This window comes from Myodes glareolus, chromosome 22, assembly GCF_982192425.1.
Source record: "Myodes glareolus chromosome 22, mMyoGla1.1, whole genome shotgun sequence".
Classification (NCBI taxonomy): Eukaryota; Metazoa; Chordata; class Mammalia; order Rodentia; family Cricetidae; genus Myodes; species Myodes glareolus.
This window is the reverse complement of record NC_142047.1, coordinates 8,087,074-8,138,893: the sequence shown is the minus strand read 5'-3', so window position 1 is coordinate 8,138,893 and position 51,820 is coordinate 8,087,074. Positions and strand designations below refer to the sequence as shown.

The 51,820-nt window shown below is 42.4% G+C and overlaps 1 protein-coding gene and 1 long non-coding RNA gene across 4 annotated transcripts; both read left to right on the top strand.

Moving 5' to 3' along the window:
* Positions 1–24,248: 24,248 nt before the first annotated feature.
* LOC125404272 (uncharacterized) lies at positions 24,249–50,316 on the top strand. 3 transcript variants are annotated; one of them, XR_015735964.1, is made up of 3 exons: positions 24,249–24,490; positions 34,398–34,454; positions 49,947–50,316. It is a non-coding gene; the product is annotated as an uncharacterized LOC125404272 (long non-coding RNA). The 3 variants fall into 3 exon arrangements; XR_015735965.1 differs by lacking the exon at positions 49,947–50,316 and adding an exon at positions 35,182–38,439; XR_007233218.3 differs by lacking the exon at positions 49,947–50,316 and adding an exon at positions 35,179–38,439.
* Positions 29,271–31,009, top strand: LOC148118402 (heterogeneous nuclear ribonucleoprotein F). The gene has a single exon (XM_087900202.1). It carries the CDS (start codon positions 29,614–29,616, stop codon positions 30,859–30,861), a length of 1,248 nt encoding a protein of 415 aa, XP_087756328.1. The 5' UTR covers positions 29,271–29,613; the 3' UTR covers positions 30,862–31,009.
* Positions 50,317–51,820: the final 1,504 nt, after the last annotated feature.

The following is a 51,820-nucleotide window of genomic DNA, read 5'->3' as shown; positions in this document are numbered from 1 at the left end:
AGAAAGGCTCTGTGAATGGAAAATGAAACCAGACCATCCGAGCATGGACCAAGAGTAACAGAACCAGCCAGTCTCAGCACCCTCTCGACATCATCAGCACTAATGCTTCTCATTTCTTGCTTTCCTTGGAAGGGGGGTGAGGGGTGTCAGGCAAATCAGACCAGGGAAAAAATAACACCTTCAAACTCGGGGCAAAATTGCCAGCCTATGCCACAGACATCCCATCCGTTATTGTTTGGCAACAAACACAGCTCTTGAAACAAAATGCAGCAGACAGGTTGAAGAGATGTTGGTCAGAGATGGTTTGTGATTTTTTTTTTAATTCATAGTTGTACAGGCTGAGAAATATCACTGTGATTCAGTTTTCTGCAGTAATCCTAGCAAATCCATACGCTCAATATTTCCTTAAATGACTTCAAGAAATGGATCTCCTGGTTTCCCACAAATTATTTTAATAACTTGCTCCCCAATTCAGTTGATATGTATCATTAATTGGTAGAAAACCGACACACTCAAAATTCAGTACTTCAATGTTTATCCCAGGGAGAAATTGCAGAGTGGGATGTTCCAGGCTGAAAAGAATATTCCTGATTGTGTTCCTAATTCCTACTTGGCATTTCCTCTCTTCCTAATGAAAAGGAGAGCACTGGGGGACAGGAAAAGGAAAAATCCCACCTTCCTGATGATGTTGGCTTCCACCCTTCTTGCCAACCAAAAGCAGCAACAGAGGGGTGGAAAAGAACGTCCTCCTGATGAAGCAGACCTTTGAATTCAGTCAAAAGACTTGGGCTTGCGTTTGTGCTCTCCATGAGCTCAGTGTGTGTCATCTCTGAGCTATCAAGATCCTTCTGGCCTCCAACGTACACTTTTAATAAATATGAACATCCTCTTCCAGGCTTAACAGTCTGATTTTATTATCACTGGCATTAGATTTTTATCAAATAGGCGGGAGTACCTTCAAAAATGGCTACTGTCATATGTGCAGAGGAAACACAAACTTATATCTGAAGAGATGGATACTGTGGTGGTTTGGATAAGAATGGCCCACAGACTCATGAATTTGGATGCTTAGTCACCAGGGAATGGCACTCTTTCAGCAGAACTAGTGGGTGTGACCCTGTTGGAGGAAGTATATCACTTGGGTGGACTTTGAGGCTTCAAAAGCCCAAACCAGGCACAGTATCACTCTTTCCCCCCATCTCTATCTCTATATCTGCTCTCTCCTCTCTCAATATTTCTCTTCTCTCTCAATCCCTCTATCCCTGCAGATGTGAAACTCTCAGCTACTTCTCCAGCACCACGCCTGCCTATATGCTACAGTGTTCACTGCCATGATGATCATGGACCAAACCTTGGGAAAGCTAAGAGCGAGCCCCAGTTGAGAGATTTCTCCTGTAAAAACTGCCTTGGTGTCTCTGTACAGCAATAGAATTGTAACCAAGAGTGGTGCTAGGGTGGGAGGGCCTATGGCGAAGGGCGAAAAAGCTTCCTGATTAGAAAATCACTTGTCTCCAGCAGTTTCCATTCACAGCATCATTTCCTCTGCTGTTTTCCATACTCCATGGTTCCTCCAAAGAAAGAGTGACAACATCAGAATACTCAAACATCGCCAGAAACTTCATCAGCCTTGACTGAGCATGAATCAAGATGAGAACGTTTGGAAACATTGACTTGTGGCTAATCCTTGTTTTGAAAGATGCTACATGGGTTGTGGAAGGAGGTGGCAGCAAACAGTGAGCCCTCTCTCTCTCTCTTCCTCTCTCTCTCCTTCTTTCTCTCTCTCTCCCCTTCTATCTCCTTCTTTCACTCTCCCCCCCTCTATCTCCTTCTCTGTCTCTGTCTCTGTCTCTCTCTCTGAGTGAACACTTCCTGTTTGGCCCCTCCACCCTGCCCCTTCACTCATCTGATCACCTGGCACCAAATGACACACACTACTATGGCCTTTGACACATAATGGGAAGCAAGGCACAAAGGCGTTTAATAACTTGTCCAAACTCACATATTGGAACAAATTTAAAGCAATGATGCCCAGTTCCAAAGCCTTCCCTCCACGCATTATCTGGACAAAGTTCATACAGAGTCACGTACATGCAACAATTCCTTTAAACTGTCAAGTGAAGACTATTTGGTTTGGTGAGTACTAACATAAAGTCAAAACAAGAGAGAAAAGAATATTTGTGTGTGTGTGTGTGTGTGTGTGTGTGTGTCGTACAAGTTTGTGCGCAGGTGCACTTACCTGTGAGTGCATGTTAGTGGCCAGAGATTAATCAATACCAAATGTCTCCCACTATTGCCCCCCACCTTTTTTTTAGAAGCGGGAATCCTTCAATGAATTCAAAGCTGGTCATCACAGCCAGACTTGCAGACCAGGGAGTCTCTGAGATCTTCCTGTCTCTACCCGATACTGAGGTACACATGCCATCTTGCCCACATTTTACATGGGTGACATGGACCCAAACACAGGTCTTCATGCTCATGCAGAAATCCCCCTTTAATCCAGAGCCATGTCTCCAGATCCTATTCATAAGTTATATGTGAGTTAATAAACGTATGATCTTCTGGTCGAAGGTACAACCAACAATTAAGAAGCCCCAGAAATATTATTACCCATCAGATTGAGCAGACTTCTTGCTAATTATGTTTTTCCAATAACAACACTTTACCTACCCAGGCTTCAAACCAGAATGCTTCCAGGGCAGGAGGGGTAGGCTCTCTCCTGAAGGCCATCTTATATCTCATAAAGGTAAGCACTGCAAAGTGAGACTTAGAGAAGTGCCCCGGGGCCTTGTTTTCGCCCATGAAAGGGTCTTTAACATGTCCTGGCTAGGATGGACACCCCTCATCCCATCCCTTGTCCACATAAGTGTGCCTTGCTCTCTCTCCGTGTTCTCCTATCTTGTGGAAGCCAGAGCAGTGGGAACAGGAGACTCCAGGAGTCCCACTCTGTTGGGATTAGAACATCTTAGACTGCAGGTCACCAGCACTCACCCTTTTATCCATATTGTACCATCACTCTCTGTGACAGGCATGCCTGCTCTCTGTGCTGCCTTCGTGGATGCGCTCACAGGAAAGCACCTGTCTAGGGAAGCCAGACATTTACAGCCAGACTGGGGAGACAACAAATCTCATTCGGGAAGTTTCAGGGCCTGAACTTTTCCAACAGCTGTATCTGCGCCATACCCAGACTTCTGTGAGATTTGGTGTTGAGAGAAATATAGTGCTTGTCTCTGCCTTGGAAACACATCTGAAACCTGCCACAGTTTGTAGCAAGTGAACCAAAGGTAAACATTTTACAGGACTTGGAATTCTAGGCCTTCTCCCCTAAGAAAGGTTGAAACATGCTGGTTAAATGAAAAGTTTGCCTGTAACCAGATTCTCCTCTGAACACAAAAGAAGATTATTGTTTCAAGCATTTTCCCTCCTTGGATTTAGTCATGAATATTAAGTATTGGTACCTAAGCGCCAGAGTGACAAACCCAAGTATAGACCACCCAACAACTTAATTCCAAAGGATTATTTCATGTAACTCAAGCTCCGTTTATCCGCGGGTGAGTGACGCTGCCCACAACTGCCTGTAACAAACACTGGCAGCCTCCATGGCAACTTGACCCTTTCCTTTCTCACCAGTTTATTTTCAGAGAGATGGGAAAATATTTCCCACTTGTAGTTGACGACATGATTTCCGAAGTATCTTGCCTAACCTTCAATTAGCCAAGACCACCTCAAATGTCACTCACTCACATGGAATCATGAGCCAAAAAGATCATTATTCAATATCACAAAAATTTAGCAAAACATCTTTTGAATTTGGTGATTCACAGATCCACAGAAGCAGTTCACTTCCTCTTACCGTTTTAGGGTTTGCCCTCCTCTAAAAGGCATTCCTTTTATGTCCTTTTAACCCTTCTTTTGCCGTCAGCATCCAATATCCTAGCCCTCTTACACTAATGCCCCCATCCTCCTCCCTGACCATCCCAAGGGGAAGACAAAGAAATAGCTTTTGCCTCTCCAAATCTAAGAGTGTACCTCTCCTTCCTCCTTGAAAACACAAAAACACAGATGTTGAATCAGTTCTGTGATGGAGACAAGATGCCAGGGTGAGAAACACACCCTTAGTGCATTGCTTACTGGGGGAATAAACTGCTTTTCAAGAAGGAATGTGAAGCCAGGCGACCCTAGAAACCCGGGGCAGGAGAACACTTAGCAACTTGAGCTGCGACTAATGTTCACAACTGTAACTGTTCTGTTCCCAGACAACTTTCCGGGACACTCATGGTAATGTTGCTAAGATCTTGTGGCCTGGGGAAAGAAGTCAATCAACTGGACCCCAGGTAGCCTATCAGATAGAAAGGCCCTGAGAAAAACAGCTCCTGTACCAAGAAGACATCTTCTGGAAAGTCCGTGGCATTGGCTTTGGAAATGAATTACAGGCAGTGTCGAGATTAATAAAAGGGGCCACTTCGTTTGTCCTTGCTCAAGTGCCTCCCATACAGGATGAGAACAGCTTGGGTTCAAGCCGTGGGAGGTGTGGATGGAATCCCCAGATAGCTTGTGGCAATCGTTTTGTTCATCCGCTTCGGTTGACAGTTTTCCAAATGGATTCCTCAGTGTTAAGAAATAAGCCACAAATCTACCAGCTTCCCTGTGAAGGAGTCTCCACTGGGCACTTAATTAATCTCCCAAAGGCTCAGCGGGAGGGCCCTGTTCAAAAGGGAATTCTTTGTAGGCTGGGGAAAAGATCTGGTGTGAATAAAAAGGTGGGTTATGAGTGGCCAGACCTCACAGATGGCCACTGTGTTTCTGGACAAACTTCATAATGAGTCAGGCCAAAGGCCATTCGGAAAACCTTCATATAAAGCTCCGTTCTTGGTGGAAATCTTCTGGGCCTGCTTGGTCCCCGCCACACCAGCAGATGTCAGTTCCTTGGTGGCCTGAATTTGCCTGAATTTGGAGGAAAGAATTTGCCTCCCTACCTTCCCAGCTGGGACCCAAGAGTATCTTTCGTGGGCAAAAATCATAAATGGTGCGTGCTTACTGCACACTGAGAATGAACTTTTCCCACGATATGACTCCACTAAACACACGGGTGTGTGTCAAAGGATGCTGTAGATTCCGCTATACACACTGGTAAGTGCACAGGGTATTGAACAAATGCTACTGACACATTCTAGAAGTCCAGAGCTATTCATAAGGAGTTACTATTTACTTCCAGTAGAATTACGAGTCTAGAATTCATTTCTTGTGTCTTCTGTTCCATCTCTTATCTGCTGGCAGACACTGTGGATAAATCATCTACATGACCATGTGTAAATCTTGACATTAACATGCATAAATTATTTTGAAAGGAGTTTGGAAAGACAATCTTACCACTCGATATTCAAGAATTATGACCTGTGCTTTTTCCAAACTTCCCATTATTTGTTCAGCTTTTTAAAACAAATGCCATTATTTACAGAGCTCAATCTGATTTCACAAAGAATTTGTTTCACAACTTCAGGCCAAAGTGCTTTTCATAATTTAATTATTAGTATTGCTACATTCAAGATGGGTTTTTCCATCCGTCTTACAGAATAATAATTTCCTAAATGTGTTTTTAAACAATAGAAACTTTAAAACTCATTCCACAGAAAAAAGAAGTGTATAGTATCCAAGGAATGGGAAATGGATTTTAAACGATGGCTAATCATTGTTCTATCATTTTGTCAGTCATTTCTAATGCTTTTCGTGATGATTTCTGTGGCTACATGACCTTCTTTCTGAAATAAGTTAGTGAGAAAGCAGCGAGTGAGCTTGAGATGTGCCCTGTAAGGTGGTAACGAGCTTCCTTCAGAGGGAAGGAACTGATGTGGGCATGAAGGAAAAGGGGCACTGTGGCTCCAGCGACTATTCCGGTAGAGATAAAGGAAGGAGTGAGTAGACCCTTCCATATTTTCTAGCTGATTCAGACAACAGCTGCATAAAGCGACAGTTTGAAACCTGTGTTAATGGTTACACAATGTTGCTATTAACTACATAAAGAATTGCGTAGATCACACAGAGAAGGATGGGGCAAAATACTTGTGTGCTATTGAAAATAAATTGGGATTATTCTGAAATAAATTGTTGTACTCTAGTGGCTTCCCCAGAAAATTCCTTTAAAAGAATATATAATTAAAGAAATTGTAAGGGCATTCAGATGATATACTAGAAAATGGGCATCTTATTTAGCACCAGAGGAAGAAGACAAAAGAGGAATAAAAAACCTTGAAACATACAGAAAACATTAGAACACAGACACCAATTAGTAGTGACTGCATTGGTTATACATGAATTAAACATTCCAGTTAAAATGTAGAAATTGGAATAATATAAGTTTTGTAAATATGACAATATGCTATCTTTAAAAGCACACGTAGGGGCCAGCAAGATGGCTCCGCAGGTAAAGACACCTGCTGCACAAGTTTGACCACAGGCGTCGAATCTCTGACACCCATATGAAGGGAGAGGAGAGAACTAACTCCCAAAAGTTGTACTCTAGCCTTCACTCTCAAACTCTGGCATGAATGTTTCCTCAGCCACACATACATGCACACACGCACATGTGTGTGTCCTCAGCCACACATACATGCACACACGCACATGCATGTGTCCTCAGCCACACATACATGCACATACGCACATGATGCACACACACCAAACAAAAATTTCAAAAAAATTAAATTAAGACACGACTTCATTGAAATTAAAAATAATGAATTAAAGTACCACTCAATTAGCACATATATGTCCTAACTAGAGGATACCAAAATACATCAAGCAACAATTGATAAGATTAAGAAGAGAGCTAATTCAACAAGAATTGCTGGACACCCCATACCCCACTTCCATTAAGACAATGAAACCAAAGACTTTAACACTACAAACCATCTACATCTCAGATCTAGGACACTCCATCCAACAAGAGGAGAATTCATATTCCTGACCGAATGTGAAAAAGAAATCTCCAGATTAGAACATATTTGAACATAAAGTAAGCCTTGGTACATTAAAGGAATTGACCTTATACCAAGCATGATCTCAAGTCACAACAGATTAAAATTTGGAATTAATAATAGAATAAAATTGTACGATTTCAGTAACATAAAAATTAAGAAATATGATATTTAAAGAATAAGTCACATGAAAAGCTTAAAAACTTTGAGATAGATATAACCAAAACACAGAATTATACCACACAAAACCCAGACTCTCCCCATCAAACACCTTCTCCAGCTGTGTTTCTGTCCATTGGTCACTGCCACTCTCGTCTCCAGTCAGAGAAGTTTCTGCTCTGAGTGGAAGTCACTGCACAGATCCTGACTGGCCAGAGTGCTGAGATAAATGACCACTGAATATGTCACCCTAAGAGGGCACCATGGCACAGCCTCCCATGGCCCAAGGACCGTCTTAGAAGATGGAATGTCGGAGCTGAAGGGCACAGAAGAATATTGCAGAGTGCTGTGCCCCAAGCATGGCATGGCCACTGCCCTCGTAAAATTGCGGTAGCTATGACCTGCATAGGCCTACACAAGATTAGGTTCATTAGCATTCTGTCATTGTGGGCGCGACAGATCACTAGGCCCACCTGACCTGAGGATTTATAAGCAGCTAGTGTTGCTGTGAGGAAGGTTCTACAGTTCCACCCCTCCTTGAGAAGCTGCTAGCAGTTAATGGTTGCTGGGAAACTGGGGATGGAGGGGAGGAGAGAATTTTTTCAGTGATTTTTTTCACTGAGAAGATGCTCATGCTCCACCAAATAACCCTTCACCCAGACAACACAAATGAAACTCTTTGGGCCGATCTAGATAAACAAACAAACAAACAAATAAATCAATAATGGGAGATTAGCTGAGAAGGGAATAGGCTATGTGGAAATAAAAAAAAAAGAATAGAGGGCAATAGAAGGTGGATATGACCAAAACATTGGTGTAGGTGTATGAAAACATAATCATGAGCCCCTATTATTATATGTAGTTAATATATGCTAAAGAATAATTTTTAAAAAAGGAGAAAGCCAGTCGAATACAGAACTTCCTTCTCCCCCACCAACCCCCAACGCCATCTCTCATCAGCTTCTTGATACACCGTGACCATCTGCCTCATGATGCTGCTGCCTTGCCTTCCGCACCACAGCAGACTGTACCCTCAAACTGGGAGCCAAGATGGGCCTCCCTTAAATGGCTTCCACTAGGTATTCTTCTGGAATAATAAGAAACGTGGCTAACAGAGGTAAGCAGCACAACTGTTAACATACGAGGATGGAATACGGGGTGTTTTCATGTCAACAGAAGATCTACCTGCCTCCATGGTGAAGAAATTTGATATATGTACAGTATGGACGAATCTTGTGCTAAGTCAAAGAGGCAATATGCAAAAGGTCCCTCTCTGAGGCAATTACAGGAGTTAAATTCACAGAGACAGAAATCGGGCAGCAGCTCCCAGGGGCTGGTGGAGAGTGTGTAACGGGGCTTTGCTGTCTAACGAATGCAGGGTTTCTGTTGGGATCAGGAAACAGTTCTAGACTTGGATAGTTGCATGACCGGGCAATAATGTGGGTGCATTTAAGGTGGCCAAAATATTAGGTTTTACAGTATGCATATTTTACCATAATTATAGAGAAAGAAATAAGACGCTAAAAATTTTAAATGTTAGGGGAGAGTTAAGAGAGCTATATATTCTATTGGTCACTTTACAGAAATGCAAATCCAGCAATTTGACCAATCAAAGGTCATGGATAGGATGGTGTAACTATGAAGCCTCTACTTAAGTTTGAATCCCAGGAATCATAAGCATTTTCCTTGTCCTATCTCGTGCTCAACCTTCCTGTCTAGCTGCTTCATTCTCGGGCCAGCTCTCTGTGCCTGGGGCCTGAGATAACCACTAGAAGCTTCCACCTTTATTGGCTCTACAGCTAGAACCTTCTCTAGGGTAAGAGAGCTCCATTCAGTCAAAGGTCATGGGAAAGACTTCGTCTGCATGACTTGAGAACTGTAAAGTGAATATTGTAGCTGTGGTAATACAACCTGACTGGCCAACTGAGTAGGCTAAGAGAGAGGTTCAAGAGCTACAGCAGCTGAGCACACAGACTGAGAATGAAGGGAGGCTTCTCTTGGAGAACTCTGGCATGCTAACGCCACAGTGTCCTGACTCCACACCTCCACCCTCAATGCAAGCAGTAGTATTTGCAATGAGTAGTTGAGATTCTCTACCCAAAAACTCTGTGGCTGCAAAGGATTGTTGGTGGGACCACAGGAAGACAGAGTCCACAGGTTCCGCTCTCAGTATATCTATCACCTTCCAGCCCTGTCTCGAAGTCTGGCCTGTGGAAGCAAACAATGTCTAAAGAAGCCATACTTTCTCCCATGTTTCTTGACTGTTTTAGCACAAGTCAAGTTGCTGGGACTATTATCGGATCATCTCTTGACTTCCTTGGACTTGGGGTGAATTGGATGCACATTAAGTACTAAAATGTACTTGTCTAATTTACAGAAATCTGAAGAATTTTTCCCACAGAAATATGTCATGTTGTATAAGTGTGCTCACTGGATTTTCAAGGCACCTATGGGAGAATGCCACTGACTATGTGACTTCAGCAATGGGTGAACTGGGTGCTGAAAGCAGAGCTCAAGGTGGATTCCTTCTGAGGCTTGTCTCTTGCTTCGTATGTGGCCACTGTCCTCCTAACTTCATATGGCCTTCTTTCTGAGAATCTGTAAACCAATATCTACTCTTTATAAGGACATAATTTAGAAGGATTAAAGTTTACCTTACTGGTTTCATTTTAACTTAATTAACTTCTTTTAGGTTCCGTTCTGAGGGACACTGATCTCAACATACCATTTCAAGAGAGACATGATTCAGCCTCTTCACGGTGAGCACCTGTGTAATGTGTTCAAAAAGGCAAAATACGTTAGAAATAAATGGTTTTCCCATCACCTTTCTCTCCACAGCCCACAATATGGGCTATAAATAGTATCCTTTCTTTAAATTTGAAGATGCAACATTATGGAGTGTACTCGGGATCTTTTGCCAAAAGAATTCAAGAGAAGAACCAAACACCTTATCAGGAAGGAATGTGTACCCTCTCTGAGTAACAAGGCCAGGTTCTTGGCCACATTCCTGTCACAGTCCAGCAATGAAAGACATTCAAATCTGATCTTCAATGTCCACAAAAAGTATTAGCCAGCAGGGCTGGTGGCCCGCATCCTGTCACCCAGGAGATCTGATGAAACTCTTATGCCATATCTGAAGACTGTGTTACATCCTTGTCTCTGTGACTTAAGTGGGAACATGGCAGCCAGTGGGCTTCCTTCTATAGATGGAGAGGGGAATTATGAGAAGTTCCAAAGATTAGAGAGTGTGCTGATAGCATGATTTATAACCAGCAGGACCAGTGTGGCTATGTCCAGTGTTAGATTATGAATAGACTAAGAAGGAGTCTCTAGCTCTGCACTACAAACCAGTGTCATTGGAGAAACTCAGTGACGTGGTGTCATGACCCACAGCTAGAGCAAGCATCTCACTGACGAGATGGGTGGGATGGGAAGACACACGAGTGGCTACAGAGACAGTAAAATTGATGCACTAGTGGCCTGCCAGGCACAGAGATCAGCTCCATGCCATGCTGCACCTCTTTTGTATGTTGATCCAGCAGCACCATCTTTTCTTACCCCTCTCCTGGACTAACTTTCAGCCCATACTTCATGGCGGGGAGGTCATGCTGAGATTTGTTCGGGAGACAAAGTGACTTTGCTTCCTGGTACAGGTCACCAGGCCACAGGGGCTATTATTGTGGCTGCTGTTGTTTGTTAGTGGAACTTTCCCCAGGTCCCCCAATCTTTCCCATCTATGGCAATCTGGGTCCTATTTTCCTTTTCCCGGATGAACTTTCAGTTGTTGTCTTTTCTCAATCAATCTCCAGATGTTGTTACTTAATCATTTTATTTCCAGCACATTTTATCCTTTCCTGAACTTCTGCATAGGCCCCTTCCCTGCCACCCTCCTGCTCTCGCCCACCCCAACCAGGCCGATTCCTGAGAGCTGCTAAAGCTCCTCTGAGTCTAGCTGGCTCTTCCTTGCTCCAGCCGAGTGTCCCCAGCTCTGAAGAGAGAAGGAATGGCTGACTCCAGGAGGACCCTTTCAGAATGAACTCTCAGCTGATAGCCAGATGCTGTTGAGTTCTGGCCGACTATTGTTTAAAATCCCTGTAGGGACGAAGAATGCTAGCTGGGGTTCTGGGACTAACCCACAGTTTGTTTTAGAATGTTTTTAAAAATAATCTTTTGTGCAAACATCAAGCCAATAAGCCAAAAATGCTTTTTGTGTTGTTGTTGAACAATATGAAGTTGCAATGCAGTCTTTCCTCTCTATAATTCTTTGTGCATTTGAAATTATTTGGAAATAAACTCTTCCACATAAATTAATTTTTAGACAGTTGAAGCACCTACTTAAGTTCTAAATCATTGCAATTAATTAATCATTTTTACATAAGCTCTCTTTAGAATGCCTTGCATTTCAGGGTATATTGATTGTAACAGAATGCTTTCCAAATCATCTGGATCCAATGTTCTAAATATTAACACCTATTCCCTAATATCTATGAAGTATTAAGACTAGGTTTCTCAACCTTGGCATCATAGACCTTGTAGGTCAGATAACTTTGTTGTCGCAATATAGGATATTTCAGCATCCCTAACTTCTCTCCCATAGGTGCTGAGAGTACCATCCACTGGGAGGTGGGGGTGATAACCAGCAACTTAATAACAAAGTGTGCACTATCATAATGCATTCTAAACATCACCACGGGAGCCATAATCAATTCAATAAGAAAACCATAATCAATGCAATAAGAAAACAAAGCAAAATTAACAAAAAAAACTTATAAAGATTGGAAAAGAGGAAAAATTCCTTATTTGTAAATAATATATACAGAGAAAACCCACAATGATATGCCAATTATTTAAATACATATAAATACATTCAGAGGGTAACTAGAAATGAAAGTAACATACAAAAAGCAATAGTATTTATTATTCCCCAAATAACTGGAAAATAAAACTTTAAAGATACTGCAAACTACCTAATTACAAAAATCAGGAGCTGAAGAGATGGTTCAGTGGTTAAGATCATTTGACCTTGAAAATATACCAAATGTGACTACAAGTTTGACTAATTTATGACTAACTACTAACGTGCATTTCCTAAATAGTTTGCAATAATAACTTCTAAGGACTAGAAATTTATATTATATTGTTAAATGAGCTGTGTAGGTACAATGCCTTGAACAAGAGTAGAAATGTATGTAGAGTATCTTCCTACAACAATAACCTGAATTTTTTATCAATATGCAAAAATTCATATCAATGTAAATATTTAAAACTAGTAGTTGCTTTTTGGTTTTAAAGTAGATAAATAATCTACCTTTTTATCCTATTTCTCTACCTCCCCTTCTTCTTTTCAAAGTAGATTTAATAATCTGCCCTTATATCCTATTATATCTATATCTTCCTTTTCAAAACAAGAACCCTAAATCTAAACTTTTTTGTTAAACTTTCTTCCTGACCATTACCAATAACAACTTGTAACCAAGCTCCCTAAACAATGACAAATAGCCATAACCCACTGAATGACCAAAAACCACCCACACCACCTCTTGGGAAAGTGGGCAATGTGTTCTTAAATTTACTTCCTGATGTCTTGGGGAAATGACATCTTTAGGGGATCCTGAAAAGAAAAATTTGGGGTTAATTGTCAAGTCCCAAGAGAGGTAGCTGTATTATTTGTTGTCTAGCCTCTGTGTAATGGGAAAGCGCAGACCTGGCGAGAGTAGTCTGTAGGGCTGGATCATCTGAGCTGGCCACCTCAAAACTGTCCTGAGCTGTTTGTAGCCCAAAGCTGATCTTTAGTGTTTTCTGCTTAGTGGCATTATTATAGTCTTGGTGGAATCGTCATTGTAGGATTACATCATCTTTTTGGAGACTTCAGGATCAGATTATTCCTCTCTTGGTATTTTTTTCCCAGTAGTTCTCCCATTTTCTTTGGATGCTTATTTGTGCAAAGATCTTTAAATTCCTCAAGACAGTTATTTTCATTTTCTTGGAAAGACAAAAACAAAACCTTCCCCAACCCTAACTTTGGGGAGTTTCCTTTTTGGCAAGTTGTATCTGATCAAATTAAAAGCATTTGTTAGTTTTATAAGCTAATTTAGAGTGAGTGGTCTCACTGTTTGATAAACTATCACCTCTTCTAATCAAGTGGTCTCTCTTGTTTAAACCTAATCTTTATCCATTTTGATTTATGGCTACTCCTGAACTTTTTGTTTTATTCTCATAGCTGTTTATCATCCAGAGCAGTATGGTTTCTTACCATAGGTGTTAAGTTCTTTAATTGCTCTGGGAAGGAGTTTCCTCCATAGTGACAGGAAATGACTGAACTGAATTTGACATGGGACCTGCAAGAGACTCCTCAAGGTTTTTCCTGACAGCAAAGGTCTACCTTGACTGACCCTTGTTGATTCATTAGTCTAATGCCTACCCTTGCCATGCCTTCTGAATAATCCAAACAGAAGAGGTGCTCTGTTTGGGTTATGCTTAGAAAAAACATTGTGTCTAGGAATTCCCTGTTTACAATCCCTTTTTAGGTGACCTTGTTTACTGCAATTGAAACACCTGACATTTTGATTTTTCTTCAAACTTCTGGAAATCACCTCTCCTACCCAAGTATCAGCATGATTATGAGATTCAATATTATTGTGTCTCAGATCCATTTGTTCAAGGGTGCTGATCTTGCCTTTAATGACCAAATTACCCTTTTTCATTGTGTGTTAGCATTTTTCAAAAGTCAGAGATTCAATTATTATTTGTCTAGCTTCTAAATTTGGTATTATTCTATTTACTGCTGAAGTCAGTCTTTGTAAGAAATCAGCGAAGGTTTCCTTTGGACCCTATATAACTTTAGTAAATGACTCAAATTTTTTCCCACTTCTCTAATTCTGTCACAAGCATTCAAAGCTGCTGCATGGCATAAAGTCAGGATACGGTCATCATATAGAGATTGCCTTTGTACATTAGCATAATCTCCCTCTCCAAGAAGTTGGTCTTAGGAGATATCCATACTTCTAGCCCTACTTTATTATTCAATGGTCTTAGTCTCATCTTTCCACTAGGTCCTCCATTGCAATTGAGGACCAGGCTCCATGGCTGCTATAACCAAGTCTCTCCACTCTTGAGGGATAATTCTATTACAAGTTGAACATGAGTTTAACATCTGCTTCACAAACAGTGAATGCATGCCATATGAGACTGTCACTTCCTTGAATCTTCTTAACCTAATATTTCCACAGGCGTCCAATCAGCTCTTACACAGCCTTGGGGATAGCTATCATTTGGCAATTCCTGTAAGGTGACTGGATAAATTAAAATTGGTTGATTGAAAACCTTAGATCATTCCTCTCTAACCTTATAATGCAGTGCTGAAATTGGTTGTCTGTTAAATTCCTCTGCCTGAATCCGAGTATCTCTTTGATCTGTTTCAGTAAGTTTTTCTGAGGACTGTATCTTGTCACTCATATCAACCAACTTTTTTGGTGATTAAACCAAGAATTATAAAAGCAATAATAAGAGCAATAAAAATGCTAACTAACATTGTCAATCCCAGTTAAATGGATTATCGCTTCATTTAATTGTTCAATTTTTAAATCATAACACAGAGATCTAACTCCTCTATTATAATAGTGTTTCCCATATTTTAATGTGGGTAAAATTTCTATTTTTTAACTAATTCTTCCCTTTAAGAATTCCAAATTGTCTCACCAAATCTGCGGCTGCTGACAATTCAGATGACAATGAAGTGTGAGGCTGACTGCTGCTGCATGGAACAGTAGAAACCCAATGGGTTTTAAGGCAGCCACATAGTTTGACAACAGCCCAAGAAAGGCATCCAGAGAAAGCCCACAACTACCAGGAAAGCAGAAAGGAAAACCTTGCTGGTGGGGTGGTGACTCATGTGTAACTCCTGCCTGTGCCAGTTACTGCAAAGCTACAGGTAAGTGGCTTTTTCATGAATTCATGCCCTAATGCTGAATGCCAGATGGAGCATGAATTCTAATTGGTCTTAATAATAAAAGCCCGGATGCAGATACTGGGGGTTGAAAGCTGAAAGATCAGAGAAGCAGAGCAGCCAGTCACTAGTTCTTTCCTCTACAAAAATCCTCAAACCAAATGGGGTATCCTATCTCGACAAGTCCTCAGACTGAATTCTTTGAGCTCCTGTCTCCTTACCTCTGTCTCCTCCCACCTTATATTTCTCTCTCTCCCAACCATATCCCTTCATGTCTCCACTTCCCTGGTGTTGGGATTAAAGGCATGTAACTCCTAAGTACTGGGATTAAAGGTGTGAGCCACCACCACTTGCCTCTGTTTCTCTTTTAGACTGGATCAATTTTGTGTAGCCCAGGTTGGCCTTGAACTAACAGAGATCTGTCTGCCCCTTTCTCACAAGTGCTGAGATTAAAGGATTGTGTCACCACTGCCTGGCCACTATGGCTGACTGGGGTGGCTAGCTCTGCACTCTGATCTTCAGGCAAGCTTTATTTGTTACAGCACAAACAAATATCACAACATATCAAAACCTATAGAATACAATGAAAGCTCTAAGTGCCTACGTTAAGACAACAGAGAGAACTCAAATAAACTTAATGATATACCTTAAGGCCATGAAAGAAGACAAGCAAACCAAATCGCAAATCAGTAGATGGGAAGGAATAATAAAGACAGGGCAGACATACAAATGTTCATGTCTGGGCTTCCACTTGTGACCACATTGATAGCCAAGGGTCATGCTGCCACTGGGGCCATACTGATCTGAGTGCCCTGTACTGCCACCTGAGGCCATGGTGACATCTGAACCCATGTTGCAGCTGAAGCCATGTTTGGGTTCATGGCTCTACTGTAGCCATGATCTATGTTGATGTCTGTGGCCTGTGTTACCACCAAAGACCATGTGGTTGTTGTCTGGACAGTTACCTGAGGCCATGTTGATGTCTGAGGGCCATACTGAGCTGACATCACACCTTGCTGGCTCTAGGAGAGTTGGCTCAGTCCTTCAATGGCTGCCACAGCAGGAAAGCTGGCCCCAGTGGTGTGGGTCCAGGAGAGCTGGTCCAGCCCCTCAAAGGCTGCCATAGTGGGAGAGAAGCACCCCACATCTCACCCCTTTCCTGAACCCTCCCCCTCCTCTGCTGCTTCACAGAAGAGTGCCCCTGGGGGCATGGTCCCAAGAGAACTGGTCCTACCCCTGGCATGTGGTTGTGGGGAGGTGTCCCAGTGGAAGTCTGGGCTTACCAACCCAGCTACTACCCAAGCCCACATCCAGTGTTTTGAGTTGGACCACCCCAACATCTATCGATGGCCTGCTAGAGCATGTAAAGTGAAGGGACAGGTTCTGGAAAGCCACAGCTGCAGGATCTCCATGACTTGGAGCAACAGCAGGATACCCAAGAGGAGCCTTGGTGAGGGTCCAGTATTGATGGTGTAGCAGACCAATGACACACTGGTCTTGAATCAGACCAATAACACATTGCAATGAACATCCATAAGTAAAGCTACCTGGGCCAAAGGATACGCTGTGTGATGCACTGCAGCTCCCAGTGCACCTATGATGAACAATAATAAGTGATAAAGATGCAGGAAGGATGATTTTTTTTAATTTCCTTCTTGGGGGAAGGCTACAAGGGTGGAGGGCAGATGTGGAAGGACTGGGAAATGAGTGGTGTTGGGGTGCATGATGTGAATTTCCCAAAGAATCAATAAAGAATTATTTAAAAAGAAAAAGAGCGGGGCAGAAATTAGCCAAGTGTAAACTGTAGAAGGCCGCAGCCACATTCTCCACCATAGATGGCGCTGCACTGCCAGGTGAGCTAGAAAGCTCACACGTGTTGGTATTTTTCCACTACTGTCCCCGCCTACTCCCGAGGCATTCATCTGGGATTATGGACAATTGACCAATCCAAGAGTGACACGTCCAAAGCAGGGTCTGTTTCCTATATAAGGGATGGGTTCCATCTTATCTGGGTCTCCGCCATGTGGCTGATGCTCGCTCTCCCAAGGGGCATTAAAGCTATTTCTGCAGTAGGATCCTGTGTCCCGCGTGGTTCTTGCAGGCGAGAGGAAGCGTGGGACAGTAAACAATCAAAAATTACAAAGAATCAATAAAATAAAGTGTTGGTTCTTTTAAAAGACAAGATTGACAATTTCTTTGCCACACTAGCCAAAGAAAAGAGAAGATCCAAATTAATAAAACTAGGAATAAAAGGAGACTATTACAGCAGATGCCAACAAAGCCCAGAAAATTATGAGGAAATATCTTAAAAATTTAAATTTCACTAAACTGAAAAATCTAAAAGAAATGGATGAATTTCTAGATTCATATGACATAACAAAATGAAACCAAGATTAAATAAACAATTTAAGTTGGTATGTAACAAACAGTGAGATTAAAGTAGTAATTTAAAATCTAAACAAAGTCCAACAGCGTTGTTTTTTAGCTATTCCACAGCACAGAAGAGGCAGCATTACCCACTCTTTATGAAGCTAACATTTTCTTTATATACTAAAGGCAGATAAAGACCCCACAATAATACATAATGAAATCATAAATAATAATGAAATTATAGATCGATTTATCTGATAAACTTGAAATAAAAATTTCTCAACAAAATACTGGCAAACTGAATACAGGAATGCATCAAACATCATTCATCGTGATAAAGTTTGTTTATTACAAAAATTCAGAGCAGACTCAATATGCATAAATCAATAATCATCATAAATTATACAAATTCATTCAATGACAGAAATTGCATGGTTGATTTAAAGGATACTAAAAGGGTTTTAACAAAATACAACATCCTTTTATGTTAAAAAGTCCTAAAGAAACTCAGAATAGAAGGGACATATCTCAACATAATACAGGTCATGTGTGACAAATATACTAACATTAAGTTAAATAGGGGGAAATGCAAAGCATCACCCCTAAAATACGGACTGAGAGAAGGGTGTTCATTTTCTCTAACTGTAGTATAGTTCCATAAGTCGGAGCTAGAGCAGAAGATAAGATGAGCAGGAAACAAAAGGGAAACAAAGAGGAAAGAAAGAAGTCAACTAGTCTCTTTCTACAGGTTTTACATGTGGGAAATCCTAAAAGCATCAACAGAAAACTCTTAGAGATGAAAAATAAATTAGAAATAATTTAAGGGAAGCATTAGAAGATGGAAAGATTTCCCATACTCACTGATTGGAAGAATCAATTGTTGTGAAAATATTTTTGTATCAAAAATAATCCATAGATTCAATTTAATCCCATTAAAAATCCTAGTGGCGTTCTACACAGAAATATAAAAAACAATCTTGGAAGTCATCTGTAAGTTAAACAGACTCTGGATATGGTGCGGGAGAATTGTCTGTAATCTGTCAATCATATTTTAAAGAAATGCTGATTGGCCAGGCAGGAAGTATAGGCTGGAAAACCAGACAGGAAGTAGAGGTGATGCAATGACAACAGGAGAATTCTGGGACAAGAAGCTCCCTCCGCCATTCCTGCCCAGATCACCAGAGAAGCAACATGTGAGCTGACAGCTGAAAAAGGTACCAAGCCATATGGCTAACATAGATAAGGATAATGGGGTAATATATGTTATAAGAGCTAATAAGTAGCCAGAGGTAAGGGCCAATCAGTTTATAACCTAATGTAGGATCTGTGTGATTTTCTTTGGAACTTGCTGGTTGTGGGGTACTGGGCAGGACAAAAACCCCAACAAGCCAGCCTGTCATGTTACATGGATAGACAAAGCAATCCTCAGCAAAAAGAAAACTGCTACAGATATCACAATAGTTGATACCAAGTTATAATATAGACCCATTCCATTAAAATATAGCATGGTACTAGCACAGAAGCCTAACACAAAAATTAAATGAACCAGAATAGAGGACCAAGTTACACAACTGTGAAACTATGGCCACCTGACTTTTTAAACATTGAATAAAAAAATTATCTTCAACAAATGGTATGAGTAAGACTGTATGTCTCTGTGTAGAAGAATAAAATTAAATCTCACTTCTTGTCCTGCAGAAAAACCAACTCCAAATGCAGTCATGACCTCAACATAAGACCTGAAATCTGAGGGAAAATTAAGATTATATTTCAAGATATGTGCTTCCTGAACAGAAGTCCGATGAGTCAAACTAGAAGACCAATAATCAATGAGTGGGGTCTTGTGAATCAATGAGCTTCTGAACAGCACAGGAAAATGCTAATCAAGTAGAGAGATAGCTACAGGACAGGAGAAAATACTTTCCCGCTACACACCCAACAAAGGATTGGTGTATAAAGTTCCCAATGCTTAGAGAAATGGAATTAAAGCACGCACACACACATACACGCACACACACACACATGGTATCTACTTTTTCCACTTTTGTTCAATATAGTGCTTGAAGTCTTAGCTAGAACAATAAAACAAGGCCCTAATAACTCCACCAGGAAGTTTTGGGAGCTGATCCACACTCTTAGAAAATGGAGGTAGTACACAAGCTTAGCATGCAAAACCAATATCTTTATTATATAAAAGTGGCAAATATACTAAAACAGAGACTAGGAAAATAATTCCGTCCACAATTGCCTAAAACAAACATTTAAAGAGCCTTACACTGCACCCAACCAAGGAAGTAAGAGATCTCTACACTGAAACTAAAACGCTGAAGACAGTAAACGAAGAAGTAGCCAGAAGATGTAGTAGCCAAAGAAGTAGCCTCCTAAGGTCATAGATTGGCAGAATTAACATGTAAAAGTGGCCATACTACCAAAAGAAATCAACAAATTTGGAGAAGTTCCCATCAAACTTCCAATGACGTTCTTCACAGAAACAGAAAAAAAATAGAAGAACAAAAGACCCTGCAGAAAATAAGTCACATACACTAGGAAGAACGCAGAAGAGGAAACTATAAAACAACAGGCAGGAACTGAACCTGTCTAAGCGCTACGGATGTCTGTATGGTGTTTTCTGAAAATAGAGAATAGATCAACCATGTCCAACTTCCCCAAGAGGTTCCTAGTCAGCACAACACAATGGCCATGTTATGGCCACATCCTAGGTGTCCGTGAGCAAAGAAATGCATACAGAAATGTGGCACAAATACACGGGAACGGTTTTCAGCCCAAAGAAACAGGAAAGATGTCATCTCCAGGAAAATGAAAAAAGGACTCCGAAAAATAAGTATCAGGTGTTTTCTCTCATTGATGGTGCCTAGATTTTATATCAATACATAAAATCAGATATGAACACAATGTGAAGATTGGAAACTATGTAGGGGAAGACATGGAAGCTAGTGGGAGAGTAGGAAGGAGGGAAAGAGGGTGCCTCTGAATCACCCAGACTTAATAAGAACCTATATATCTCAAATCTCAGCTGTGAGCCAATGAACATGGGCATGCCACCTGAGCAGTGATGCTTTAGGGACACAAAGCACGAAAAGGAAAGATAAAGGCACCCACAGATAGTCAGTCTGCCACTGCTGTAGAACGTTAAAGATTCTCCAGAGCGCCTCAGAGCACCCGGATCAGGAACTCCGCCCTGACCCTGAGAAGGCAGAGCTTCCTTTTGTAGAAATCGGAAGTCCCCACATCCCTCTAAGCACCTACTGTGAGCTCTGTGGGTGAGACTCACAGCTGTATCTCACTGGAGTATTTGCCACGTGGACCCACACCCACCTAGGACACTGCCAAAACCCCAAGAGAGAACCGTGACTAAGATCTGTACCTTCCTTGGGGGTATCCGTGAGAAACTTCTTATGTCTCTTCCCTGACATTTTGGAAAACAGTTACGTTTTTTTAAAAAAAAAAAAAAAAGGAGACAAATACCCTTGAGCAAAGGCCTAGTGTAAAGAAGAATGTGATTCTGGCACACTCTTAAGTGTGATTCTGGCACACTCTTCCTCACCCCATGTGAGGTTTATTGTTGATCCAGCACCACAAAGGCAGCTGTGGGGGAAAAGCACAAAGTCAGGGGGTAAATGACCTTACAAGCTAACACTGTATTGCCCAAAGTGACGCCAAGAGTTCTGCACATATTGTAACAGACCACAGACCGTATGGGGTTTTCTTCTCAAGAGGATAGAGATGAGAAAGCAGAGAGGCAGACAGGTGAGGCAGTCTGTCCAGGACCAACCAAAGGAGAGCGTGCAAAGGACTGAAACAATGGCTCAGAAGGTAAGGGTGTTTGCCACCACGCTTGATGACCTGAGCTCAGTCCCCAGGATGGGAGAGCAGTGAAGGACGAGAACCTAACCCTGACCTCGCCATGCAAACTGTGATACACGTGTGCGTGCACATGTGTGTGCAAATACAGCAATACGGAGGCAAAAACTGTGAGCACTGACGATCGGGTTTAATCCCAGCAGCCTGAAATGAAGGCAGCACATTTATGTGTTCCCCTCACTGACTCTTACAGGAAAAACTGGAAATAACACCACTCTTTAGATAAACCTCCCCAGAAAATGAAAATGGAGAACACTTTGAAACTAACAGCATCCCTTGTCTGATGTTTTAAAAATGGAAAATGACACATAAATCTCTCTTGAAAAAACAGAAGCAAAAAAATAAAAAGTACAAATATTAGCAAATTGATTTCTAATAATTCTTATAAAAAATAAAAGATAACCCAACAGAGAAGTGGGATTTTGCGAAGAGGATATCCAAAGGATTAAGGGGAAAATGGAGCATATCACTATTTTTAATCACTAAGAAAATGAAAACTAAAGCCACAACATATCCATTAGAACGCATCCAAGTCAAAAGATTCGTTCCTATCAGGAGCTAAAGAGAGGGTCAGGAGGAAGTGTGGGTACACTCACGGTGAGCGCGGGTCTTCAAACGCCACCAAAAGTAAACACAGAGATGCTCTACTTTCGCCAAATTCCCGTTCTAGGTTGATGCTTCAAGAAGATTCCCCAAAAGAAATGGTGTTCCTGCTATCTTCATAAGATCTTAACATTGGAAACAACCTAAACAAAATATCAGAATGGATAAACCACGGAGTGCCACACAGTCATTAAAATGAGCCATAATTGCAATAATTCCTACAGATCGAGTGTTAAACAAAAAGAGGTCAGACAGAAAGTGGATGTGCTTATGAATGTATTCACTTAGAAGAACACATGTGGAAATGGCCAGAACAAAGCTTATCTCAGGGAATGGCTATGTGAGAGGAAGTGGGGGAGGCGTGAGACAGAGCTTTCTTCTTTACCCCCACTGCGGTCTGTCCCAGGGTGTTTTCACCTGATAGTTAAAAAATGTTCCAGATACTGATAAGGGACAGGAAACAATGCAGATGCATTCATATCTTAAATGAAAATGGCTCAAGCAGAGAGACAGAAATGATGTGCGTGTTCAAGATCAGCAGCAGGGCTGTGGGTGGCCCCCGTGCCTGTGGCCTTGCAAAGACCCCCAGAGCAACAAGTGCTCACCTGTCTGACACCTCTGGAAGTGTGTGCTACAATAGCTCTTTTCTTTGTTCTCTCCCAAGCAATCAAAAGGCATTTTTATGTTACAATTGTGAAAACACCAATAAAAACTGTATTTTCTTTACTGAGTAATGAAGAAAGGCCCCAGAAGACAGCTCAGTCAGTGAGGGAACCGCCATGCAGGCCTGGCTTCCTGGGTTCTGATCCCTACCACCAAGGTTGGTAAAAAAGATGAAAAGAAAAAAGAAAGTGAGGCAGAGCTCACTTGTAAGCTCCAACCTGGGACCAGGAAGACAGACAGATCCCTGGAACTCACAGGCCCCTAGCCTTGTCCAGTCAGGAAACCCCAGATTAAGTGAGAGACTGCTCAAAGAATAAGGAGGAGACTGGTCAGATGCTGAGCACCTGCATAGGCACACATGCACATGCTTGTGCCCCCACACACTGACAGGAACACATACACACATGTGCACATACCAAGAGACACACATAGGTACATACAAACCCAGAAACACATATGCACACATACAAAACACATACTTGTATAGTCTGTACATCTGGACTTTGTATATCTATCTGGGTTTCTATAACAAGAATGGAAGTGTCGAGTTCGGATTTATCCCACTGTGTGCTGGAGGCAAGATTAGGAGGCAGGGATCTCTGTCTTTCAGACTCAAGTTCTGAGACCAACAGACACGCCTAACGGCCACTTGATCCCACTCACACAGGAGTGAAAGATACAGTCAGAGAAGCTAAAATTAAAGTGACTGTCTTTTAAACCTTTTGGCTCCTCTTTATAAAGGTAGGCCCTGAAAAACCTTATTTTGTGAGGTATTCATGGGGGACCTAGAAAACTGCTCTTAACATTTTACCATAAATTAAAAACCATGTAAGCAGGACTGCTAGTCAGCTCCTGCCAACTACACATTTTTTTTTCCTGGTCAAGGAGGCTTTGCTATTGCAAACGAAGGGGAAATGAAGACATTAGAACTTGGGCATATCGACTGAAGAAAAGAAACAGGAGTGAAGGTGGGTGTTGGATTAAGTTGGTCTCCCGGCCACAGTTTCATTTTTCTAGGCAAGGAACTGGCCCTCTCTCCCTTCCTGGTGGCGAGGCTCTTTCAGCAGTGTGGCACTTAGGTGGTAGGAATCTGGAAGGGGTGCAGGTGTGAAAATAAAACGCTAGCCCTAATGAGAGCTCCGTGGGTGAGAGGCACAGCTGCCCGGGAGCTGGGTGAGGAGGGAGCTGCTCCCACCTGGATGTAGGGATGGGGACTCGCCTTTGAATAAACAACGCTGAAAGAGTGGGGGATGGGAAATTGGGAAATGGAGGTTCAAACATTACTTGCTAATTCTAAACATGTGCAGCCTGCACATATGGCCAGTTGAGGTTGGCAGAGGGTGAAACAGAACCTCACCGACCTGCTCTCCTCGGTGACAGCTATATTGACTTTTCCTCTGGCCCCTGCTTTGGAGTCTCCATTTCCTAATTCCAAAACAACAGAGAGGGTAGTCATCTCTCGTGTCTGAATATACTCGACATCCGTGTTTTCACTGAGAGACGCTCATCCTCTGTGGGCCTGCAAACCATCAGCGTCACTCGGGCCCACAGACTAGGGACATTTATAGATCGGCAATCTAGTGCAGTCGAAGACCACAGGCCACTCCTCTTCCTTTCCTTCTTGGCTCCCTCCCCTTCCTGAAGCACATCCTGCATAGAATGTGGCACAAGCAAGTCTACTCCACCCATCTTCTCCTATTAATAGAACACGGCAGGGCAGAGAAAAGCCTTTGAATGTTGAGTCAGTAGCTAACGCAACTGTAGATGGCCCACCTGGAGTCCAAGTCAACTAGGAGCCCCTCTCTCTCTCTCTCAGAAGAAGCAGCTGGAAAGAATGTCTCCAAGGGTGGACCAGAAGAATAGCATGGCCAGGGAAGCTGCACGGGGACCGAGGAAGGTATGTGCATGCTAACAACATCAGCCAGATGATTTTTTTCACTGTGCATAAACAACTGGCTAGGATATAATGCAAGCATGGAGCTGTTCTATTAATTCAAGTATTGCCCATAGCAAAAAAAATTTCAATTAAATATGAGCACTAAAGGAAAAGTTTCCTTGCTTCCCATAGTGAACCTTGTTCTAGTGGGTTGTCAGAGAACCCAACTCACTAATTCCAGCCCGATTTTAAGTAGCATATGGGCTGGGCATATAACAGCGAGAGACTACTTACCCAGCATGTACAAGGTCCTGGGTTTGACCTCACATCATCATCAGATGATTATTACATAATCCTTGAGGTACAAGATCTAGCTCTTGCCCACTTTAAGCAGTCTCTAAGTTCCTTGAGGTGGGTATTTAGTTGAGGGCTTCACTCCAACCCCCTGGCATCCATATTGAAATGTTAGGCAGAAAACTCCATTCCAAGCCCCTCCTCTGGGAGTGGCTGCAGTCCAGACTCCACCTCCAAGAAAGCCACCAAAAGGTGACCCCTCCCAGGGAGAGTCAAGGCCACTCCAACAGGTTATTTAAACTGCCCCCAGAGAATGAACACGTGGTCTCCTGATTTTCCATGGTCTTTCGGTTCTCTGTTCCCCTCTCTGTGTTTTCCCTGGGGGCCACCCAGGAGTGTTGGCATCCATTAAATCTGGGCATCTTTTAATTTGGTCTGATTTGTTCTGATTGAGATTATTGCATCAATGGAGAGGTTTGTTGGCCAAGAAAAAAATACTTAACAGTAAGTATAATGCATATTCATATTAGTATTTGCCATAATACCTCCTAATATCTGGGAATGTATATAACTGTATGTGTATGTGGGTATAGATAGATAGATAGATAGATATACATATCTCTATATACATATATATATATATCTGTGTGTATATATATACTATATATATATATATATATATATATATATAGAGAGAGAGAGAGAGAGAGAGAGAGAGAGAGAGAGAGAGAATATCCAAAATGCTTTATTCGCTTCACATGGGACATAAAGGTGATTAATAAATTAACCCTATGCACAAGGCCTATAGTGGTCTTTTACACTAGAGATGTATAAATAAATGTGTAGATAATGCCAGATATTTTGAGGAAAGTAACAATGTTTTAAAAACAGCAGCAACAAGAGGGGACTCCTCTGTCTGGGTGCAAAGCTAGTTGGGGGAATGAAGCTTGAGTTTGCCCTAGCAGATCAGCAGTTTCAGCAGGTAGAGCTAAAGGAAGTAACTTACCTGAAGAACAGACACAGAAAGGTGACCGCCTCAGCAGTCTTCCGCTCAAGCTGCGGAAGGTGCTCTCTGAAGGAAAGTAGGTGCAAGGCTAGAATAGCAGGTTAGCCCGGCAGCGCTCCCCAGCGGAGGGCTGTGGATGACAGATGTTACCTGCTAGTACTTGGTGTCTGCTCAGAGCCAGTTCAAACCCGTAGCTGTTCCACTGTCAACATCTGAAAATGTAAGTGCCACATTGTTAGGATTCTTGGAGGTCAAGGTTCCCCATATGCCTTGGATTCTGGTAATATGTCATCTCATGGAGTTCAGGAGGCACAGGGAGGCAGAAGCCAGCTACACACACCAGTGACAGCAGAGAAACCTTCAGAATCCAGTCTCTATGGTCACATAGGGTACCGGTGACAGTGACCCTTCCATGAACCCCGACAGCTGTGAAGGCAGTGCCTCTGATACCGCGTGTCTGCGGACTGGCCCTGCTCTCTTACCAAGTGCACCAGCTGTCTAGCCACGCTATAAGGGTTTAAATGAACCAACTCTCAGATTAAGTGGCTTCATACAAAAGCCATTTGTTATTTTTGATGATTGAATGGGGGTCTGGCTTGTCTGGGGTAGCCTCAGCTCAGAAAATGTAGCTGTTGACCAGTGGGGGCGGGTGTATCTTTCAGCACAATACAGGATTGGCAAGAGAAAACAGAAACATACAAGCATCTTTTCAGACCAGTTCTGTCAGAATTACATACCACTGTTCAGGAGGTGTGGGAGGGAGTGACCAGCATCTCAACTGGGAGTCTAACCCCAGTTAGACTCACCCCCTCCCTCAATGAGGGAACCTCAAAGTCCTCAGTCCCAACCCGGAGACTCTCTGACAGTGGCCACAGCGGCTCTGAGGAATACAAAGGTATACAGAAGTGGGCCAAAGGCTCTGGCCTGATGGTTCAGTGTACTTAGTAACTTGTCAAGAGGTTGTTTCCAGTGTAAGTACTGTGAGAGCTCACCCATCAGGTCTCATAGGAAAAGCATAAATTTTCAGAATAAACTTTATCTTCTTCAATAAACATGGACTAGCAAATACTTCTGCCGTATTTCCATCTCTCCTGAAAGTTTATAAAGCACAAGGCCTCAGGGGGAGAACCTCTTAACCACTAGGCTAAAAAGAAAAAGTCCGTCGAGTACAAACTCAAACTGATCCACAGCATGTGACAATCTCAATACAAGGACTATCAAAAGGATAATTTGTTTTAGCTACTTTCCTTGTCCACTGGCAGAAAGAAACTTATGGGAGAAGAGGTTGGTTTGGGCGCAAAGTTTCAGTTCATCCTGGTAAGGATGGTAAAGATGATGGGGGGCTAATCAGAGCAGCTCTGCCCATGGGAGAGGAAGCATGCAGCCATTGCTGTGGAGGCGGGAGTGACAGAACCAGAATTGGGCATACCTTTCAAAGATTCTTCCTTCGAGACTACTTCTGCCAGCCGGGTCCCACTCCCAAGCAGACAAGGAATGTTGAAAATGTGTCTCAGGGGCAGGAGAGACTTCAGGTTTCAGCCATAACAGTCAGAATATCCGTCTGTTCTTTTGGAGAGATGGAGAAGGGTAAATAGCAATTCACAGGCAAGAATTAATCATCGTATCAAACTGCCGTGGTTAGAAAGGGGTGAGATTGGAGCCAAGTGGTGGTGGCACATGCCATAAATATCAATACTCGGGAGGCAGAGGCAGGTGGATCTCTGAGTTTGAGGCTAACCTGGTCTATAGAGCAAATTCCAGGACAGCCAGAGCTACACAGAAAAAAAAAAAAAAAACGTGTCTTGAAGAAAAAAGCTAAATAAAAGGGGGAATTGGAGAACAGTTTTGAGGCCTTGTAGAAGGACTATCGGTAGTCTCTTCAAATGGCAGGAAACAGGGAAATTAGTCACCGAATGCTCACTGGAAGATACTGATAAGCCACGCCAATGAATATAAACAGCAAGAGGATTCTTTATTGTTGAAGGCGCCAACGGGAGACTCAGTACTCCAGTGAGACTGAGCCCCCCTTGTATTTTTCCAGCCAGTATTTGTAGGGTCTCAGGGTTACATAATGGGGAAGCATAGCAACAGCAACATCATTGGTCAACTGAAATTAAATTAACATATGGGATGGATCAACATCAGGACAAAAACAAGTCTACAAAAACAAACCTACAAAAACAAGTCTGAATTAAGCTAGTTTCAGCCAGTTTCCGCCCCCTTGGGTTTCGATACACAAAGGACTGGGTGTTTTTCTCAAGACTGCTTCTGCTGCCCACAGATATCGTGTTTTCATCCTCTAGGCAGGTACAGCCGGTCTTAAGACTGCTTCTGCCGCCCACAGATATCCTGTTTTGCCCTGGCCTAGTTAATCAAAACATCTTAAGATGGAGACTAGGGTTGGGGTCTTTCAATACCCATTGTCAACAATCCTACAAAATTACAAGAGCTGTTCTGCTGATTTCTTTTTGACACTTTCTCTGGTTTCTCTGGTAGACAGAAAAATATACTATCCATCACAGCAAAGATGGAAGCAACATTTTCCAGCAAGTTGAGCTTACTCTCATTGGGGAAGATGACAAAAATACTGTTGATAGATTGTCCACCTCAAAGAAAGAACAAAACATTTACACATATCAGAGATATTTGAAGATGCTGCATTCATGACTGAGAACAGATTGACATGGAGAATAATATGAAATAGTTTTATAAATAATTAGAAATTTAAAAAATAAACATCTATATATATCCATCTGTCTACAGGCAGAATGGGAGAATGGGTATCGATGAATATCAAGTAATTTAGCTAGAAAAAGGAGATGAGCTATTATCCTACAGATCATCAGCTCTGTAGCACAAATAGATGTGAGGATAGAACCAGACACAGGAAGAATGTGTGTAGGAATCCTAACAACGGATGGGAGGTGTTCCCAAAGAAGTGAACTTCCTCAACGAATTGAATTCATAGGTTAAAAGTTTAGGCACGAATGGAGATAGTGAGACCTGAGCTCTTCCTACGAAATGTTCAGAACATCGAGTCTAAAGAACACAAGCTGAGAGTCTGTGGAATGAAGAGTTGCTCATAGGAAAACAAGAATCAGCTAGAATCCATATTCATCACCAACACTGGTTGCAGAAGACAACAGAGGAAAACAGGAACACAAAGGAGAGAAGTGAAGGGAAGTAGGAAAGAAGACACGAACCCGAGCCTGTCATCCCACAGCACTGAGAGCAGAGTTCAGACTGCAGAAATGAGAGCCATGTGCCCCCAAATGACTATCACATAAGAGCCATGCGCTCGCTACATGACAATCACATAAGAGCCATGTGCTCGCTACATGACGATCACAAGAAACGTTTGCGAGTGCTGACATGAAAAAGCTCACTATAGATAGCTAGAAAGACAAAATAAGAGCGATATTTCTGTCGATGCCGATATAAACTATATTTAAAGAATTTAGGAGCGCGGCGCGGTCGACGGCCGGTGCAGGCCGCGGAGCAGCGTCACCTTGCCCTCGGCCCTGCTTCCCGCCAAAACGCGCCTCTCTAGGGGCTTCGCTCCGGCAGAAAGCGCTTGCCCCTGGTCATTTAAACTTCCATTTCAGGTTGAGAACAAAAAGAAGATGCACCTGGACTTTCCCCGGACCTCTCTGCGTTTTTAAAGCGTCGGGTGGAGTTGGGGTTCGTAAGCCGCGTTGCTTATCGAAAGTAGAAGTCACTTCTGCCTTCCGCCGTGGAAAACTTGTACCTTCCGTAAGTGTTTCCTACAGAAGGCACCTGTGGTGGTTCTTTAAGCTACCAAAAATTGCCCAAGCTTGTGTGACATCAACCCTGTCAAGTGTTCATGATGCTGGGCCCTGAGGGAGGTGAAGGCTATGTGGTCAAACTCCGTGGCCTACCCTGGTCCTGCTCAATTGAGGACGTACAAAACTTCCTCTCCGACTGCACAATTCATGATGGGGTCGCAGGTGTTCATTTCATTTATACTAGAGAAGGCAGGCAGAGTGGTGAGGCTTTTGTTGAACTTGAGACAGAAGATGATGTAAAATTGGCTCTGAAAAAAGACAGGGAAAGCATGGGACACCGATACATTGAGGTGTTCAAGTCACACAGAACCGAGATGGATTGGGTGTTGAAGCACAGTGGTCCAAACAGCGCCGACAGTGCCAATGATGGCTTTGTGAGGCTTCGGGGACTCCCGTTTGGATGCACAAAGGAAGAAATTGTTCAGTTCTTCTCAGGGTTGGAAATCGTGCCAAACGGGATCACATTACCTGTGGACCCGGAGGGCAAGATTACAGGGGAGGCCTTCGTTCAGTTTGCCTCACAAGAGTTAGCTGAGAAAGCTCTAGGGAAGCACAAGGAGAGAATAGGGCACAGGTATATCGAAGTGTTCAAGAGCAGTCAGGAGGAAGTTAGGTCATACTCAGATCCACCTCTGAAGTTCATGTCTGTGCAGAGGCCTGGGCCCTATGACCGGCCTGGCACAGCCCGGAGGTACATTGGCATTGTAAAACAGGCAGGCTTGGATAGGATGAGGTCTGGTGCCTATAGTGCAGGCTATGGGGGCTATGAAGAATACAGTGGCCTCAGTGATGGCTATGGCTTCACCACTGACCTGTTTGGGAGAGACCTCAGCTACTGTCTCTCAGGAATGTATGACCACAGATATGGAGACAGCGAGTTCACAGTGCAGAGCACCACTGGCCACTGCGTCCACATGAGAGGGCTGCCCTACAAAGCAACGGAGAACGACATTTACAACTTCTTCTCTCCACTCAACCCTGTGAGAGTTCATATTGAGATTGGTCCTGATGGAAGAGTGACGGGAGAAGCTGATGTGGAGTTCGCCACCCATGAAGAAGCAGTTGCAGCTATGTCGAAGGACAGGGCCAACATGCAGCACAGATACATAGAACTCTTCCTGAATTCAACAACAGGGGCTAGCAACGGGGCTTATAGCAGTCAGGTGATGCAGGGCATGGGAGTGTCAGCTGCCCAGGCCACTTACAGTGGCCTGGAGAGCCAGTCAGTGAGTGGCTGTTACGGGGCCGGCTACAGCGGTCAAAATAGCATGGGTGGATATGATTAGTGTTGTAGAAGCGTTTGAGTTATTTCAATCAAAAATTTCACAGGCAGCCAATAAGCAGTCAAGAGCAGTTTATAACTCTAGAGGAAGCTGGGGGACCCACTTTGCACCATGAGTTTGTGAAAATCTGGATTAAAAAATTACCTCTTCAGTGTTTCTCATGCAAACTTTTCTTCTAGCATGTAATATTGAGTAAACTAAAACTATTTTCTTCCGCTTTTCTCAATTAACATTTTTGGTAGTATACTTAAGAGTGATGTTATCTGAGTTAAGTAGTTTTAAGTATGTTGAGTGGATCTTCAAGCACACCACAGTGAACACACTGGGGGACATGTACTTTTCTGGTGAACTCAAAGGTGCTAGATCCCTGATGCAAAGAGAAGCATTTCTCATGTTCATTCTAGTTTTATTTTCATTTAAATCTTTAGGTTAAGTTTAAGCTTTTTAAAAGTTAGTTTTGAGAATTGAGACACAATACTAATACTGTAGGAATTGGTGAGGCCTTGACTTAAAGCTTTCTTTGTACTGTGATTTCCTTTTGGGTGTATTTTGCTAAGTGAAACTTGTTAAATTTTTTTGTTAACTAAATTTTTTTCTTAAAATAAAGACTTTTTCACAATGAAAAAAAAAAGAATTTAATTGTGACTCAACTACAAAGCAAAATCTATATTTAGAAAGGAGTCTACATAAGTACATAGACTAAGTTTCAACTCGAGGATATCGAAAATAATTGAATAAGTCTAAATAAGTTTATTAAAGTAAAACATAGAAAATAAACATGAGAGAATTTTTTTAAATTGCCCTTTCATTAAGACTTCTTATCAAAGTGAATGGAACAAACATGCTTTGTTGTGTGCTTCCGATCAAAGAGAGACAACTTAACCAATGCCACAGCTGAAGGAAATCCTAGGAATATTTTAAAATTATGAGAACAAATATAAGATTATACCAAACAAATCTGAAAATTAGTTGAAGTTGAGGATTTAGTAGGAAAAGTTGAACAGTTAAAATCCTGAAGAAGTCATCATGCCCAGCCGTCTGAGTATATCGAATTAAAACTACAAAGCACAAAGAATTCCTGTAATGTTTACACTGGTGTAGAACATAGAAAAGGATGGAAAGTTTCAGTTTGTTCTACAAATATCACATGGAATCATAATCAGACAAAAATAGAAAGAAACATACACACACCAACAAACTCCAAATTAAACAGAGGCAAAATAATTCCTTTCGAGAAACTGTGGGAAATGTGATCCAGTCGTTCAGTCAGAAAATTCTAGACTAAAGCAGAATTGGTTTTCACCAAAGAGCTAAGGTAGGCGAAGTCCGTTTTGGTGTAAATGACTGCAGTGAGAGTGTAGGTGAGAAAAATATTTTAATACAACAGTGCTTGGGGACAGGCACTTGTTCAAACTGTAATGATCATTCCTGGCAATTTTTACTTGTGTGACTTGACAGAAGACACAAGCAGAAACCTAAATGATGCTTCCAAGGAATCACAAGAACTGTTCCTATGCAATCAGATGAAGAATCCACTACTCCTTGATCCCTACAGTACAAACCAAGACAGTCAAATAAAAGACAGAGAGGACGGGGCATGGTGTCCACCTGGAACCTCCAGCACTCAGGAAATGGATCACACATGGAACCCCCAGCACTCAGGAGATGGATCACACCTGGAACCCCAGCACTCAGGAGATGGATCACACCTGGAACCCCAGCACTCAGGAGATGGATCACACCAGGAACCCCAGCACTCAGGAGATGGATCACACCTGGAACCCACAGCACTCAGGAGATGGATCACATCTGGAATCCCTAGCACTCAGGAGATGGTTTACACCTGGAACCCCCAGCACTCAGGAGATGGTGACAGGAAGATCACAAGCTCAAGGCTATCTCTGGCTACACAGCCAGATCCTGCCTCAAAAATAAAAAGTAAATAAAACAGAAAGAGACAGGATCCAGGAAAGAGAAGAGCAAACATAGGAGAGAGGCTGACCACAGAGAAGGTAAATCCAGCTGGCCATATAGGCTGCAGATCTAGAGAGAAAAGAGCAGACAGGGGAATAGATACAGAGTAGAGGTGGGGGCTGAGCTATAACTCCACGTGGACTGACAGAACAGGACTAGAGTGCATGAAGCAAATGGACCTCAGGAAGTTCCATGGGAACTAGAAATAGGGACATAGAAAAGTCAGTCAAAAAAAAACAAATAAGCTAAATATTAACCCTAAAAAAAGAATTGAGTCAGTACATTACACAAAGCAGTTACAAATACTATTGATAGACAATATACTTGCTGATTTGACCAGAATTAGGTGTAACCTGTTTGAGATAATGGGGAAGTCAAATTTGTCAGATGGGAAGTCAAAAGATATTGTCTATGAACTAAAAATGTGCAAAGTAGCATAAACACACCATCTAGAAATGCAACTAAAATCTGTGGATTTGTCTAATGGTTTGGGTTATAAATGCTGTGAAACTAGTGCATGTTTTTAAGTTTTTTCACTGGCTGACAAGATGGTAAAGTGGGTTAAAGCACTTGCCACCCAACAAGAACACCTGAGTTTGATCCTGGGACCCATATGGGAGGAGGGGCCAAGAAGATGTCTCAGTGGCTTAAAGTACTTGCCACCAAGCCAGTAACCTGACCTGGATTCCTGAGACCCACATGGAGGAAGGAGAAAACTTCCACGTGGTGGAAAGAGTTGTCCTTTGACATCCTCATGTGGGTATGTCATGCAAGCACATGAGCACACACTGTAAATGAAGAAATTTAAATGTGATTAAAATCTTAAACCAAATGCTTTCATGTATTTCGTTGACAATTAAAATTAAGGGTGGATATAGCAGTATACTGTGCTCAGCCCAGTGCTCCAGTGCAGGTCTCTTGCCTCTGTTTCTGTCAGTTGCTGGATGAAGGTTCTAGTCCAGACTACTATATCCGTAGTACACACCTTTAATCCCAGCACTCAGAAGACAGAGGCAAGAGACTTTCCTGTGAGTTTCAGTCTAGCCTTGTCTACACAGCAAGACAGCCAGAGCTACCCAGTTAACCCCGTCTCAAAAAAAAAGTTAAATTCAAATTTTTAGAAGATACAGTGATGATTACAAGTAAAATTATGAGAAAACATATTTTGGACACCAAGATGAGAGAGTAAACCGATAGCAACTGTCCAGAGAGCCAACAATGGATACCAAGCTCTTAAGGTATTCTATCACTTAGTCCAACAATTTCTTTCTGGAAAATTATTTTAATGAAACCATTATAGCATAACACATTACTCCCCATTCGTGAGATTGTGAAGAGGCTGGTACAAACACACATATTGTGCTGTCTGTCATGCAAAAGGATAACTTGGACCTAGTTAAAGATGGCAAATGTCCTTTGTTGCTTCTTGTATTTCCTGTGTCTTCTTTTTGTCATTAGTTTGGAGTGTATCTTTTCTGCTGATATGTTTTTCAAGTCTACTCTTAGATAGTATGCTGAGATATTCCAATAGTGACTTCATATACATTGTGTATACTGTGTTTCAGATCACAGTGATCAAGAGACCACATCAAGTGATGTTGATACCATCTGGATTTATAAAGGTAAACTCTAGGTTACACATATAATGGCAAACCCAACTGATGGCCTATTTCTCAGAATAGAGCCACATCACCATGTGAGACTTGACTGCACTGATATACATTTATATATAAATTGATAGCGGGTACGGGTGAAATGTTCACAGTGTAAACAAGGCTGTGGTTTTGCAAGCATCTATACTATTTTTCATACTTTTTCATCTTGTCTCTTTTGCAGTATGTGTCCTAGTTTCATTTCTAGGTCTGTAATTCTTTAAATAAATAAATCTGTTTATTTAATATCCTGGCTGTAGTTTCCCCTCCCTCTTCTTCTCCCAGTCCCTCTTCCCCTCTCCCTGCCCCGCCCCAATCCACTCCTCCTCCATTTCTGGTTAAGAAAGAGCAGGTCTCCCAAGAGACCAAAACATGGCATATCAAGTTGCAGTAAGACTAAGCACCTTCCCATGTATTAAGGCTGGGTAAAGAACCTAGTATGAGGAGTGGGGTCCCATAGTCCTGTAAAAAGGTCAGAGACTGTCCCTGTCCCCACTGTTAGGAATCCCACACGAGGACCAAGCTATACAACTGTCACATATATGCGGAGGGTCTAGGTCAGTCTCATGCAGGTTCCCTGGTTGTCGGTTCAGTCTCTGTGAACCCCTATAAACCCAGGTTAATTGATTCAGTGGGTTTTCTTGTGATGTCATTGATCCCTCTGCTTCCCACAATCCTTCCTCCCTCTCTTCAGCAGGATTCCCTGAACTTCATCCAATGTTTGGCTGAGGGTCTGCATCTGCTTCCATCAGTTGCTAGGTGACGCCTCTCTGATGATACCTGGGCTGGGTGTAAGTCTGGTCACAAGGGATGGCCAGTTCACGCTATGTGTCCCTTTTGCTAGGAGTCCTTGTTGCTGTGACTTTTAAAGGTCATCTTTTTCCTTTATAGAGGAAGCACAAGTCTGCTATTCCCCCCCCCCTTGACCACACACACACCTCTCCCAACCCACCAGTCTCCTCTGTCTGTACCACAGAAGATTGGACGAGATAATCAGGAAAACCACCCAGAAGAAGAAAAAGGCGAGACTCGTTTACATGTTCTAGAAGCCAGGGGAAAAAAAAAAAAACTGAAGTCTGTTCCCGTTCTCGAGTTTCACCTTTTAAAGGCAAACAGCCATGGATGCTCCAGAAGAGTCCTTCAGAGCCTCAGTCCGCAGGCGCTCTGGACGCGACTGGCATTGAAAAAAACAACCACTACCACAGAAGATCGCCTTTGTTCTCACTCTCTGAAGCCCTTCACAGCCCTTCAGGAAACGCACGATAATGTGCAATGTTATTACTGCAAATGTTGGCCCTGGCAAGCTTACTCTAGAGTCTATCACTGGCTGTTCACAAAGTAAAATCATTTTTAAAGCCTATGGGGACAGCCAAGTGCAAACCACAAATCAGAAAACCACCAAGGCGGGCTGGCCTGGCTGCCAGCCTTTAATGTGAGCTAATGGGCAGACAGCGAGACGTGAGAATTGGACTTTACGATGCTCCGTGTACCATGGCAATTTAGAGGGCTGGGTCCGGCTGCCCATCCTTAAGCAAACACTCGAAGTGACGCATCACTGTCTCATGTGTTTTAAGTCTGTCACCAATGGGGAGAGAGACAGTCTGTCTGTCCTCCTTGTTTTGAATGTGTCGCCTGCTTTGGATAGTTATAGATTTGTTTAATGCTGATTCCTATAAAATGAAGATGGGCAGGTGGGGAAGGGGCCAGGAAAATAGGATGAAGTTGTTTAGTGGCAGCCGACCAGCTGCCCTGGAGTTCTCTTCACATTGGGGATTTATTTCCCAGGCAGTGAGTAGGGCTAGCTGAAGCAGCGCTTTTCACAAGTAAAACTAAGCCTGGTGAGAGAGGTGGTCAGAGATGAGCTGGGTCCGGTTCCTACTCTTACACAGATGGAAGTGAACTCAGGCAGAGGTCTTTCCCATCATTTGCTTGAAGAAGAAAAAAAAAAAAAGCTGGGGAGGGAGAGGAAGTGAGACATTGAATCTTTACAAGTAAAAAGGTAAACTGAGAGCCCTATGGACTGGGAAAGTGAGAAAAGCCTGCTATAAAGACTGTGAGCAATGATGTGGAAATGTAAGCTGTGTTCCACAGAGCTCTTGTTTCTGTTGCCAGGACAAAGAGCTGAGGATCAGCTCCCTCTCCCTCTGCATTCCGTACAATTCCAAACTCATACAAAGTCAAGCCAATGAAGAAATGCAAACCCCACAGAGTCAAGTTTCCTAAAGCAATAGTTGTCTCAGTGAAGTGCAACGCATCGCAGGGTGTAGGCAGAGATTGCTAGGACTTCTGTTTCTAGTGACTCTGGAGCTCCACACTAAGAAAGCAGGCCTCACTGAGAGTTAAGATGTGCAAACACCAGTTGTCTCCCTTGTTATCAATGCAGACTGTGAGTGAAGGTAGGCTCAGTACCACCTATGCTGAGGGGTGGTAGCTGTTATAAAAACAATAATAGAAATTGCATTTTAGAAGTCTTGATGGTAAAGAATTGAACATTTACTAGCTTGGGAAAAAGTCAGAAAATAATGAGTGTCCAAAAAGGGAGAGGTTAGACAGAACTATAAATGATTAGGCACAAAGATATTAAAACAAGATGATGGTGATGAGTGGTTGTGTGGATGATGATGTGTGCACACAAACCGTATGTACTTCTGAATGTAGAGGTTAGAAGTTGGCATTGGAAATCTTCCTCAATTTCTCAGCACCTTGGTTTTGGAGGCTCATCTATTTAACTAGGCTGGTTGGCCAAGGAGCTCCAGGGATACATTTGCCTCAGTCTCCTGGGACCCAACAGCTCTGGGGTTGTAGATATATTCTGCCACACCTGTTTTATTATGTGCTTTCTGGAATCATGACTTAGGTCCTCTTGCTCATGTGGCTGTCATTGTAACAACTGACCCATCTCTTCTCTCTCTAAAAGATGATATCTACTGTACAAACAGGAAAGGACAAAACTCACTTTGGAAAGAACACCAAGGAATATACTGAGATGATATTTTTAAAACACTATTTAGGGACTGTCTTAGTTAGGGTTTCTATTGCTATGAAGAGACACCGTGACCATAGCAACTCTTATAAAGGAAAACATTTAACTGTGGGTGGGGGGGGGTCTCACAGTTTCAGAGATTATCATCTCTGCCAGCAGGGAGCCTGGGGGTGTGCAGACAGACACATCCCCACATCTGACTTCCAATTCTTTGTTGGTAAATAGAATGACAGAGACTTAGTTTGCTCCTGCTACAGAGCTGGTGAAGAGACTGGTGTTGGGGACTGGATCTGGAGAGGCAGAAGTGTCAATCAGCCTTTAGCCAACTTGTTTCTGTGGCAGGAGCAGCCCTTGGGTTAACAAGGTCTGCATGCTGGTGTTAGTGGCTGGGATAAAGCAAGTTGGGGGAAGGAGCTTAGAAGGGGAAGATCTGTGGGATCCATAGGAGACAGGAACTGGGGGGTGGGGGGAGCAAGGAAGGCTGCTACAGGTTTTCTATTGCAGAGCTGGGTATGAGACTGGGGGCTGAGATCTGGGAGAACAGAGGGAGAAGATCTGCAGGCAGCCTACCTGGCCATTATCATGGCTCTTAAAAACATTGTGCAGTAGTTACCTGCATGTGATCAGCCCAGTTTACAGTACACTGTGAAGGAAGGAGGAGAGTGTGAGCCCCTACCTTCAGCTAAGGAGTTTTCAGCAGTTCCTGCTTCTGGAAAAGGGAGACTCTGTTTTCTTTAAGGGTTTGACTCTGGTAGGTCCAACATGCTCTGCTGGATGACCTCACATCAATAAGTATACGGGAAGTGCAGAATGGACTCCTGGATTTAAAAAGGAAGAAAAGAAGACAAGAAGTTGGGCAGAGTAAGGACGTGTCTGAGAGAGTTTGGAGGGAAGATTGAGACATGCATGTTTGAAACACATTGTATACATTATGGAATTCTCAAAGAACTAATTAAAATGTTTGATTACAAACACCATGTAGACCAACTCAATCTCTTTCTTTGGCTCAGCCAAAAGTAGGCTGCCATTTTGATCTTTGATCTCCCCCTTGCATCTGACTGGCCTCACCCTTTTCCCCAGGTGTTTTTCCTATGATGTCTGTGTGGACTCCTGTGTGTAGGTGCTTGTGTGTGTGAATCATGCACGTGTGGATGAGATCAAACAATAACCTGAGATGTCATTCCTCAGATGCCATCCACCTTGGTTTTTGAGACAGGGTCTCTCATTGGCCTGCTCATCAAGTAGGATCGGCTGTCTGACTCGTGAGCTGTAGCCATCCAATGTTTCTGCTTTAAAGCCCTGGAATTATGATCAAGAACTTCCATGCCCGTTTTCTAAAATGTGGGGTCCGGGGATAGTATTCTGGTCCTTGTGCTTGCAAGGCAATCACTTTAACAGCTGAGCTACAACTCCAATGCTATTATTCCTATAATTGAGCAATTCAGTCTATCTCAATGGACACTGGTGGCAGCCAGAATTCATCTGTGGCTTCTGAGTTTGTCTCTTGGCTTCTTCAGAGGTATCAGCCCTCTTCTCAACTGGCGTTTATTGTGGGGCAACGGTTTCACCCTGTAAACATTTGTTTCTTGTACTTGTTTAATAAAATGTTGATTGGTCAGTAGCTAGACAGGAAGTATAGGTAGGGCGACCACACAGGAAATAGAGTTGGGGCAATGAGAACAGGAGAATTCTGGGAAGAGAATTCTGCAGTCTGCAGCTGTGACCCAGCCACAGAAGAAGCAAGATGTGACTGCATCACCGAATAAGGTACCGAGCCACGTGGCTAACATAGACAAGAATAATGGGCTAATATAAGTTATAAGAGTTAATAAGAAGCCTGAGCAAATGGGCCAATCAGTTTATAATTGATGTAGACCTCTGTGTGATTCTTTGGGACTTAAGGGCTGCAGGACTGAGCAGGACTGAAAACCTCAGACAACAGTTGTTGGTTCAAGTGACAGTGAACTGTGCAGAGCCCGGATGCAGGAAGTGCAGAGAGAACAGAGATAGCAGGGACTAGAATTGGGCCTGGCAATAGAGCGTGGCTTCCACTTTAGCTTCTGCCCAACAGGTTTAGGTTTCCAGGTCTACATTGTCACTCTGCACACCTAAGAAAGGTTTGATGTTTTTCTGTTGGCTTATTGACTGTACATGAAGCTACTGATATTTTAATTACTGTCTGGGGCTCCAGGGCCCCGCAATCAGCTCCCTGCTGGACACTCAACTGAAGGCTGCTCCACACCTCTCCTTCTGCTCCTCCAGATCCAATCCCCAACCCCAGTCTCATCCCCAGCTCTGTAGCAGGAAACTGGCTGTGGTCTCCCTTTACTCTGACCTCATCCCCAGCAGATCACAAAGACCTTTTCTTCCAACCTTCCTTCCTGCAACTCATCCCAGTATCCCAGCCTCCAACAGCAGCAGACACTCCCTAGGAACACACCACTGGTCAGACCTGGGAAGCGGGTAAGCCTACTGAAGACCTTCACCCCTCCCCTCTTCCCAGCAAACCCGACCCCCAGTCTCACCCCTATCTCTGCAACAGAGCACCAGCTAAAGCCTCCTTCCCCTTCTGCCCACATCTGTGGGTCCCACAGACTTCGGCTCCCACCTCCTCCACACTGTTGTGTCATCCCAGGCCTAAGCTCCAGCCAGCATTCCCTGCTGACCCCCAGCTCACTCCTGCCAGGGGAGCAGGCAGCTGTCTGTAGATCTCCCCCTTCCCTCTGCTCCTCTAGCTCCACCCGCAGTCCCATCCCTGGTGCTGTAGAAGACGCTCTGGAGCGACTTCTCTTCAAGGTCTCCTCCCATGCCTAGGGCACAAAACAAGCAGATCCTGGTTGAACACTCTGCTCTCCTTTCCCCCGTGAACCCTTTTAGGCCCCTAGCCCAAGAAAAAGACCTAAGACCACCTGTATGAAGGTTTTAGAGGTCCTTTAATAGTAAATGAATAAATTTATTAACGAAATGCCAGGAAACACAAACAAAACAATTGGAAGAAATGTGTAAATCCCTCTAATAAAGCCAGGAAAACACAAACAGTGAAAGGAAGCGAATAAAACTGTCAAGACTGTGGCCCTGCTTCTCCCTCAGGAACGTCGGCCACATTGTTCCACAGGGGTAGAGGGGGAAGAAGCGGGGAATGGGGTTCGGACAGCTGTGAGTTCAACAGAGACAACTCTCCTGGAGACAGACTTCGGTGAATCAGCTCAGCCTCTATTCCAGCGTAAAAGGAATATCTAGGACTGGGGACCTGGGAACAAACCCTAATTTGTATTAAGTGGCCTGTTCCTATCACAAGGCTTTGCATGTGGCAGTAGGCTCCTATAGCAGAGTTCCTAACACAAACCTTCCAGCAGGAATCTGTACCAAGGATCAACATGCTGAAGATAAATCAGGCATCCGGCTTAGAGACATTTTCAAATAAGGTCAGTCCTCCAGGCCCAGGAGCATTGTTCAGATAAGGACAGGTAGAGAGCAGGAAATTTTACTGGGGAGGGAGAGAAGGAGGGAGGGAGGAAGTCTCCAAGTTTCAAAGCTTTTGAAAAAAAGCTGCCAGGTCATGACAGACTACAACCTCTGACCAGCCAGGCAGGCCTTCCAACACATGACCTGAAAACGGAAATAGAATCAAAAAAAGAAAACACAAAGTGGAAGAATTATGGAAATGAAAAATTTAGGAATTTGAACAGGAACTTTAGAGGAAAACTTCTCCAACAGAATACAAGAGACAGGAGAGAGAATATCAGATATCAGATGATGATATACTGGAAGAAAGGGATACATCAATCAAAGGGGAAAAAACCTCATGATACAAAACATCCAGGAAACCCAGGACACTGTGAAAAGACAAAACCTAAGATTAAGAGGAATGGAAGAAGGAGGAAAAAGTCCTGTTCAAAGGAACAGAAAATAATATCAACAATATCATTGAAGAAAATTTTCCTAGCCTAAAGAAGGAAATATCTAAATGGCATAAAAAGCTCATAAAACTTCTAATAGATTGGACCAGAAAAAAAGTTCCCTCACCACATAATAATCAAAACATTAAATATACAGAATAAAGAATATTAAAAGCTGCAAGGGAGAAGGACAAAGTAAGATATAAAGGCAGACCTATTAGAATTATTCCTGACTTCTCAACGGAGACTCTAAAAACCAAAAAAGCCTGGACAGATGTGCTGGAGACTAAGAGACCATGGATGCCAACCCAGACTACTGTAACCAACAAAATTTTCAATCACCATAGATGAAGAAAATAGATATTTCTTGACAGTCAGATTTAAACAATATCTATCTGCAAATCCAGTGCTATAAAAGGTGCCAGAAGGAAAACTTCAACCTGAAGAGGTTAATACACACATGAAAACACAGGGAATCAATAATCTCAGACCAGCACAAAAAAGTTAAAAGAAGAGAAGGCCAAACGTTTTGCAGCTGTATCAGTGTCTGTGTTTCTCCTTTGGTAACCTGCAAAGTACCTCCCTGCACAAGGACACGAGGATGTTAGGGGTGAAGGCTCCATACAGACACCACCTATACTTCTTTGCATTCAGTGAGTCGTGTGGGTGCTGTCTTGACAATGAGGCCCTACTGTCAATTTGTGGAGAGGAGCCTTAGCAAGAGCCTGGATTGCTTGGTGACTTCCATGGGACCCCTTGGCCAACAACTCAACTGAATGCAACTTAGTCCTGCTCCTGTGAGCCTCATTTGGTGACAGGAGATGGCAACTTCAGACTCCATATCCCCCATTATTAGGAGACCTCGTTAGGATTGCCTTCATATATTTTAGGAAGTTTCCACTGCACTGAGTTTCCACACCATCCCTCAAATGCCCCTCAGTTTCAGCTGTCTCCCCCACATTCCCTAACTCAACCTTACTCCCCTCCTTCTCCCCACCTGATCCTATTGTTCCTACCCTCGCTTTCCCCTAGTTCACCCTCAAAATCTTTTCTATTTCTTCCCACCCAAAGAGAACCGTGTGTCTCCCCCTCATTCCCTTCCTCTATACCTAACATATCTTGGTCTATGAATTGTACATTGGTTATTATTTTCTTAACGGGTAATATCCACATACAAGTGAAAGCATGCCTTCTCTTCTTTCTGGGTCTGTGTTACCTCAGTCCGGATGATTTATTCTAGTTTCATCTATTTGCCTGAAAGTTTCATGATATTATTTTTAGACAACTGAGTAATATTCCATTGTATACATATGTACCATATTTTCTTTATCAGTTCTTCTGTTGAAGGACATCTAGATTGTTTCCAGTTTCTGATTATTATGAATAGAGCAGCAGTAAACACGGTTGAGCAAGTATCTGTGTGGTAGAATGAAGCATGCCCAAGAGTGGTAGACATGAGTCTTGAGAAGACTGATTCACAACTTCCTAAAGAACTGCTATATTGGCTTCTATAGTGGCTGTGCAGGCATACACACTCCCACCAGCAATGAAGGAGCATTCCCCTTGCTTCACAGCCTCACGAGCATGAGCTGTCCCTTGTGTCATTCATCAGAGCCATTCTAACAGGTGTTTGATGGAATCTCAAAGTAGTTTTGATTTGCATTTTCCTAATGGATAAGGATGTTGAACATTTCTTTAAGTGTATCTTGGTCATTTGAGATTACTTTATTGTGAATTCTTTGTTTAGATCTGTACCCCATTTTTTCTTTTTATCAATTAAATTTTTTTGTTTTATATTCCTACTGCAGTTTCCCCCTTCCTCCTCCCCTCCTGTTCCCTCCCTCTTGCCTCCCCTCCTCCTCTTTTTCTTTCAGGAAGTTCAGAACTCCCATGGATGTCTACAATGCAAGCATATCAAGTTGAAGTAGGACTAAGCTCCTCCCTTTGTATTAAATCTGAGCAAGGCAGTCTAGTATGAGGAATAGGTTTCCCCAAAAGACAGACCCTGATCCCACTGCTATCAGTACCACAAATAAACCAAGCTATACAACTGTCACACATATGTAGAAGACCTCAGTCTGTCCTATGTAGGCCCTTAGCTGTCAATTCAGAGTCTGAGTTCCTATGAACCAAGGTTACTTGTTTTTGTGGGTTCCCTTGTGATGACCTTGATACCCTACCTTTCTCAATTGTAAAATCCTTTTTCCCTCTCTCTAACATGATTCCCAGAGCTCATTAGGCAGATTACCAAAAGCAATCTACAGATTCTGTGTAATCCCCTATCAAAATTCCAACACAATTCTTTACAGACCCAGAAATATAATACACAACTTCATATGGAAAAGTAAAGAAATGCAGGATAGCCAAAACAATCCTGCACAATAAAGGAATTTTTGGAGGCATCACAATCCCTGATTTCAAACTCTACTATAGAGCTATAGTAATAAAAATAGTATGTTATTGGCATAAAAACAGACACATGGATCAATGTAATCAAACTGAAGATCCTGACACAAATCCACACACCTATGAACACCTGATTTTTTTCTTTTTCTTTTTATCAATTAAATTTTTTAAGCCAAAACTATACAATGAAAAAAAGAAAGCATCTTCAATAAATGGTGCTGGCATGACTGGATGTCAATATGTAAAATAATGCAAGCAGTTCCATATCTATTGCCCTGCACAAAACTCAAACCCAAGTGGATCAAAGACCTCAACATAAATCCAGCAACACTGAATCTAACAGAAGAGAAAGTGGGAAATGGCCTTGAACACATTGGCACAGGAGACCACTTCCTGAATAGAACCCCAGTAGCACAGACACTGAGAGCTACAATGAATAAATGGGACCTCCTGAAAATGAAAAGCTTCTGTAAGGCAAAGGACACTGTCAATAAGTCAAAACAGCAACCTACAGAATTGGAGAAGAGCTTCACCAACCCCACATCTGACAGAGGGAAGATCTCTGAAATATAAAGAACTCAAGAAACTGGACATCAAAATATCAAATAACCCAACCCAAAATGGGGTATGATCTAAGCAGAGAATTCTCAAGAGAAGAATCTCAAATGGTCAAGACACACTTGAATTGTAACCCACTTTTAAATTGGATTATTTGTTTTGGTTTGGTTTTGATATCTAGTTTCCTGTTATATATGTTGGGTATTAGTCTTCTATCAGAAGTGGAGTTGGTAAAAAAATCTCTTCCCATACTATAGAATGCTGCTTTCTCCGAATGACAGTGTTCTTTGCCTTACAGAATCTTTTCAGTTTCAGGAGGTCCTGTTTATTAACTGTCGATCTTAGTGCCTGGGCTACTGATGTTTTGTTCAGAAAGTTGTCTCCTGTGACAATGTGTTCAAGACTGTTCCCTACTTTCTCTCGTATCAGGTTTAATGTACATGAGCTCAGTTCTCAACACCCAAATCAGGGGAATCCCAACTGCCTGTAACTCCAGTTTCAGGAATCTGGCCCTCTTCTGCACTTCAAGGGCACCTGCATCTGTGTGTGTGTCCACCAATACACCTATGCACATACACATGTCATTTTTCAAAAGTATATGAAATCCTAAACATTTTATTTTTAAAAGTTGGGTCTTAAACATCTTTTTAAAAATCTTTTTGTGATCATACTTTGTATTACTCATGTCTTCATTCCCACAGTACTCTATCCTGGACTCTGGGCCTAATAGGTATCTTAAGAGCGTATTTTTGAAGTTGTTATTCAATTTGTTTGGGTTTGAGATGAGTATTTGTTTATATACTAAATTTTTTAAATTAAAATGGAATGTCACTTAACCCAAAAGCATGTGTATGGTTCATGACCCTACTTACTGTCATTACCCTAAACATTTGCTGCAATCATAGCATTAAGACAGCAACAGACAGTTACGGCTACTTCATGTAAGACCCTAGGACACTATGGCAACTCAGCTATCTCCTGTTGGGTGGAGCGTCTGCACAACCAGACTTCTACATTGCACAATGAACACAATAAAACTTTATAAATATTTAAAGAATTGTCCTTTTCAGCTAAACTGCTAGTGTTATGATTTACGGAGCTAGTGACCCTGGCAGGACCTGCTGCGGGTGTGGGACCTCGGCCGGTAAGGGACAGAAGGATACACCATCCAGAGAGAACTTGGGTATGTAGAGTTTATTTAGTGGGTGTTGGAAGGGTAGGAGGTATGGGAGGAAGAAGAGATAAAGAGAGAAAAACAGAGGGACAGAGAAAGAGTGAAGAGGAGAGAGAAGAAGGGAAGGGGGAGACAGACAGAAAGTTGCCTTTTTAGAAGGTCAGCATGCAGAGAAAAGGGCAGAGGCAGGCTCACCTCAGTGGGCAAAGAAAGACTGGGAGTGGGTGGAGCTTGTCTCTTAAAGGGGCAGGGTAACCAGGTGACAGGGCAGGCCAGCAAGATCATAACAGCTAGTCTTTCATTTTTTGACCATTCTTACTTGGAAACATTAACAGAGAAGGACTTGAGATTACATACTTTGATGCTGGCAACAAAAAGAGTGGGAAAAAGTAAAACAGTAAAAGAATAGATATTTCCATTCAAAGATAAGGAAAATATAACCTCATAGTTAGAATCGTTGTATCAGAATTGGAGAAAGTTCCCTTGAGCTTTGTTAATAGGACCTTAATGTAATTATATCAAGAATGTTGGTTGTAGATAGAAGTTTTTGTCCCATAGCCATTCAGTCCCGAATAAATAAACAGAGTCTTATATTACCTATAAACTGTTTGGTCTATTGCTCAGGCTTGTTACTAACTGGCACTTATGACTTAAATTTACCCATAATTCCTGTCTATGTTTAGTCATGGGGCTTGGCACTTTTCTCAGTAAAGTGTTCTCATCTGGCTTCCTCTACATCTGGCTAGTGACTGCATCTCTGCCTTTTCTCTTGCCGAAATTCTCCTAGTCTGGTTGCTCTGCCTATACTTCCTGCTTGGCTACTGGCCAATTAGCATTTCATTAAACCTAAATGAGTGACAAATCTTTACAGTGCACAGGAGCATTATTCCACAGCAGTGGGTGGCATTGGAACACCACAGGCATCTGCCTGTATCCCCACTCCCAGTGAATCCCATCACTAAATAAATCAAGAAACACACTCAACCAGCATGCAGGGCTTGTGTGAGTGCTGCAAAGTTAGGCCAGCAAAGGTGAGATGTACAGGGAAGGCTCCCTCCTGACCTCAACTGGCCCTGTTGTAGGAGGCTGCTTGTTTGTTCCCAGCTGCTCAGCCCCAAAATAACCACACAGAAACTGGTATTAATTAAATCACTGTTTGGCCCATTAGTTCTAGCTTCATGTTGGCTAGCTCTTACATTTGAATTTAACTCATTTCTATTAATCTGTATGTTGCCATGTGGCAAGTTTCTGGCATGTCTGTTTCCAGCAGCAACTACATGGCATCTCCTGACTCCACCTTCTTTCTCCCAGCATTCAGTTTAGTTTTCCCCTCCTACCTCTATTCTGCCCTGCCAGGCCCAACACAGATTATTTATTAACCAATGGTATTCACAGCATACAGAGGGGAATCTGACATCACCTTCCCCTTTCTGTTTAAATAAAAAGGAAGGTTTTAACTTTCACAAAACAGATATAAAGCAAGAATTACAGTTGCAATATTTATATCTACTTTATATTTTATCATAACAAACAAAACTATAACTCTCTGTTCTTCAACTCCATCAAAGACTCCAGAAGGATATGATATTACCTAAGTAAACAGGAAGTACATTGTAAGCAACTTCCAAAACTCTAGAATTGACAGAGACATCTCGCTGTCTGTACAGTCATCCAAAGTTCTTCTGTATCGTTGGGGCATCCATCTTCAGCCCACAGGACCATAGTATCCAGCAGACTTATCCACGAAGCAAGAAATTTCAAAGACAAATCCACTTACATTGGCAGTTTGTCAGTCACTTTTTACTATGTCCTGCAGAATGTCTAGCAGACTCTTTCATGAAGCAAGAACCCCAAAGGATCGTCTCACCTTTAGGCAAAGTTAGCAGTCATTTTTCTTTGGGTTCTGCATGTCCAGTTTATACAGCATAACATTAAACAGTCCAGTCAAGAGCATTTCTTGCCCAAATGGCTAGCAAACTCCATAAGGAGCGTCTTCAATGCCTATCTTCCTCTTGAAGTAACTGGTACTGCCAGGAGCAGATGTGTCTCACTGTCATGAAAAGTCCTAAGTTCTTAAACATTTTAAATGCCATATTCTGAAGATCTCTGAATGATTTGAAGAATACCTATCTAACTGAAATATATCTCTATATATCTAGAAAACCTAACTAACATGACTACAAGCTTGACTATTATAGATGATTATCTGTTAACCTATATTTTTTAATTATACATTACATTTTTAAATGAGCTGCACAAACACAATGCCTTAATAAAGAGAAGAAGTACATATAGAAAGCAAGAAACACGCTCAACCAGCATGCAGGGCATGTGTGAGTGCTGTGAAGTTAGGACAGCAGAGGTAGGGTGTGCAGGGAAGGCTCCTTCCTGACCTCAACTGGACCCAAATGGGAGAAAAATTAATTTTACATAATAGCATGAGCTCATTGATCACATAAGTTTACCTTTTCCTTTCCTAGTAGGGCAAATGTCAGTAAACTGTAACATGAAATTTCTTCTCCATAGAACTTAAAGAGTGGAGATAAAAGCCAAACCTCTTTAATGATTAAGAATGATGGACACCTAAGTTTTCTGGCCATTTTCTAAAATATTAATCTAGAATCAACAATAGCAATTATACCAAAACCAAGAGGAGACTTTTTGCAATTTCCGCTTAAAGAGGGAGAAAGTGAGAGAACAGATTTAATAAACTTCCCTGTTAACCATGATTAAATCAGAGTTTGAGACCAGGTGGCCCAAGTAGAACTTCAGAATGCGAAGTTCAAGTTTAACTAATGAAGGGACTAAGACTTTAATTTTAGCTGCATGGCCCTCCCATTCTGTGTCCGTTTCACACTGATTAGAGCTTCTGAAACAAAGGACTCAGACCGCCCACTGCGAATCCTTCACTGGAGTCCTGGGTCCCATTGTTGATCTTATCCTAAAGGGCTTGGGAACACATTTTATAAACACCAAAATAGAGAGCAGATAAGTGTGAGAAACACCCAGTGACAGAGGTCAGAGGCAGCAATGCAGGCACACACCGTTGCAGCCCCTCTGGATTCCTTTCCAGACGATATGGGTGGATGCTTTTCTGGTTGGCGAGTTAGCTGTGAAAACGACACTCATTCATCCTTGTCTGCGCTGTGAAAATAGCTGCCATTTCTCAGGACTGTCTTTTGCTAGGTTACATAACCATTCTGCTCTTCCTCTCACACAACCAGGATCTTGTTCCCAGCTTGAGCACAGGATGCTTTCTTAGAACAAACCAGCATTGGCTTTGCCCACAGAAATTTTCCTTCCAGGGATACTTCCTGCAAGCGAAAAGCTGGAATTCCATGGCCCTTGCAGACTAAGTCTGGTTTCTCACTGGATTCAGCACAGTTGACTCTGGCATCAGAAACAGATCTCCAGCGAACTATCAGCCAAATGGATACCATTTCAGGGCATCTCTGATGCTGTTATTTTCTCTCTAAATAAAAATGAAATAATGAATAATATGATATCATCATGATGAATTTTGCACCTGGCTAAAATCTAAAACACAGAACATTACCTCTTGACCTCCCAGTATATGTGAAACACATTTTGTACTGAGATAAACAACAACAACAAAAAAAAATGTACTGTCTTCACAAAGGGCGAATGAATACAGCAGTTGCTTGTCAGATGGGAAGGAAGAAAACTTCCATTCATTCACAGAATGCTGCCAAAGATAAGTACTAAGATCCAACATCTTTCTCACTTCAAATCAAGGAAAATAATGTGCCATTCAATCCTTCCTTTACATCAAAAAATGAAAATCATTATGCTTTAGTGCAAGAACTGTCTAACTACCCAGATAAATAATTCAGCCTAAGATACTCTGTGTTGTCCAAGATGCAATAGAGAGGTGGACAAGGCGATTGTTTCCTGAGGTTCTTACCGTCGTTCTGAGGTTGACTTTCCCATGAGAAATGATAGCTATGATCAATCAAAGTTTTACCATGAACTATAAAGTTAATAGTGGACTTGCAGTTGATTCTGTTAGTAAGCAACACTCAACCAGCTGGAGATGACACCCTTATCACAAACCTGGACAGATTCCGCCCCTACTCAGTGCATCTTTATTGATGGCCACCCACATGATAAGCAGCATGGTGAGAACTAAGAAGTGGGCAAGGCAGGCTTGGCATTCTTGTAGAGGGGAGCAGAGGCTTACTAAGCCATAAGTGACTGTGACCCCTCAGTCTGACAGGATACCACCACCACTGGCATCAGCATGACCAAATTCTTAGATTCATTTCTCTCAAAGCAAAGCAATAAAATTGGTTGCAAAAGAAAGCAATGATCCAAGATTTCTTATGACTGGAAATAACGTGTATAGACCATGTGTGAACTGTTTTTGCTTTGTTTGCGTTTTGTTGCTATTATTGTTCTCCATCTGTCTTCTCTCTTCACAGATCAAATTATTCATGGATTGGAGCAGATTTAGTGTTATGAACCACAGAAGGCTAATTCTCCTTTTGAGTCTTTGGCACCAAGTAGATCCAGGCAGACAGACACCATCATCATCATCAACACTACTGTCATCATCATCAGGAGATCTGTGGTGTTTGCTTTCTCAACTCTATTATATCCATCAAACGTGTTTGCAGCAGCAAAATGGCAGCAGAGACTTGCACAGAGAACATATCTCAATACATAGCTGCATATATTGAATAGCTAATGGAACAGGAATGTTAGAACTTGCAAACATGCTGACAAATATAGAGGGGATGGGCTCTATGAAAATGTCATAAACTTCTAATAAAATCATTGAGCAAACTCACACATCTGTGAACAGATGGAATGCATTATGAAACACGGGTCATTGCTACAGCAACCTCTGACCCCTAGCTGTTGCTTCTGGGCCAAGGTTGAGTGTAAAGGGCCTCTGTGAGTTTATATTCTCTGTCAGCATTCAGGGAAATTGTTTTCAATCTCCTTAAGATGAGCTATTGGCATAGACAGTCTTTGACCCACACCCATAAAAATGATGCACAAAACACCCCAAATCCTTGACCCAGGAAACAAGGTCTCAATGGTTGTATTTGTTTGCTTGTTGAAAACATAATATTTCCATGAATGTATTTTCTTTGGGCCAGAATGTTCTGTCTCTGACAACTCTGATAGGCGATAATGTCTGAAGTGGACTCCACTGCAATGTCACTTTGGGGAGTCATTTCAGGAGTGGTGAAGCAGCTCCAGGAACCACAAGTCAGAATGAGAGAAGGGCTTGGAACTTTCAAGAAGCTACTTCACCAGATTCCGCAATAATATGAAACCAATATATGGAGAGCCCATTTGAAGGAGGATGCAGACACGCCTGTGGCTCTGGGTGTGTGCACTTTTTAGTAAATTCCAGAATGACAGTAGAACTCCCTCTTTGCACCTACTCACTCCTCAAGCTGAAAGCCTAAAACTTCTCCTCAAATGGATTCTCTCTCTGGAAGTGGTCAACATTTAATATGGGCAATTTAGAGGGACAAGCAGGAGAGAGGCAATACTCTGCAGCCTGTAGGAGCAGCCTCCAGAGAGCATGGGTGTGTGTTTAGAGACAGAGACCTATCACACAAGCCTTGGTGCTGGCTAAACCTGGACTCAACCCTCGCGTCTGTTTGTTTACACCTCCTAGGACATGTTCTGTATTAGTTAGATAATGAAAGGCCCATCTGTAAGGTAGAGATAAAAAGCAATTCCTGACTCGTGAAGTTGTTGCATAATCTGTATAAATGATGTTTGGTATAAAAAACACATGCACCAGTGGCCACCCATAGTAAGTACTCAAGACCTTGGGAGTCTCAGGAGTATGGGTGAACCTCACCAGGTCTACAGACAGGGGAGCTAAGCAGGGCCAGCAGAGACTCCTTAGAGTTAAGGAACAGAAGCTCTCAAACAAACAGGAGATCTAGGACACTTCCCTGGGCCAGCCTTAGCACCAGCCTAAATGACAGGAAAGATAATAGTAGCCATTTTAACCGACCTTCCTGCCACCTAGCAGATTCTAATCTTAGAACTCAAGAAGTCGTTGAAAAAGCTTTTTGCTGCTTTTACTCCACTCCCCCATTTACTAGAGCTATTTTAATTTTACATTATTTCTTATCTTTTTCTTTATTCCTCTCTCATACAATACATCCCCACCAGAGTCTCCTCTCCTTCCAGTGCTCCCCCACCTCCCCTCTCCCCCAGATCCACTGTTCTCCGTTTTCCTTCAGAAAAGAGCAGGGCTTCCGGTGGTATCAAATAAATACTGCATCACTAGATGTAACAAGACAAGGCACAAACCCTCGCTTCA

Bases quoted from the DNA above. Each gene is read 5' to 3' on its own strand.
- LOC148118402 (XM_087900202.1), top strand. From the start codon at position 29,614: ATGATGCTGGGCCCTGAGGGAGGTGAAGGCTATGTGGTCAAACTCCGT.